This window comes from Zingiber officinale, chromosome 2A (genome assembly GCF_018446385.1).
Source record: "Zingiber officinale cultivar Zhangliang chromosome 2A, Zo_v1.1, whole genome shotgun sequence".
Lineage (NCBI taxonomy): Eukaryota > Viridiplantae > Streptophyta > Magnoliopsida > Zingiberales > Zingiberaceae > Zingiber > Zingiber officinale.
In genome coordinates, this window is record NC_055988.1 from 163,638,206 (window position 1) to 163,710,294 (window position 72,089).

Genomic DNA, 72,089 nt, shown 5'->3' on the forward strand with positions numbered 1-72,089 from the left:
CATGATCAGAAATACATGACAGCACAGAAGCTATTTGTTCATATTCAAGCTTGTACAAGTTTCATAGAACACTCACTAAATAAATGTTGAAACTAGAAAGTTCACATAAAAATAATTAGACAAACCAAATGGTGCATAAAAAATATGCAACACAAAATATGGTAACCACAAAAGTTCCACAAAATATCTGGCACAGAAGTTCTTGGCTTAGCCGTAAATAATGTGTATTTGAGTTTTGAGGAGCTTGCTTCATTACATATTTGTCTGCATTCCATTGTAACTTGATGTCGGCGATGCCTATATTGTCATCAATCTTTCTTTGTGGTGTTCTTTAGTTGATGTGTATTCCATTGAAGCAACATCCACACAATTGAAGCACCTGTAGAGAAAAAAAAACAAGGAAAGCCATGTAAGTCTACTAAAAATGGCAGATGCTACTAAAAATGTCATGAAATATCATATATATATAACAAGAAAAGATACTAAAACTAGTGAAGTTTGAGAAGCAACGCATACTATACTATCACAATATTAGTGATGGCATATTATTATCATTATCGAGTAATATAACTACTAAAAATCATATATGCTACTGTAGAAATCATATATGCTACGGTAATTTACATAGAGATTTAACTCAATTGACGCTATTAGAGAGAGATGAGGCACTCAATCCAGCTAGTGGTAATTTACAGATAGTAGCAAGGTTAAATAATAGAAATTTAAGTTTGAATTCAAGAGAGGCAAAGAAAGTCTCTCACCCTCTCAGACCCTCTCAGAGGATCCGAATTGCTCATGTGCATGTTTACTAGAAATAAAGCTAGGATAGGAAAAAAGTATGTTAATCCTTGAGTTTTCTAAATCAACGAAATTAGACAACTTTCAGCTGCTCATGCATTTTGCTATCAATTTGGCCAAGCAACACATATCAGTATTGCTGATACTTGAAATATCGGTATTGGTACATTATGTCCATAGTCTACAGTTACAAGTTAATATCTATAACCACTAATCTATATAGCGGCATTGTGCATCATTTAGACTTTAAATTTAATATTTTGAAAACTGTGGCCACACAATAAATGTTTCCTCATTGATTGCCAAAAAACAAAATTGTGCAAACAAGATGTTAACAAGTATACTGATACAACAAATCTAATCTTGTGAGAAATGATTAAAAAAACAACAAAGGTGTAAACCTGGTTAATTTCTTACCATCCTTCCCGATTATTTGTCTGAAAATAATCATTATCAGAGTGAACCTGAGACAGTTGTGTTGACAAAAGTGGTGGAAATTGAGTTTCGGCCATACTCAAACCTTCAACACAACTATAATTTGTAGGCTAAAACAATAAAATATAATTTTAGATAGTGATAACATAATTATTTTAGTTTAACATACTAAAACAATTCTTACATTGATTGATCATCCGTTGACATTCTACACTTGGCATGCTCAATATACTTTCATAATGCTCTTCTACATCCTGTTATACAAAAAAAATAGAATGATTTAATTCTATATACTTTCTCAAATGTAACGATAAAAAAAAAACAACACTTTAATAAGAATGGGGATGAAACCTTAACAATTGTTGAAGTTTGGTTGGTTCTTCTTGCTCCTTTCCTTTTCTTTGAAATCTTATCTAAGCCACCTTTCAACCTCTTACCTGAAACTGTTTTTTTCTTTGTTTTAATTCCTCTGACTCCAAGAGAATTTCCTTCACCAATTTCAAACTCTCTTTCAATTGAGTGTTGGGCAATTGGTTCATTAACTTGTAACCTCTCATCCACCATCTTAAACATACTCAACAAACCATCTTTAACAACTTTGTAAGTGTCTTCCCTCTCCGTTGCCTTGGTAACCAATTGAACATACAACCCACTTAATTCTTTATATCGCAAATTGGTGCAAGCTTTTGGATCCAAACTACCTTTGTTCGCAATTAAATCAATAACTCCAATGTATCCATCTTTTGCTTTTCGTGCCCACCTTTTCAATATATACTCACTTGGGATCTTCATGATATTTTTCATTGTAAATATTTTCAAAATATGAGAATAAAAAATCCCAACAAAATCATATTTTCTACAGCTACACTCAATTTTTTGACCCGGTGAATCAAGTGTAACTATATGATAATAACTCTTTTTGTAAAAAGTAACTTTATATTTTGTATGTGATCCAACATCTTCACAAATTTCTACACTAGAATCATGAGATTTGTACCACTCTTGTTCAAACAACTTGTATACCTCAGGAGTATAAATACAACTTGCATGCTTTAAAATTTGAATTGAATACAATAAACATGGAACACTTGTATTTGATTTAAAATCAACTTTTAACTCCTCATATCGATGATCATCAAGTAGTCTTTGGAAGTGATTGAAAAAGTTTAAAAACTTGTGTTAATAAGTGGCGTATCTTTTCACAATACTATTCATGCTCTCACTTCTTTGGGTTGTAGTCATATCCGCACAAAACATTTGTCGCCCATAAACTAAAGCTCATTTTTCCTTTATGCGAAATAGACGTCTCAACCAATCATTGTCTTCAAGTGCATACTTGGTCAACATTATGTTCCAAGCTGAAATAAAATCTTCCTCTTCATCAAAATTATATATACATGAGGCAAAATCTTTAGTAAACTCTTTGAACTGAGAAAAAACTCTACTCAAATGTATTGCGGCATTTTGATAAATGTGCCAAATACACAAACGATGATGTGTTTTAAGCCATCTGGAAGCTAAAGCCTTTGTCATTGCTGCATCTTGATCTGTAAGAATAGTTATTGATTTTTTCTCACACATAGTCTTGGTAAATATATCAAACAACCATTCAAACGTCAAAGATGTTTCATCATATAATAAAGCTGCACCAAAAATTATGGATTGCTTATGATGATTAACACCTACAAACAACGCAATTGGGCAACCTTCATTATTCTTCCTGTAAGTTGTGTCAAAGCAAACAACATCTCCAAAATTTTCATAATCAGCTCTCATCTTAGCATCACACCAAAAAATATTAGTTATCAAATCATCTTCATCAACTTGAATAGCATAAAAAAAATTGAGATCATCGAACTGCATTTTATGCAAAAACTCCAATACACCTCCTGTATCACCAACTCTCATATTTCTTGTTCTTTTGGATCGCAAGTAGTTTTTGTAATCTTTAGGAATAAAACCTAAATTCTCTCTCCCACCTACTTGTCTCACCATAAGATCATGAGATGCTTTTGGGGGGAGTCCCACATCACTTGTCATCTCAATCTGTATCGCCGCAGAAGAAGATATATTTCTATGACATCTGTAGAGGTGAGTTTTGTTTGGACTTGAAAGATAATGATTATGCTCTTTAACAAATTGCTCCACAGTCAAGTTGCCATTATTTCGACAACTAATCTTTATTTTAGCCTCACAACCAAATCTTGTTTCAGGACGACTTGATTTCACATAAACATCTCGTTTGTCTTTTCCCCTTTTTCCTTGTGCACTACAACAAAAAATTCTGTCAACTAATTTACCCGATTTATCATTATGGCTTTTGCTCTTTCTTACGCCAAATCCAACTTGTTTAGCATATTTCAAATAAAATTCATAGGCTTCCTCTTCTGTCTTAAATTCCATACCCATTTTTGGTATCAATTCTTCTATGATAGATTGGTCAGAACTCATCAATAACATGGTAGAGTCCATATCCTCATTAATAACATCAAACTCATCATCCTGACAGTCGTTGTTTACATCAAAACTCAACCTACGACAACTTGTAGATTTAACCAACGACAATTCCATGATAATTACAATTAGGCTTGAAAAAAACACCAATAAATGTATATTCATAATATTAGGTGCAAAAAGAACTTATGTAGTACCAAGAAAATGAATTGGAGTAACCACCAAAGGTTATTAGGTGCTGTGTTTGGCTGAAATTATCTAATTTCAGTCCATTAAGTTATGCTTAATCAATTTAATGATCCCTAAACCTCTAAAGCGCTTGGGTAGCATTTAAGGATAAAGGAATGTAGTAGCAACGCAACAGTAGCATATTTAAATTTCTCCCAACAAAATATCTAAACAGAAGTATGATAAATCATACTACAAATATATAGATCAAAATTTGAGGACTGCAGGTTTCAATTTCTTATGTTTGATTTTCACCCAAATCAAACTACAGAAACATAGATATTGGCTGGAGAAGGGGAGGAAGAATGGTAAAGGGGAGGAAGAATGGTAAAGGGGAGGAAGAAAAGTATACCAAGCTAGACGAAGATGAAGCTGCCAGTGACCGTCAAGTTCGGGAGGAGACGGAGATGGCTGCCGTCGAGTTCGGGAGATCAAGCTGCCAGCGACCGTCTGTTTGAAACATCAATTTACGACTTAATTAAAGTTATAATGGTATCTTCATTGGAGGATAACTTGAAACACCAAATGTCGGGCAGAAGGAATGGAGCTGTGGAAATTTTGGAGGACCTGTTGGAGTCAACGAAGGGAGGGGAAGCCGGAGTTGCTGGACCGACAAAGGGAGGGGAAGCCGGAGCTGCTAGAGTCGATGAAACTAAATGCTGGAGTCGCCGAGATGGCGGAGATGTAAGGGGTGTCGCGGGCTGCTGGAGTCGCCGAGATGGTGGAGATGTAAGGGGCGTCACGGGATGCTGGAGTCGCCGAGATGGCTGCTGGAGTTGCCGAGATGGTTTGGGGAGGAAAGGTTTTAGGGCAAAGCACAGTAAAAGCAAGAGGCGTCGCGGGTTTTGGGATTGCAAAGCATAGAGATGGCGTCGACGGCGTCGGCGGAAGCAGCGGGGTTCGGCGGGAGGGATGCCGTCGAGTTCGGGAGGGGACAAAGATGGCTGTCGTCGAGTTCGATGGCGACAGCGGAAACAGCGGGTGTCGGCTGGATTTTGGGCTAGGGCACGGAGAAGGAGTTGATTTCGGGAGAAAAGGGTCTTCGGCGAGTGTAGAGAGCACTCCACAGAGCACGTGCAAAATACGTTTTTTTTTTGTCGTTTTCTGCCTGGGACACGGGGACAGACGCTCCTTTGGAACAGAGGATTCGAACTGCTGCTTTGTATGATTTAGAAAGAAAAAAGAATAAATAATAATAATAATTTAGATGAAAAGTACAAAATTAATATTTTTATCCTGATTTACAGATGGGACTGGGTATCAAATATCTAGCAAACAAGCTCGCGATAGTTGACTGATTTTGGATCATCTATCCCCCATTTTTTTAGCGGCGATTCCATGAGTTCATCTTTTCTATGAGATGTGATCATCTGTCCCGAAAATGACATGTCACCGTGTCCCCTCGTCGATCAACGGGCAATCACATTTCAAGGATGTAGTACAAATTATGGAAATGTCATAGCCGTCCAATCGACGAAGGGACACGGGGACACATCATTTTAATCCAGTGGCTTAGAGGTGATGAGTGAGACACGGAGAAAAGGGGAAAAATGGGACAGACTATCCGAACTCTAGTTGACTTGCCAAACTGAACGGGAAACAATACCGATAGTTCACTTGCCAATGATTAACGGCCGAAAAGGCGGCGGACAAAGTCTTTCAGGGAGCCCGGCGACGCTCGATCGCTGACCTCGCACCGTTTGAAACTGATGGCGGCCCACAAGATGAAGAGGACTAACACCCAGAGGAGGATGTCTAAGAGGAGATGAGTCTTGGGCTGCGACGCGATGAAGGCGAGGACGAGGCTCGAGTAGGCAACTGCGAAGGGCCACCGGATGAGGCGCGACTCCACGCGGACTCCGGTGAGCAGCGCCAGCGTCATGAGCATGGAGTTTCCGAAACCGGCCCAGCTGGCGGCCATGAAAAGCCAGTAGCGGAGGCGGTGCTTGTCGCGGAGGATGGAGTCGCCGGCCTGGTGCCCGTCGCTGTCGTCCTGGTAATAGCCTCCGGGGAGGTTGGTGCCCATCTGGTAGGTGAGAGCTGTGATGAGCGTGGCGACGACGAGGAGGACGTTGCTGTCGTTTCTCTCCCAGCCGGCAAAATGTCTCTGTTCTTGTTGCTTTTGTTGTTGTTGCTGCTGCTGCTGCTCGTGTGGCGGCTCTGTCGCCGGTGTGCCGTTGCGGAGTTCATTCATCTCTATGTCCACCGCCTGTGGTTTAGACATTACTCAAAGGCTGAGCAGGATCGGATCAAAATCGATGAATTAGTGGCGGAGGAGGAGTTGCTCACTTAAGTAGACTTGGTTGACTTGACTTATCGGAGAATTTCCAAGAAAGAGGAAGGCGATTTCGGAGAAGAAGAAGGTTGGCAAATTCCGCAAGAAAACATCCGCGTCAACTGCTACTTTCGCTAGGCTCATCCTGGCGTCCTGTCCAACTATGTGAACCGTCAAGTCAAGTGGCTAGGAAACGGGAACTAATCTCTTTTCTCTGTACGTATCTCCCTCTAATTAATTAATTAATTAATTAATTGGGCACCCATAAGAAAAAATTATACTGGTCAAGAATGAGATCTGAGTCCATAAATATTGTACTATATAACAACGAATCTTCTAAATATGCAGTAGTTAAGGATCAAATTATAGATCTCTCAATGATAATTTAATGTCCTAGTTCAAATAATTTAGATCTTTTAAATAGCTATTAACTCCTAAAAAATTTTATAGATATATAAATGACTTAGTATTAGCTGGAGAGGAAGGGTGTTAGAGTATAAATTGTTCCAAAGGTAATTGTAGACTAGACCATATTATATTAAGTTCGGACTAGTCACTCTCCGGTCGAACCCACATCCTGATGCTCATACCTCAGACCTCAGCTTGGTCATCCAATTCGCTCCAAGATCCAAGCATGGTTCAGTAGTCAAAGCAACTTTGTCACTTTCGTGTACCCATCGGATGGCTGCCCTTTCAGGGGTACATTGAGATGGTTATTTCGCCTTAAAATTAAGGGTGCAAATAAATCAAGCTCAGATCAACTCGGACTCAAGAAAAATAAAAACTTAGCTTGAGCTCGAGCGAGTTTGTGAATTTGAGCTCGAGCTCAGCCATTGAAACATTGAATTAGAATGAAAAAAATAAGACGGTGTAAAACTGGGATTTAGACCTTCAACCACCAACAAATCCAATAAAATCCTCTAATCACAAATACCTTCTCAACTTATTATTTAATTTTAAAATAGTAATTATTTTAAACATTAGAATATTGAATTAACATGACTCAAACAGGTTCAAGAGCCATTATTAAATGGACTCAAGATTGGCTCGAATATTAAACGAGTTGGCTTGAGCTCGGTCAACTTCGAACTCGAATCAAGCTTTGACCGAGCCACTCGCAAACGACTCACAAATAACTTGACTCATTTACACCCTTATCGGGAAGGAGCCCATTCAATACACATAGACTAATTAGACCGTTAGTCTAATTTAATTTTAATAATCGAGTTCGAAAAAAAAAAAATCTCACATCTAAAATTATAATATTATATAGAGACAACTGATCATTTCAAGGTTAAAATTTCTTTTTTTTTAAATAACACTGTAAAAAAATCTAAAATATCTCAAATTAACTTTTAAACAGTCTAATATTTATTTATTTTGATAATTCATTATTTGAAAAATCCTAATAATCTTATAATCATATTCATAAGTATAGTTTTGTTACTCTATTCATTAATCTATGGACAACTAATATTATTTTTTTTAAAAAAAATTATAATTTATGACTTAGGATTTAGAGTTTAGGATCTAATTGTGTTTAAGTTAAAGGATGTGTTTTTTTTTTTAAAAAAAATGAACACTAGATGTCCATGGATTATCTATATATAGCAGGGTAACAAAAACATATTTGATAAGTCTTACACTATTGGATGAGATCAAGTTTGATTTAATTATTCCCCTTCATTAGGAACTTTACTATGCAAGAGATCAAAACCTTGTAACACTTGGGAGCAAACAAGATGAAATCTATACAAAATGATAACACATCTTATCTATAGTGTTTAAGTATTTCAAACAAAGTCAATGGTTAAGGAAAACTTGAACTCCCTCTTTAGCAGCATTGTCTCACTTAGGTATTTACAACAATTGATAATTGTCCTATAAGAAGTAAAAACAAAAGAGAAAAAAACGCAAGTTTGTGATGAATTGAAATGAATAATATAATATAATTTATCAATGTGTATCTAAAAGTGACTGATATTTGTGTTTATCAAAGGATGCATTCATTTTCCAAAATACATTTCGATTTGAGTGTTACATAAAGAACAAAAGACCGACAATAGAATAGAGATATCAAAAAGGTAGAAGATCACGATACGAGTCATAATTTTCATAGGCGGACATGGATAATCTAGTAAATGATGACGTGAAACATGATGGTGTCCTCCTCCACGCGCTAGGGCCTCTCCTCTCTATTTTGATCTTTGAGTCACAGTTGTGTTAGTCGTCCGATGAGCCCCAGAGTCTATCAAGCCAACACACATCAGCGGGCACTAGTTAGGCCGGTGTGAGGCCCTCCCATAGTCAAGTAGTACTAAGATGCAGAGAAAGAAGTTCACGGGTGCATATAAGAAGAGCAAACACTCAAAGTTGTTAACTAGTTGTCCCCTAAGTGGATTTATGGTATGCTAAGAAAAGACACAAAGGAGTCATTATTTATAATGCTAATGTGTTTTTCATAGAGATTTACCCTTTTGGCCTTTTCCCTCGTCCTTACCTTTTGCAAAAGTTTGACAAAAGAATTGTATAAAATGACTCAATTGACTCAATTTACTTATCAAATGTAACTTACGCTCGATATGTGGTTTTTTTTTGTAACTATTGATGCATATGTTTGCATTTCCTGTAGTATACAAATAAAATATTCGAGCTTTGTAAAAATCGATTAAATAAGAATTATGATATTCATCTAAAAAATTCATCTAGAAAATTATTAAGGATAGACACATAAATGATGGGACCTATCATTTCACTTTTTATGGATCTCATCATTCATATGTCTATCCTTAATAATTTTCTAGATAAATTTTTTAGATGAATATCATTTTTCATCAAACTAAATTAAATTATTTAAAGATCAACTCTATTTTGTTAGACAATTATTCAATAGTGAAAAGTATGACACAAAAGTCAAAATAAATTATACTTATTAACCAATTTATCTGGATATAATTAACAAACTTATATACAAACTAAATATGACAACCAGTGGTCCTAGTAATTGATTGTATAGATCGAATCATTTGTAAATATTATTTCTAGTTAATGATGGTATTGAGATAATGCATTTTTTAACTAAGCTCGATGACCTACCTATATGATATTGCTTAAGTCAATTTAATCACATAATTTTTATGAAACAAAGTTAAACTATGCCTACATATTTTGCTTAAAAATTTTAATAGCATATAACTGTTCCTACTTGAGATCGCTGATGAAAAAGTCATTAGACAACTGTCTACTATGTTGATGAAGTCATTGAATGCCAAGGGAGAGTTGGGCCACTGAGAATGACTGCGAAGCTCAAGAGAAAGAGAGTTAGAATGGAGGTCAAGAGTGGCCTAGCTCAATCACTCCTACGAACTAGGTGCGGATCCACAGAGGGCGGAGTCGACGGTCGTCCCCCCCTTGCCGGCGGAATCAAAAAAAAATTGGAGGGATTGAATTACAAGCCGTCGAAGAAACTCTTCTTCTTCGGTAGCTGGGCTGTAATAGAAAAAAACGACGGTTTGTTTTTTTTTTTTAATTTTGAACCAAATTTATAGATATGGATTTTAAGTTGACGAGAAATTTAAGAGATGGTTTTAAAAACCCTAAAATCTAATTAGATTTTTTTTTTACTTTCCTTTTTCTCTCTCCTCCTTTGCGCTTTCCACCGTGCTCATAAAGAAAGAAAAATGATATGCTCAAGGAAAAAAACTCAAGGATTGACACATAAAGTGATGGGGCCTACAAAAAGTGAAATGGTGGGTCATGACTTTATGTGTCTATCCTTGAGCTTTTTCTTGAGTTTTTTTTTCCTTGAGCATATCATTGCTCCAAAGAAAAAGCCTCAACCCTTTTTATTCTTCTGCCGACGCCGACGAAAGGTGAAGCCACCTTTCTGTCATTGGTCCGCCACCCACCTCCTGCCGACCAGTTGTTCTTGTTGGCCAGCAAGATTTCTGGCTAAACCACGCCACCCGGACTCGAAGCAAGGGAGTTGGCAGACAGAAACTGTCCGCTGCCACCCAACAGGCTATTCTGCCATCACCGCTTCCTAACTGCTGCTGGTTCAGTGGTCCTAGAGGCCTGGCCAGAGCTCCACTGACGGCCACACGCGTTGTCGCAGCTTCAAGTAAGTGGATTTTATTATTATTATTTTTTAATTTTTCGATTGTTTTTAAATTAAGTGTATGATTTATTAATAATTATTGACTTATTGTATATAAATTAATAATTGAAAATTTTGATTGTTTAAATGTTTAGTTGCTTTAGTATATTTGATTGTTGGATAATTGAAATTTTAGTTTTTCTATATTTAATTGTTGGATAATTTTTAATTTAGTTTTTGTATAAACTCTAAAAAAAATTTTTATTAGTTGTTAGTTAATTGTGATTTGTGAATATTGATAATTTATGCTAAATTAATTTTGTTTTTTAAAAAGAATTGTGTTGATGATAATGCTAAATAATTTAATTGTCCTATTGTTAAATTGTGCATATTAAGTTTAGTAAAATAATACTAATAATTTTTTCTCATATATTATAATTTATAGAAAATGTTGAAATATTTTGCAAAGAGATCTAGAAGTTCAATTGAATCGTCTAGTGTTTTTGATGGAGGGTCTACTCCTTCACCACAAACACCACCACCTCCTCCTCCTTCGTAAATTTTATTTGAAAATATTAGAAATCTGAATAGTGAAATAGAAATTGTTGTTGATATTGGTTTATGAAAACTGATTGAAAAGTATGATGTTGATGTTAGAGATCGTATTCGAAAAGAATATTGCTATGTGTCCTTGTCAACCTTGAGGCCATAATTTTCCAAGAAAAAAAAATGGGTAAAGACAATAAATGTTTCAGAGAGGTTTAGTTTAAAGATCATGATTAGTTGGAGTATAGTTTTTCACAAGATGCAATATTTTATTTCTTGTGTTATCTTTTTAGACCTAGTAATATAGAGTTTGGAGGAGATGATGTGTTTATGAGATTTGGTTTCGTAAATTGGAAAAAAGCGATTGAAAAATTCAATGAGCATGTAGGTGAAGTTGGTAGTGCTCACAATGAGGCAAGAATCCAGCTTGAGGGTTTCAAAAATCAAAGACAAAGTGTGAAGTATTTATTTTCATTGGGGAAACATGAGATTGAAGTTGCTTATCGCAATCGCTTGACTGCCATTTTAAAATTAATTCAATTTTTGTTGCTACAAGGATTGCCTTTTCGGGGACACGATGAGTCTTCGGCATCATCCAATAGAGGTAATTTCTTAGAATTACTCGAATTGTATAGCTCAGAGTGTCCAGAAGTTGCAGCAATTGTTGGAATGAATGCACTTGGAAATAATCAAATGATTGCCCCAAAAATTCAAAAGCAGTAAGTGAATGCTTTTGCAGTTGAGACCACAAATGTTATTCTAACTGATCTTGGAGATAAGTGGTTCACTTTACTACTTGATGAGACTCGTGATTGCTCAGTGAAAGAGCAAATGACAGTTGTTATTAAATATGTGAACAAACATGGAGAAATATTTGAATGATTTATGGTTGTAGTTTATGTTGCAACAACTACAACTGCTTGTTTGAAGGAGGCAATTGACTCTTTATTTGCTAAGTATGGTTTGTCAATGACGAGATTGAGAGGTCAAGGATACGATGGTGCTTCAAATATGTCTAGAGAATTTAATGACTTAAAGTCACTGATAATGAAAGAAAATCCGTATACAAGATATGTTCATTGTTTTGCTCATCAACTCCAACTAGTGGTTATAGCTATTGCTCAAGCAAATCAATATGTTTATGATTTCATATGGATTGTTGGTTCGATTGTGAACACATCTGCATCATCTTGCAAAAGGGCCGACAAACTTCGACAACTTGAACATGACAAAAAAGTTGAACTTCTTGAAAGATGAGAGATTAGTTATGGTCGAGGACTAAATCAAGAAACTAGTCTAGCTAGACCTGGAGATACACGATGAGGGTCTCATCATTTAACTTTATATCGTATTGAACAAATGTAGCCATCTGTTATAGAGGTTCTTCAAAATTTGATTGATGATGGTGATCGTTCTTCTAAGGGTTTAAGTAGAACTTTGGTTGAAAGAATGGAAGTATGAATTTATGTTTATTCTATTATTGATGAAACGTATATTGACAATCACAAATTATTTGTCAACAATTCCATAAGAGAAAGATCAAAATATTGTGAATATGATGCGTTTGATCAATAATGTGAAAGGCAAATTACAAAAGTTGAGAGATTTTGGATGAGATGTTTTACTTGAGGATGTAAAGAAGTTTTGTAACACTCATTCCATTGAAATAATTAATATGGCAGATACCATCAACAGTCGTAGTCGTATGAAGAGATATGGAAAAAATATTAATTTTTATCACTACTACCCTATTAAAATCTTTTGTAGGATAACTTCATAATTCTTTTTTTTATTTACAGTCAATTAAATTCTTTTAAATAGTAGCATATTTATTAATGTTTACTTATGTTGTTTGGCTTCTAAATTGCAGGTTATTGATATTATTCTACAGGAGATGGATATTCGTTTCTCTGAAACTACTACAGAGGAGATGGATAGTCGTTTCTCTGAAACAACTATAGATTTATTGATTTGTATGTCATGCCTTGACCCTAGGAACTCATTCTCTAGATTTGATGTACAAAAATTAGTGAGTCTAGCTCATTTTTATGAGGATAATTTTTCTTGGAATGAGTGTATATTGGTTGAACAAGAGCTTGAAACATATATTGATGACGTCAGATCAGATAAACGGTTTGAAGGCATTTTATATTTGGGAGCTCTTGTAAAGAAAATGATTGAAACAATGAAAAATCTTGTGTTTCCTTTGGTTTATCAGATGATTGAGCTAATCTTACTTCTTCCAGTTGCTACAACAATCGTTGAAAGGGTGTTTTCGACAATGAATATTATCAAAACAGATTTACGAAACAGGATTAGAGATTAATGGATGAATGATAATTTGATAGTCAATATCGAGAAAAATATTTTTAAAACTATCAACAATGAGCTAATTTTATAACGTTTTCAGAAAATGTTGTCTCGAAAAATACAATTGTCACTTATTCGTTAGTAGTTTGCTTTAATATTATTGTACGAATTTCTTCATAATATTGTACCTTGTTCTCCTATATATAAAATTATTTAATTTTTTTTAAATTACATATAATTAATTAACTGTTCAAAAAAAAAAAGGTCATATTCGTTATCGTCCTTCCATACTTGAATTCCTAGATTCACCACTAACAAGAACAACCTATATGTGGGAGAAGAAAATCCTCTCTTTACCACATTCACCTAACCTTGTATAGTCGAAGGAAAATAGGGTTTGCGAGGGCTGCCACACAAGCCATGGAGTAGGCTGGATCAACGGAAGAGGGTCTGCTGCAAGGGGCACAAATAGCGTGATTCGGTTGTCAGTTGGATGCCACCTTCAGTGCAAGCTACCCCATCAAGGATGGTTTTAGAACGCAAGGTACAACTGCCACAGTTGTCGAGTGTTCAGAAGAGAACAACTCGGCCTAGACACTTCTACCCGGGTGGGTTCCTTTGGGTGAACACTAGATTGAGAGAGTTTATCTGGACGGAGCATGAGAGAATGTTCCCGCTTAGGATGTCTACAAGTTAATTGACTTGGATGAGTTGACTAATCCAAAAGTGTTCCTTGGACATATCAAATGAGCTAAAAATTTAATGCATTTAGAGTTGAAGATCAAATAAGATTCTTATTTTTAGAATATTTAATTTTATTAGAATAAAAAAAGTACGTTAAATGAAATTATATGCCGTTATAATAATTAATAAAACATCCCTAATTCCTCAATTTACAACCTCCCTAACAAAGTAACTCCCATCGACGCCCTATCGCCCAATCGAACGATCCGCAACCGCCCAAACCCTACCTTTCCATTAACTGATAGAAAAGGCCGTTTAAGGTTCAAACTCTCTCCTGCTGTTGCAACGGTAACGACGCCGCCCGTCAACAACCGTTGCCGCATCTGCCCCCTCTCCAACGCGCACCGCTAACGCTTCCGTCACGTCGCCGTCACGCCGCCTTCCTTTACCCGTCCGATATCGAGCAGTTCTTCCTTTTGCTTCAACGGGCGAAGGCGAAAAGGTTTCCTTTTGAACTCTCCGGCGGAACGCGAGCGTCCCGCGAGAGCGTTGCTTCGATTCGTGGGTATCCAGTCCGATCTCCGGCTTCCGACCTTCGTTCACGCAAGGTACTCGATATCTGAAGCCCTCTGGATCGTTTCGTGGTTCTGCTAGAGAGATCTCTAAGTTTTTTTGGTCCTCGATTTGTTTTAGAATTTAGATCTCGCTTCTGGATCCCTTCTGAACCTGTTGGGATCGATCCTTTTCTGGAGATTTGCCTTCCGTTCTGGTTTGCTTCTGTTGTTTTTTTCCTCTTGCTGTTTGAGCCTCGTGCAGTAGCTTTTGGCTCCGGTTCCAACCATAGTGGCGTTTACGTTCGCCCGTTGGAGTTGGGTTTGATGTGGTGATTTGATCTGGTGTTGTAGGGTTTAGAATCTGGTTGCTGCTTGCATGGGAGATGGTGGCGCCATGGCTATCGAAGTCATGAAGATTGAGCAGAGTTGTGTGGAGAACAAGCAACCGGGGGCTGCTTCGAGTTCATCCATGTCTGAAGGAAGTTATGGGTTTTCTGGGATGTCTCCGTCCGTTTGTAGCTCCTCGAGGTCTTCCCCATCCCATAGGTACTGCTTAGTTTGTTCTATTACGATTTGGATGCTTAATATGGAATTTTACTGCTCAATTTTTGCCCTTTTACTCACCATTGGTTTCCTGTTGAGTTTCTACTGTTTAATTTACTTGAAATTTTGCATTCTGCATTTTTTTTCTACACTTTTTGACTGTTCAATTTCTATAAGATGCAGAGAATCTTTGTCTGAGTTAACTAATCGGTGTTAAGTTTGGTTTTTTATTAGCCTGTATGTATGAGTTCTTATTGTAGGGATCGAGTCAAGTCTACTTTATCATCACTTGTTTGTTTCGATGCTACTCAAAGAACACTGAATCGATCAATCCCAATAAGGTAGATGCTCAAATATGCTCATTAGAACTGCCCTTAGTAGATACAAATAGGTGGTCTTTGTATGCAAAATCAACTCCACAGTGAAGCCATATAGAATCTTTATTTTTTTTTTTATGGTGGAAGCAACAAGCCAAATACATTGTGTTTAACCTAGATTATTCTCCTCCAACACATCTAGATGACAAGTAAATATGCTCAGGAAAACTTAACAACAATGCAATATGGTTCGATATAAGCCTATTGCACGAAGAGATTTTGGCGATATTTACACCCAAACAATCAACGAGAAAAGGAATCAGACAGGTTACTGATAAATCAAAGGTCTTGGTTTTGTGTTTTTCTCTAAATGAGCCCATCAGAGATGTGTTATTTATACCAGAATGGAAGCTAGAGTTTATCTAGGATTAAGAGGTAGCTTAGGTATAAGAATCCATTACATAGGGTCTTAGTGTTAATCACCTTATTCATCATCTTTTGGAGAGGAGAGTCAAGAGATAGAATGTCTGTTCATCTGGAGCTTGATGAGGGGTGGAGTTCCAGAGAACAGGAGGGCTATGGAAGGAGATATTTGCAGGAAGGTAACCAATAGAATGTTGCGTATTTGAATCCATGATTGGTTTTCTTGCCAGATGCATCTCGTGGTGACTTTCATAAGCAATTGTAGCATTCTGTAAAGTACTCTTTCAAGAAGACATCTAATTGCAGAACAATAGAATTAATATGGTTTGCCTCTAGAGTTTTAAGTTCTTGATTACTATTTAGTCTTTGTGGGAAGGGAGGCATAAAAGTTGAAGATTCAATAGATGATAGCTGCATCCAGTGACCTATTAATTGGGTTTCTGCAATAGTAGTGGATTTTTCTGAAGTTTTTCTTTTTTGGTTTAAGATACTTTTCTTACATTAGATAACTTGTTTGCTGTAGTAGTCTTTTATTGGTGACTGAATCTTGAAGAAGTTTGTTCATATTCCTTGTTTCACTAGTTATGAATACTTTTTTGGTAAATGTTTACTGACTTTTAGTTTTTCCCTCTCTATTAATTTAGGAGAACTAGTGGTCCAATAAGGCGAGCCAAGGGTGGCTGGACACCACAAGAGGTAACTGGCTTTTGATTAGTCTTACCTTGTTTTTTAGGTCAGTACATAGTCCATCTTATTTTTTCTTAGATATCTTTAATTTGAGATAAATAACTTATATTTTTTCATCTGATTTGCTCTCAAGCATTTCCATGGTGCTAAGTTCCACAACATAGTCCGTCTTATTTGTTCTTAGATATCTTTAATTTGAGATAAATAACTTATATTTTTTCATCTGATTTGCTCTCAAGCATTTCCATGGTGCTAAGTTCCACAACATCTACTATGATCCAACACTAGCATTATCATCATTCCAATGGAACTGATTCCTCAATGATTTTGCTATGACTTCATTCTCTTTTAATGGCTTTACTGATAAATATTGCTATCACTATTATTATCATTAACTGTTGATTTATATTTTTATTTTAAATCATCAGTTGAACCTTTCCTAACAACTTATGCTTAGTGCTCACCCAGTCAAATATCTAGCAGATTCACTTTGAGATAATAACATCTAGCTTTAAAGGAATCTTCCTTTACTCTCCCTAATATTTTACTAAAGCTGGAAGAAGATTTGACCAAAAAATAATGAACTTTGGGAGGGTAAAGTTTTCATTTATTCTGAATTGCATACTAAAGAAGCCAAGAACTCCATAAATTAGTTTAGTGATTTCTTTTTGTTTTCTTGGATGTCTTCTGAACTTTAAGCAAAGTATTTTGCATTATAACAAATATAGTTCTTTTGATATTCTCCATGCTATTTCTATTTCATCCTGCTGAGCCGCTGACTACTACTTTATATGTCATAGGATGAGACATTAAGGAGAGCTGTTGAAATCTACAAAGGAAGGTGCTGGAAAAAAATAGGTAGAGCATGCTATGTTCTTCTTGCTTATTCTATTATGAATGATACACTAAGATGATTCATCCTACTTATTCAGTTGTGTTGGGACCTTGATCATCAGCTAGAGGGGGTGAATAGATGGTCACCCACTTCGTTCGCTTTCCTATACTTGTTAGCGTAGCGGAAATACAACCAAACAAATATGAAAGTTAACCCTAGAGACAAGAAGAAAGAAAACAAACCCTAATACGTTTGTTTATATGGTTTGGAGATGATGCTTCTACTCCACGACTGTTTGTAAGGTAGACGATCCCTCAATACGTCAGTGGATTAGTCTACAGAACTTCGGCTAGCTCAATCCTCCTTGTCGGCAGAGAAACCTCACCACAAACTCGATCAAGAACTCTTGGGGTGCTCTAAGCTTTGGAGACTCTATTAGAAGTTAACCACCTCTAATTTCGTCCCCCAAAGCCAGCCAATCTGAGTTCCATTATATAGAGTTTGGGAGGAAACACCCAAGCTATGTTTCCGCTACCAGTCGACTGTCATACTTACTAGTTGACCAACCTCTGTGGAATTTGACCGCTACAACCTAACGACTTGATTCTGGTCGACTGCTCAGCATGGATCAATCAACTGGTCTTCATGGGCTTGTCTGTTCACTCCCAGTTGATTGGACCAGTCAACTAGTAACCCTAGAACTACAAACCCTTGAATTCCATTTCGGGTTTACTGGTTCTCAACCACTAATCTTCTGAGACATATACTAGTCGACTAGTAAATCCTAACTTAGGGTTTTTACCCCCGAGTACAATCACTCATGCACTCGTCCTCGCCCGCACAACATTGACCTTGCCTTCTAGCCTCCTCCATCAGCCTTTCGTCCCTCGGATGCTTTCCCATCCTTCGTATCTTACCTTCAAAAACTTCCTTTGGCCTTGTCCTTGTTGTCAAATCTTTCTTTGCCAAGAGGCTCCTTACCTCCGGGTCTTCATCCTTGCCAAGAAGCTCCTCGCTCTCGGAGCTTCATTTGCCAGGAGCTTTTCGCTCCAGGACTTTATCCTTGCCGAGAGCCCCTCGCTCCAGGTCTTCACCTTGCCAAGTTACACTTAGACTTATACGGCCAAGCCTCAAGCTTAGACTTACACCGCCAAAACTCTCACTTCACCTTTGCTAAGATCGCACTTGGTCTTTCCTTGCACCTGTCACCTGCACACTCAACAACGCATATTAAATACAGATGCAAACCCCAACTTAAATTCTTTGCCTAAATATCAAAATCGATTGCTCCAACAATCTCCCCCTTTTGATGTTTGACAACCATTTAAGTTAAAGAAACAAATAATGCAATATATACGTAAATAAATATACAATCTACTCATGCATATGCTATGGAACTTAATCCTTGTCTCCCCCTTCACCTAAGCTCCCCTTTGAGTTAGGATTCCTTACAAAGATATTTAGGTTTCTCACTTAAACCTAAACTTCTCCCCCTTTACCATACATCAAACAGAGCTCTCAATTATTGGATCTTATACCTCTAATGACTATAATCATCATGTATTAATCTCCCATATGATTATATACATGTATATCATCCTTTTGGTCATTTTCTATGTTCCTATTGCTGAAACAATTTCAGACTGTCTACTATCATAGTCCCAGTCGACTGCCATAGTCAAATCAACCTAGTCATTCTGTGTTTGATGAACAGTGTTACCAAGTCGACTAATTTCTGATAGTAGTCGACTTGCACTAAAATTTCAGCTTAAACCCATTTCTAAACCCAATTTCAGAAATACACTAGAAATTTCCTAGATCCCCAAAAATTCTCAAATTTTGTGAGAAGTCTGTTTTACTATTTTCTACTTGGGAATAATATAATTAAAAATTAATTCATCACGTATCCCAAGATAGGCATAAAACCCAAAACTATCTAAATAGTTTAATTGAACCTTGACCTAAAGTCCTAGTTTTGACTTCCGTTTGATGTATCTACCCATACTAAATCATAATGCATCCCTAGCATTAGTTTATATGACATCTATACATATAAAATCAATTTTCATGCAATATGAATCCTATTTCATATTTTCATGCATGAATCTCATCTCAATTGTGTCAACCAACTAGGTTAGAAACTCAAGTCCATTTCTAAACCCTTTAGCACATTTTATGACCCATCTAGAATATCAAGGAAGGTCCACTTGAGATCCATTGACCATGAGTCCCAAATTGACTCTTTGAGTTCCCCCTAGAGTTCTTAACTCTAGCCACCTTCCTAGGTGACTCATCTATTATGGCTAGATCATTATGATGCACCTCGGGTGAGAATTGACCTAACCACTCTACTCTCTTAACCATAGACACCTTGTCTTTGATTAATTTCTCTTTGTCCTTAACTTTGGATGATTTATCTGTAATTGACTTATTCTTGGATTTCTTATCCTTGGATAACTTCTGTTTGCTATAGTTATATGCAACCCTTGCATATGACTTTTCGTTGGCTTTGATTGACTTTGCTATTGTATTTCTACCAAAGTGCTCCACGGGTAATTTCCCTTTACCCTTGTTTAATGAAGACCGGTATTCCAAACCAAATCTATCACCATTAGGTTTTTGACTACCTAAAATATTATCAAGTCCTTTAGATCCAACAATGAATATATCTAAGATTTTTTCCACCCTATCAAGTTTTTCCCTTGAGACTTAATTTTCCAATTCTAGGTTTCTAACCCTAGAATTAACTTGTCCACCATAGACAATCGTAGACCTACCCACCTTCCTAGGCATATGTCTCCCCTTCTTGGAATTAACACCTAGGTTTTCCTTAGGTCTACTATTTCTAGGTTTAGCATTTGGATTTAATTTTCTTGGGCTATTAACCATGTTAACCTTATTCCTATCATGGTATCTAAATCCAAAATTATGCATAGGTAAATAAACGACATTGTTATTTCTAGCATGTATATCCTTAGAACTTGAATTAACATTCAAATTAAAATTCAAGTTAGGGTTTACCTTTCTACTTACCATTAGAGCTCCACTTGACACGAGTATCCACATGACTTCTTCCACTTCCTCTATTGCTTCATCCGCTCCATCTTCTTGAGCACTCTCTTCCTTGGGCATTTTATGTGGTAATGTCTTCGTTTAGCACACGTGAAGCACACTATGTGCATCTTCTCCTTCTTCTTCCTACAACTCAAAATAGATTCTATATGAATTGAATTGAGTTTAGGAGTTATCTCTTTTTTCTTTTTGAGTGAAGGACACCTACTCTTGTAGTGTCCCATTTTACCACACTCAAAGCATTTGATGTGGTTCTTCTTGCTCTTCTCGGTAGAGGCAGTTGAGCGTTGCACTTCCAAGACTTCTTCACTTGTCTTGGACTCTTCTTCCTTCCTTGAAGATGTGGACGATTCCACTTCTTTCCTCGAAGATGTGGATGATTTGACTTCTTTCTCCTCTTCAGATGTTGAGCACGTTTCAACATCCGATTGGTCCTTCTCCTCCTCTTGAACCAATGAACCCTTCTCCTTGAGCTCCTCCACTTGTTGGATTTGTGTAGGATTTTCATAAAGAGTAATCACTTTGCTCCATAGCTCATGAGCATACTTGTACTCACCTACACATGATAACAAATTAGGAGGCAATAAATTTATCAAAATTTGTGTTGCCTCCGTGTTTACCTCTGATTGTTCCCTTTGCTCCTTGGTCCAATACCGTGGTCAGAGACATTTTCCCTTCTTATCCGTTGAAGCTTCAAAAGGTTCCTCCAACGCTATCCAATTATTCCAATCCATTTGGAACCATGTCTTCAAGCGCTTCCTCCAATACTCAAAGTCTTCACGCTCGTATGGAGGTGAAATTCGGATGTTCCATCCTAGTGCTCCTTCCGATTCCATTGCGAAATCAATAGTGGTGAATAGACGGTCACCACTTCGTTCGCTTTCCTATACTTATTAGCACAACAAAAATACAACCAAACAAATATGAAAGATAATCCTAGAGACAAGAAGAAAGAAAACAAACCTTAACACGGTTGTTTACGTGGTTCGGAGATGATGCTCTTACTCCACTGAACAATCCCTCTCCGTCGGTTGATTAGTTCCCGAAACTCTGGCTAGCTTAATCATCCTTATCGGTGGAGAAACCTCACCATAAATTCGATCAAGCACTCTTTGATTGCTCTGAGTTTTAGAGACTCTATTAGGGGTTAACCACATCTAATTTCGTCTCTAAAGCTAGCCAATCCGAATTCTATTATATAGAGTTTGGGAGGAAACACCCAAGTTATGTTTCCGCCACTAATTGACACATACTTACCAGTCGCCTATGTGGAATTCAACCGTTACAACCTAACGGTCCAGTCGATTGGTAACCCTAGAACCACAAACCCTGGAATTCCATTTCGGGTTTGCTGGTTCTCAACCACTAGTCGACTAGTAAAGCCTAACTTAGAGTTTTACCCTCGAGTATAATCACTCATGCACTCGTCCTCGCCTGCACGAAGTGGTGAATAGACGGTCACCACTTCGTTCGCTTTCCTATACTTATTAGCACAACAAAAATACAACCAAACAAATATGAAAGATAATCCTAGAGACAAGAAGAAAGAAAACAAACCTTAACACGGTTGTTTACGTGGTTCGGAGATGATGCTCCTACTCCACTGTTGTTCGTAAGGTGAACGATCCCTCTCCGTTAGTTGATTAGTTCCCGGAACTCCGACTAGCTCAATCATCCTTATTGGTGGAGAAACCTCACCATAAATTCGATCAAGCACTCTTGGATTGCTCTGAGTTTTAAAGACTCTATTAGGGGTTAACCACCTCTAATTTCGTCCCCTAAAGCCAGCCAATCCGAATTCCATTATATAGAGTTTGGGAGGAAACACCCAAGTTATGTTTCCGCTACCAATCGACACATACTTACCAGTCGCCTATGTGGAATTCAACCGTTACAACCTAATGGCTCAATTCCAGTCGATTGGTAACTTTACGAGTCGATTGGTAACCCTAGAACCACAAACCCTGGAATTCCATTTCGGGTTTGCTGGTTCTCAACCACTAGTCAACTAGTAAAGCCTAACTTAGAGTTTTACCCCCGAGTACAATCACTCATGCACTCGTCCTCGACCGCACAACCTTGGCCTTGCCTTCTAGCCTTCTTCATCAGCCTTGCGTCCCTCGAATGCTTCCCCATTCTTCACGCCTTGCCTTCAAGAGCTTCCTTCGGCCTTGTCCTTGTTGTCGGCTCTTCCTTTGCCAAGAGGCTCAAGAAGCTCCTCGCTCCTGGGACTTCACTTGCTCCGGGACTTCATCCTTGCCAAGAGCCCCTCGCTCCGGGTCTTCACCTTGCCAAGTCACACGGGCTTACATAGCCAAGCCTCAAGCTTGGACTTACACCGCCAAGACTCCCATGCTTAGACTTCACCTTTGCCAAGATCTCACTTGGTCTTTCCTTACATCTGTCACCTGCACACTTAACCGCGCATATCAAATACCGATGCAAACTCTAACTTAAACTCTTTGCCCAAATATCAAAACATAAGGCTACACCGATTGCTCCAACAAGTTGTTCCTATGTTTTCTTCAAAAGATCTATTCGATTTGCTTTCACGTTTCTTTGCATATTATGAATTAACTTGAATAGTAGGGAAATGCAAGCTTTTGAATACGGCAACCATCACAAAATGGGATGGTGAAATAGGGTAGCAACTGGAGAAACGAACAGAGCGATGTAAAAGAATATAAAGACTGATTCCTTTTTCATTTAGTGTCACTAGCAATACCGACTTCTAGTTCAAGCCTAATGAAGTTTATCAAAAAACATCATATAGATGAATCTTTTAGCATATGAAAAATACAAAACTGAATTTCTACTAATTTCTATAAGATGTAACCAGAAATTCCAGAACATGGAAAATTATATAGGAATTTAAGAAATAAGGAAAATATACATATACATGCATAAATTGGGTAACTCACTCATTCCTTTAGTTTTGAAACAACAACAATGAAGTCTTATCCCACTAGGTGGGGTTGGCTTCCTTAGTTTTGAAAAAGCTTAAAACATCTCTTGCCTACAAGAAAGATATGCATTTTATATTATTTCTACTTCAAGCATGCAGTGAAGAATCTCAATTTTCATTCTGATCTTACATGGGCAAGTGGTGGGTGGATGTTATAGAAATAAAGTTCTTAGTTGTGTCTTCTTGTTGATAGCTGACGTGAAGGGTTACAGAATTATGTAACACATCTAAGTCAGGACTGGTATCTGTTTGTGTAATTCCTTGTCCCCTTTGAGTTACATGGATGATTATTCATTGGGGCTTGAATTGAACTTGAACCTAACAACTAAAATGAGGCAAATGCACCAAAAATCAATAGAACAAAAAAGCCAACAAAATGGAGAACTATGAGAATGAAAGGAGAACTAGTGTTTGTAAATGTTTAATACTAATATGCATTTTCTATACATGGGTTAAGCTCATTATAGTTATTTGTATAATTCTCTAGCTACAAAGAACCTCCTTTAATGGCCTTTTAATAAAAAAGTAGAACTAGTGCTTCTGAATTTTTACTAAACTAGCAATCATGTTTCAACAAAACAAGTATGATTCAGTCTTTTTTTCACTGAAGGAGACAATCATGTATGATTTGTTGTTTACTATACCATTGGTATTAGATGTGCTGAAGTAAGACAGATTCCCTGTGCTGAAGGTAATAGATGTTTTTTTTTTTCACAAATTAAAAGACAGAATTAATGATTTGCTGTTTACTATACCAATATCTAGTTGTTCTTGCACAAGTTTCTTATTTGGTCTGGGTATTGAGGTCACAATACTATTGCCACACTGAAGTTCTTGTGAGAATCACCATTATGCCCTTGCTTTATCCTGCCAAGGGCAACTCTTCACCACAATCTTCTGAAAGCCTATTCCCCAATTGTTATGATTGCCTGGATATAATTCAGTCACATTTTTGCAAGGCTTTGAATTATTATCCTCTTTGATAGAAGAGGAAAAGAAATGAGTAGGGAAAGTCCTAGTTGGGTAAAATTACCAAAGTGCGTCTGTCAGTTTGTGAAATATCAACCTAAATAAAATGTGTTCAATTTTGAAGCCTCTTTTCTTGCATATTTCCAAACAGGGTGTTTTTCCCCTCTGTTGGTCAAACTTGGGTTTGGGGCTATACACTACTTTGGTGATCCAAGTTATTTCTTTTTTAATAATTTGTATTAATCTTTTTAAAAAATTCAAAATCGTGTAAAATAAGTAGAGCCATAAGAAAAATCTATTTCTTGAAGGTATTACTACATGTTTACTTTATTATTGATCTTGCATGTTAATCGTTTACTTTGCAGCTGAATCTTTTCCAAATAGAACAGAAGTTCAATGTCTTCATCGGTGGCAAAAAGTTCTCAATCCTGAACTTATTAAAGGTCCATGGACTCAAGAGGTAATTTGATCTTCTAATAAGCTGTATCTTTAGAACTGAAAATAGAGTACTCCATGACATTTTTTTTGCTCTTTTTGGTTACAGGAAGATGAGCAAATAATTAGTCTTGTAGCAAAGTATGGGCCATCAAAATGGTCTACCATTGCAAAGAGTCTTCCTGGACGAATTGGGAAACAATGTAGGGAGAGGTAAATTTATAGTTTTCTATAAGCATTGAAATGATATTTTTAAAAATGTTTTCAGATATCTATGTCTTTGACTTTGTATTCTTTTCTCTAGAATTTTATAATATGTTAGAAGTGTTGATGGTCTGAAACTAGTTTATTCCTAATTAATTGCTTCCATTTCCACTAACTAATAGTTCGCTATCTGACCACGTGCTTGCCAGAACTTTTGGGCGTCATATGATGCATATATGCATCTTTGTAGCGTACAAATCTTGTACCATCTAGCACAGGCAATAGATTGGCTTAATTATTTTAGTTTATTCACCATGAATTGGTAAATGCTTATTGTTCTCATTGAATATATTTTGTACCATACTCTATTTGTTGGTACAACTCTCGCATTGTCTAGGATAAACAACAGATTAGCTTAATTTTCTGGTATTTCCACCATGAATTTGTACATGCCCATTGTTTTCTAGGTGTAAGAATGTTTCTGTCGGAGCTAACATGTGCATTGGAATGATAATGCATTCATAAACAACCAAAGGGTTTCCTGTTCAAAATTTTAAGGACTATCACTTCAATTTTGAGGATACTTAGTAGTTTCCTTGCAAATTTCATTAGCTTTCTTTTAGCAATTTTTTTTATTTAGATTGAAAAGAGGGTAGTGTTACATCTAGCTTTCTTTCTGTGTTTCTGGTTAGAATTAACAGACGAATAGATTAACCTTCCTCCTATATTGCCTAGGTAGTGAGCCAATATGCCCTTGTTGGGAAAATGCAGTTTCATCATATCGCTCCTGAATTATGCTTATGATATTGGTGAACTCCTTGTTCACATGTAATATGAACTTGTTTTGTGGACTACTTACTCAAACAATATATTAGTTAAAATATTGAGCAATTTTTAGAATCAGCTTCTGTTAGTGAAATTCCCTGTAATTTTTTTTGTTGATATTGACTTCGTGGAACAATTTACCTTATGGGAGATACTAATAATAATAATAATAATAACTTTATATGCCTAAGGATTTATTTACCCTAGAGCATTTCCTTTTGCCATGGATTTCACCCAAGGAAACTGCTTATGGGTGTGTTATGGAGGTATAGCCCACTTGTCTAAGGATTGTTTTGAGGCACTCTTTGAAGTCCCTCATGCTTCTCTAAGGTATTTATGGTATGAGTCCCTCATGCCGTGAATGACAAGGTGTTGTGCCTTTTCCTAGCTTGAGCTTTAGAAAAAGTTGGTTAGTATCGCAATCAAGTAGCTCACTTCCATGGTATCCTGGAAGCTAAACAAGCAATTTGCTAGTGTTCTAGTTGTACTGTTAACTCCTTTTACTAGTTAATTATGGTTTATAGAAGTTTGATAACATGTATTGACATCTACCAGGCTAAAAATGACATAAAGCCGCTCAAAACAATGACAATGTCTGTAGATGCAGGATTCTATGTTTTCATAAAGGGCGAGTCTGTAACACATTCAGATGGCTCGATCTGTTGAGATAATTGTCTGACACTTCTATCCACAGAAGCAAATCTAAGAACTTGTATCGTTTTTTTGGCATATCTTATATCAATACTTGGCTTCTGGTGATGGGTTAGGGTATACTTATAGGTAAATGTCCAATACGAATTTACATTTGATAGTTATGCAATACTTTCTATTCCACTTTTGTGTTAAAAAACTATATCCATAGAGCATCATCCAGATGGATTACATATCTAAAAAAGTCTATGAACTTACAATCTCAATTCTTGGCTTCTAGTTATGGATCTAGTGTCTTTTTAGTTGAATGTTGAATGCAAATTTATTTTACGGATTAGCTAGGCTTTGTATTCCACTTTGGTCAAAGTCTATATTATCCAAAGAGCATCATCCATATGGATTAAACATCTGAATTTAGCTACTTAAGCCTTGCCTTCAGGATCAATCTGACCCCTTCCTTTGTTCCCTGCATATGGCTCAAGTATGACTTGTGTGATTTTGAACTTTCTTAGATGGCATAATCATTTGGATCCAACGATAAGAAAAGACGCATGGACTTCCCAGGAGGAGCTTGCTCTCATGAATGCCCATTGTGTGTACGGAAATAAATGGGCAGAAATTGCGAAGGTCTTACCTGGAAGGTATTTGACTATTTTCTGAAATATTTTTGCACTCAATAGTAAATCGTTGTTGCTCAAGAACAGAATTCTTTTTGTTCATGCAAAAAAAAAATAGTATTTATCTCTTGTTATTTTGTCATGCTCTCCAAGCAAACTATTCTTCTTGTGTAAAAAACTCTTGCTTACTTATGTCGCCCCAAATTCATTTACTTGTTATTTGTAACAAATATTGTTTGATATTGCATGCTTATATGGCAACCAGTGGCCATAATACTTGTTATTCTAACAAAGCTTAGGTAGTGCCAAGTTAGGATTGTATTGTGACTTCTAACAAACATAACATCTCTTTTAAGTTTGAACCTTGTGAATTTACATCTTTTTCACTTGCTTCTCTTTTTGTATTTAGAACTGACAATTCAATAAAGAACCACTGGAATAGTTCATTGAAGAAAAAGTCAGATTTCTTCTTGGCTACTGGTAAGCTTTCACCAGTTCCCAAAGCTGAAATTCTTGATGGCCCGAAGGACATATCAAACATAGGTGGTGGAAATACACTTCTAAGTCCGAGAGATAGAACAGAGAATGGTTCTAGAGCTTTGTCTGGATCAGCCAGTTCCTCAGATTCTGGACTGCATTCTGAAGCATTTAGATTGGATGGTCAAAAGAATTGGTTGCAACTATCATTACTTCATAATCCTAAAGCAGATACTTCAACAACTATAACGGCAAACCAAGTTCATGATCCAAATTCCCAGTCCAACATGCACACTCCAGTTTCTGAGATCTGCCATGGATATGAAGGTGGAAAAGAACTTGCAGATCAGGAAAACATAACGGAAATTGACCAACTGAATGATGCATCTCAACTAACACGACATGAAGAATCTCCCCTTGGTCGTGGTTGTTCACTCTTTTATAAGCCACCTCAGCTTCAAGATGTTTGTCTTTCTGCTGTTTCTACTCTATCATACGATTTCATTGAAAAGCAATTTCACTGCTCAGCAATTGTGTCGTCACCAAAAGAATATCAGACACCTCCCTCTTCAAAGGGGAAGGAACCAACACAAAGTATTGAATCAATATTAAAAGATGCAGCTAGAAGTTTCCCGAACACTCCCTCTATTATCAGGAGGGCAAAGAGGGAAGCAGAGACAACTCTTGCTTCTGAAATAAGTTTGTCACATGTGGATAGCGTGAAATTTTCTGAGAATTTTGCAACTATTGCTACTACTGGAAGGAGCAGAGAAAGCTTGGAGCCAGTTGAGTCTTCAATGACAAAACATGGTCCAAGTACTTCTGGCAGAAGAAATAATTCATACCATGACAACAGCTTCAATGGTTCTCCTCCATACAGATTGAGGTCCAAAAGAACTGCAATTATCAAATCTATGGGGAAGCAGCTTGATTTTACAGTCGAGGAGAAGGATTGCAACAGTAATGTCAAGCCCCTGTACTTGGCCACTCATCCTCCCAAGCAGACAAAAGAGGGAACACAATGAGAATCTAGTTGGATTTGAAAAGTGCAAAAATATAAAGAAGTCCGACGCACTAGATTTATGTAAGTTCTTTTTTATTTGAAAGTGTCATCCAGTATATCTAGTGTTTTTTGTTTGCATTACTTGAGATTTTTTTTTTTTAAAAAATGTATCATTACAAAATAAGTCATTTTTGTTTTCCCCCTCATTCTTGAGTGGTAACCGTATTTTTTTCTCGCGTTGCTGTAGGTTTGGACAACAAAGATATGGGAAGTATTATTTTCCACTTAGATCCCACACTGTATTTAAGTGGTACCAAACACATTGGACTGCACACGTTTCTCACTGCCCCTGTGCGGGTGTTGTTTAAATTGCAAGTGGATTTCGTATCTTGCACCAAAGTTATCCAAATCATCGGCACAAGATTTGGGCATTAATTGTTGTTAAACCACCCCTTGAAATGGGAAGTGGTAGAATTTTTCGCCCGAACAAGAACTTGTCTAGAGCTGATGCTGAAAATTATTCCCAATTGAGTAGGACTCGTGAAAATAAACCCATGGGCCATGGGCATTTTTTTATGCTTACAGTGTTATTCAATATGACATGAATAAATGAATGCCATGCCCTGTTTTTTTTTGTTTGGTTGTTTTATTATTATTATTAGTAGTAGTAGTAGTAGTAGTAGTATTATAGGTAGGCCTTCTTCCTAGTTTACCTATTAGATAAATTTGAAGTAGATTTTATACACATTTAGTAGTTGGCTTTCAGAGTTTTTGTCTCTATTGAAATTCCCTTAGTTATCAATCTATGAGACCCTTGATGGAGGAAGATTTGAGGTGGCGGTTGTGGGGGTGAAATCGGATTCAAAGTTTGAGCCAAAGGGCTAGCAAGATCCATTGAGCTCATTGGCCTAAAACTACACTACTACGAGACCAAAACTCTGAGATCACCGACCAATCAATTTATTAGTTGTTTTTTTTTTCCTTTAGGGTTTAGAAAAATGAGTAAACAAGCATCCATGTCAGCTTTAAATGCACCAAACGGATGACAAGCAATATGCCGGTAGTCGACGAGCCTCCCCACCAAACACTGCCGTCCTTGGGCGACATCTCCATTTCCATCTTGCCTGGCGAGGCCTAGGCCAGCAAAATATATATAAGAGAACAAACAAACAAACAGAAGCTGATGGAGAGATCACGTCGGATCAGCCCGTGCAGAGGGAGGGAATGAATAATGGTGCGTGAGCGAGCAGAGCTGATGGCGATGTGCCTGCAGTGACCAGCAATGCATTTGCTGGTGTCTCTGTCGTGTCGATGAGAATCCAGCTGATGCACGGTGGAGTGATGGAGCAGGGCGGTGGTCCAGTGGACAAGCCTAATGAATATGATGCAACAGGCTTGACTTCGAGGAGGGGTTTGCCTTAAGGTGCGGTGCATCTAAAACAGGCTGCCGATTCCTCATTTTATGAAAATCAAACTAAACTAATCGAAATTGATTGAAGATCAAACTGATATAAAATCTATTAATCAATTGATGTCGTGGTATCTGGATAAACCAAGTGGGTCGGGAATGAGTCATCCATTTTTACGTGGAATAAAAAAATTACACGAACTCTTATCTGGCGTTTGATTGAACCGTTTAGGATGAACGGTATCTTTATGATCCGCCGAATTAGTTAAAAAAAAATAAATTAAAAACTGTCTTTTCGACTGAAGTCCAACCAACAGCCGCCTTAGATTTCCATTCGATTCCATGGAGTAGAGTGGAGCGATCTAAATTGGTCCCTGCGAAATTGTTGTATATATCTTATCTCCTGTGGCAAGGACCAGCCGTCGATGGCAGTCAAATATCACAAGGACAAAGAAAGAAAGAAAGAAAGAAAGAAAGGTGCTCCCTGCTGGTGGGTCTCTCCCTGCCTCCTCTTCATCTGACTTCATCTTCATCTCCATCTCCATCATCATCTCCATCTGATTATATTATAAATGACCCTGCACAATTCCTACTCCTCTGTCAATCCAATTCCTCTATTTCTTTCTTTCTTTCTTTCTTTCTTTGTGCGAGCAGAGATATATGGAGGTGTACATGGGGGAGAAGTGGACGAAGAAGGGGAGCAGCGACGGAGCCAGCCGGAGGAGAACCAGCGGCGCCGCTGCCGGGTCGTTCCCGAGGCGGTGCGCGAGGCTGGTGAAGGAACAGAGGGCGCGGTTCTATATCATGCGCCGCTGCGTCACCATGCTCGTTTGCTGGAGAGACGTTTGATTCATTGATGCAGCGTTAGGCGGCTGCTTCGTCTTTGGTTTGCTAGGAGACGGTCGCCGGCGGCGCCGCCGTCGTCCGAGGAGGAGGAAGAGTTAGATTTAGGAGGACAAACGGTCAAAAAAAAACTCTTCTTTTTTTTTTTTTTTGGTTTTTGATCTGGAGAGTTGTTGTGCTTGTAAGTAACCCTGTAAAAGAAAGATTTACAAAGTTTGCAAATTTCGATTTGGACGCGAAAAGAAGCTTGATTGTTTAATTTGTTATTTTTTTTTCACCCTTGTGTTCTTAGTGGCGGGTTGTATCCTAAGCTGTTGGTCATGATCGCTAACGCCATCACCGCGGATTGTCTTCCTCTTTCTCTTATGTTTTTTTTTGTTCTCTGGATGCGAATCCGTTGTAATTCCTTCTCAACGACGTCAAGCCCCCGGGCTAAAGCCCGAGTAACCTAAGATGTGGTGGCTCCGCCATCAGTGATTTGACAAAGAAATTTTCATTAATTATTATTACACTTTTCACAAGTGAAGTTTAAAATTAGAAGAACATTATCAACCCACTAGCCAATAAAATCAAGTCAGAGTTAAATTTCATGATATTTAAATTTATTTGATAAGATAATCGAGTCAAACTAAGTTGAATTTAAAATGGACTGAGTCGTCAAAATAATTGTTCAAGTTTGACTTAATTTTTTTTATAAGCTTGAGTTTGGTTGAAATTTAGTTGGAGTTTGGTTCGTTTAGATATTATCTAGCTCTCAATTGAAACTTATTTAATTGTTTGATACTTTCACATTTTAAACTTTTTTTGCTTGATTATTGAACTTAATAATATAAACTTGTTAGTTCATTTTAAAAATTTCTTTATTTATTTAGATTGATAAGAGTTTTATTGATAAATATGATTCATAAATTTTATTTATGAATATTGCTCATGAACATTGTTCACGAATAGTTCACAATCTCTGTTCATGACCATTAATAAGATGAACATATATGTTGATCCTACTCGTGAATATTGACGAGTCAATCATCGGTGAGTTGGCTTTGATGACAACTTGATCACCAATCACTAAATAATGACGAGGATGATGATATTGTTATATGAGCCTGGGCGAAAGCAGACAATAAGAAGAGGGTTAGAATGATGGTCAGGGATTCCCCGACACGGCCACTCCGATGCTCAAGTTAGAGAACGAAGAAGAAGATAATATTAGAGTTTAAATGTGCATATGTGCACCTATCTTTGAATGCCAAAAAGGACTACCTTTTATAGGGAGATGATAAACTTTTTCCTTCTCTTCCAATCTTTATGTTATCATTATTTAATTCCTTAAATAGTACGATACTTATTCATGTAGTTATCTTTTTCCTAAAATAATTCGAGAATTGTATGATGATTATCCTATTTCTAAAATAATATGAGATTTGTATGATAGTTATTCTTTTCTTAAAATAATCTGAGTTTATGCAAGTATCAAGAGAAGCTCTTAAAAAGGTGGAGTGTCGAGGAGCCGGGGCACCCAAAAAGTTGGAGCGTCCAAGAAGTCGGGGATGTCTGAGAAGTTGAGGGTGCCTAAGAAGTCGGATGCGCCCTAAGAAGTCAGGGTGCCTGGGGAGTTGGGGGAGTCTGAGAAGTCGGGAGTCGACTCAGTTTTCCCTTTGCTAGAACCACCATCACAGTAGGGTCTCTAACCTCCCTTATCAATGTGGCGTCCTCTAATTACCTTCTGGATCACAAATCTCCCTTTCAAGTCTAGTCAAATGAGGCGAGAGACAGACTGACTGAACTATTGTAATCAGAATAATTCTAGCTACCTTGACTGCTCAAGCCACGTGACAAATCCCTTGCGTATTCTGAAGAAATTACACATTAAATGTTAGCATGTTTCGATCATTGTATCTTTAAAGACATCCATTCTTTTTAAACATGTTGCATGCGTTATCCACCTCGATTCATAAGCCCATAATTCATCAATGTATCTCTAAGGTTGAATCACATTAATTTAGCGTGACCTGGTAAAGAAAACTAAGTGTCTTTTATCATGTAATTATTACTTAGATTTGATTTATTATATATGTTTGATCCTACAGTTGGAAATATGTCCTGCTTATGTAACAACAGAGATCCAACGGTTCCTGTTAAGCGAGTCAGACTATATTAGGTTAGATAAGAATGTCCTTGCACACAATCGATGATTCTGCATTCGCCATCCTTCATCTTTTTTGTCTTTGAGCTTTACTTCCTATTCAATAAGTTGTTTAGTTCATCCCTACAATTCTTCTTTTCACCAGTCCTTGATAGTCTAGAAGTGTACTCCATGGAAGGGGAATCTTCTTCTCTTCTCTACTATAAATCCACCACGTCAAGCTTTACTGATGCGTCCTTGGATTGATTAAGGACTACCTACGGGATTCCGATCAATCATTTGTCAGGGCTTCTGAATGGTAACAACTAACTAGATCATCCTCCTACGATCTTTGTGACCTTCTTTCAAAATTATATGGTGAGCAGGTTGTGTTTCCCTATCCTAGTTTTCTTTATCGAAGTATCACACTACTTTCGTACTGAGGAGCTTAAATAATATAGTCCTTAAGGTCTAAGCTTGCTTAATAATAGAATTAAAAAAAAAAGACTATTTGAAAAGCTAGTTAATGATGACCTTCCATGGATTCACCTATATAAGCCGTGACTAAGGTTGCAAAAATAAGAGCTTGAATACCACTTGTAAATAATTTAAGAAACATGATAGGTATAGGAACTACTGAAGGGACTAAAGAAACAAGAACAACAACTACTAATTCATTAGCTAATATATTTCCAAAAAGTTGAAAACTAAAAGATAAAGGTTTTGTGAAATCTTCTAGTATGTTAATTGGTAAAAGGATTGCGGTTTGTTGAATGTATTTCCCAAAATAACTCAATCCTTTTTTTGCTAAGACCCGCATAAAAATATGTGTTGAATGTGAGTAAAGCTAAAGTAATAGTGGTATTTATATCATTTGTGGGTGTAGCTAATTCTCCATGAGATAACTATATAATTTTCTAAGGTAAAAGAGCATCTGACCAGTTAGAAATAAAAATAAAGAGGAACATAGTTCCAATAAAGGGTGTTAGAGTGTATACTAAAAGCCTAGTTTTTGTAAACATTTATTTTTGAAATAAAGGAATCACATTGGTCAATATCTATATTTATTTGTTCAATTAATTTATATTGTAGATAACATGGTGTGTGGTGTCACACACAGAAGATCATGTTATCAGTTATTTATAAATTATAAACAGTTACTCGCGACTAAGATGGAAATGAACAAACCATTGGAATAGTCATAATGTAATTAAGTATTAGTGTATCTTGACTAATAAATTACACTAGTACACTCTAAGTGTATTGAGTAGGACCATTTTAGGTAAGTTATTTTTGTACTGACTTTATAAAAGAACTAGACCTTGTTATTATGGAAGTGTGTGCTCTTAATCCTAATATAATAACAAGCACATATATTTAGTATTTATTTCTTTAACTTATCAAAGGGTGATATTTAGCTCGATAAATCAATAGGCCTGATAAGTTGGGAAATTATACTACTTATAGTGTGTGTTGTTGATTATAGAAGGAATCTGTGTCCTAGTTATCTAGGTTGAGAATGTCCCCAAGAGGAGCTCATAAGGATTGTCATGTTAAACCCTGCAGGTGGACTTAGTCTGACATGATGATGAAGTTGAGTGGTACTACTCTCGGAGATAGATATTAATTTAGTGAGTTGTCAGTAACTTACTTAATTAGTGGACATTAGTTATCTTAAACACAGGGAGACTAACACACTCATAATAAGAAGGAGCCCATAATGTAATTTGAGATTGGTGCGGTAGTGCGATAATAACTCTCTAGTGGAATGAGTTATTATCAATGAACTTGAGTTGTGTGTTCGGGGCGAACACGGGATACTCAAGCTCATCGGAAGACCAAAACCAATTTCTTCTCTAGGTCTCTATCGTAGCCTCATTAAAGCCTCAAGTTCATCCAAAGAAAGGTCCATCTTGGTGTCCAAGAAGGGGGTCCGCCCAATGCTTAGTGACCAAGCAAGGGTCGACCACATCCACTTCTATAGGGGCCGACCCTATTGCTTGGTGACCAAGCATGTAGGGGCTAGCCAAGATTAATTCAAATAGGAGGGGCGTTTTGAATTTTTAAAATCTTCTCTTTGTAGAAAACTAGAAGTTTTAAAAGAGAAATTTTAAATTTAAAAACTTTCCTTTTTTTGAATTAGGCCACATGTTTTAAAAGAGAATTTAAAAGTTTTAAAACTTTCCCTTTTTAACTATCTTCATTGTTGAAGGAAAAAAGGAAGAGAAGTTTTAAAATTTAAATTTTCTATCACCATGTTAAAAAAGGAAATTTTATAAGAGAAGTTTTAAATTTTAAAACATGGTTTTGATTTTTAAAACTTTCCTTTTTTAACTCCCACTTTAGGAAATTATGAGAGAGCTTGTAAAATTTTATAACGGCTTATACAATTTTATTAAAAATTTTATTTTTCCTTTTTCCCTTTATGAGGTGGCCGGCCACCTTGCTTGGTGCCCAAGCAAGGGGTCGGCCATAATTAAAATAAAAAAAATCATCACAAAATTAATGTTGGTGATTGATTCAATCAAGAGGAAAGAAAAGGAAAAATAAAAAGGGAAAAGGAAAAACTAGAGGATGATTTTATTTTTTGTAAAAAGTTTTTCCTTATTTGCCTTGGGCAAGTAATATAAAAGAAGGGGTGAGGAGGCCTCATGAGACACAACTCTTATTCTCTTGCTTGAAGACTCTCTTGGTGTGGCCGACCCTCTCACTTCTCTTTTCCCTTTTGCTCTCTTCTCCTTAGTGGTGGTGGTAGCCGGATTTTAGAAGAAGAGGAAGAAGCTTTTGGGTGGTGTTCATCTTGGAGGATCGTCGCTCACACGACGTCCAAGGCGAGGCGAGGAATACGACAGAAGATCTCGAGGTCATTAGCTTACAAAGAGAAGGTATAACTAGTAATTTTCTTCCGCATCATACTAGTTATTTTCTTTGTAAGAATTCTAAATACAAGAGGCAATTAGATCTAGTTTTTCGAATTAGTTTTTCGAGTTTGTGTTTTCTTCTTTTTCGAATTTGTGATTCGATTGTTCTTTTTGGTTAACCTAGAGTTATTTAAGGAAATTAAATATTAGCTTTCCTTAAAAGATTTTGTCTAGGCGGTGATGGTTGGTCCCATATCCAAGAAGGTCATGTGCTTCGCCATGCAGTCCTGGAAGCCAATTTTGGAAATTAATATTTAATGGAATTAATAACATAGGTGGATTTGAATCAATAGTGTTAAGTTCCGCTTGTGATTCAAATATAAACCATTAAGAACAGATAAGTTAAATTTGGAATCAATGATGTTAAGTTCTGTCTGCGATTCCTAATTTAACTTCTAAAGAACACAATAGGTTATTTAAGGAAAGGTTCGACACTTGTACAAAATTTTTGTACAGTGGAACTGGTACGTTTTCCTAGGACTAACCAACAAAGGGATCTATATGTGAATTACAAATCCTTCGGTCTATTACAAAAGGAACATAGTTCCAAAATTGATGGGTTAGTGTAAGCTTATCCATGCAGTTATGCATTCTTCAAATAGGAATTTATTTTCTAAAATATCCTGACTTTTGTGCTTTGGTGAGTCGTCCGAGATCCTTTCGATGACCTATATTGTGTTGAAGGAATATTCATATTATTCGATCGATTGCGTAAGGCCTAGTAGAATTTTGTAAAGATTCCACATAATGAATAGGTGTGGAAGCAATAATTGTAAACCACGATTGAATCTATGGAAGCATTGGTTTATACATTCCTTTTAGTCTCTATTTTAGGGATAATTTTTTTCGCTATCTTTTTTTGAGAACCGCTTAAGGTTCCAACTGAAAAAGTAAAATCATTTTTCATTATTTCAGTTGAAGTAATGAGTCTCCCATATAGGGTAGGGAGACTCATTACTTCAACTATTCCTCATGTTCTTCGAATAGATCTCTTAGTTATTGAGAGGGTTGCCCAAAAGTAGTATATAAGGAATACCCAATAAAGCTTACAAGTAAACCAGAGGGGATTGTTATTTCAGGGTATTGCTATATTTCTTTAATAATTCAGATACACTAAGACAAAAGTCTTATCCATTTGTAGATAAAACTTAAATAGTAGCTAGGTCTAGAGGGAAATTGTGAGCATAATGTTCATGCATTACTTCCATACCAAGGTTTGTTCGGTTGATGATATTAGCCTAAGTGTTAATAACACGACCCTGGCCATCAACTACGGATTGATTTAAATTAAAACCATTTAAGTTGAAAGTCATAGCACTTGTACCTAAAGTAGTGAACCAAATACCAATTATAGGTCAAGCAACCAAGAAGAAATGTAAAGAAGGAGAATTGTTGAAACTAACATATAGGAAGATCAATTGCCTAAAATAACCATGAGCAACTATGATATTATAAGTCTCTTCCTCTTGGCCGAATTTGTAACCTTCATTAGCAAATTTGCTTTCAGTGGTTTCCCTGATCAAACTAGAGGTTACCAAGGAACCTTGCATAGCACTAAATAGGGAGCCGTCGAATGCACCAGCTACACCTAACATGTGAAATGGGCTCATAAGAATGTTGTGTTCTACGTAGAATACAATCATGAAGTTGAAAGTACCAGATATTCCTATAGGCAAACATCAGAAAAACTTCCTTGACCAATAGCATAGATCAAGAAAATAACAGCAGTTGTTGCAACAAGAGCTGAATATGCAACAACAATCCAAGGACGCATACCCAAACGGAAACTTAGTTCCCACTCATGACCCATGTAACAAGCTATACAAAGTAAAAAATGTAAAACAATTAACTCGTAAGGACCGTCATTGTATAACCACTCATCAACGGATGCTGCTTCCCAAATTGGGTAAAAATACAAACCTATAGCTACAGAAGTAGGAATAATGGCACCAGAAATAATATTATTTCCATAAAGTAGAGAACCAGAAATCGGTTCATGAATACCATCAATATCTACTGGAGGGGCAGCAATTAAGGCCATAATAAATATGAAAGTTGTGGTCAATAAGGTAAGGATCATCAAAACACCGAACCATCCAATGTAAAGATGATTTTCAGTGCTGGTTATCTAGTTGCAGAAGCGACCCCATAGGCTTGTGCTTTCGTGTCTCTCTAAAATTGTAGTTATGGTAAGATCTTGATTTATTCAATTTATTAAGGACTCCCAAGCATATGTATTAACTATTCATAGTTATGAGTTAAAAATAGAAGGCTTGTTATCTAACAGTATAACATGGTTTATATGTTAATGTCAACCAATATCAACCGAACAGACGTATATCCATCTTATATATCTATGACTAAATACAAAAAATATCTACAACTAAACAATTTGTAAATGAAGTGAATAAATTTTTTTTTATTTTTTTTATGGGTTGCCCGGGACTCAAACCTGGAACTAGTCGGATGGAGTAGATATTTTTCCTTTTGGTATAATATGTAACAAATCCCTCCCCAAAACGTGCTTGCATTTTTCATTGCACAAGACTTTCCCTATGTATACATTAAATAAAAAAACATCCTGAGAAGAAAGTAAAGTACAAATAAGAATTTTGTCTACTCAGTTGATTCAAGCAGTACAGACATGAGCATTTCAAAATGATAATTCTTTGAATATTTTTTTCTCTTGATCTATAGTATAAATATAGATCATTTGTGCATCTTCTATGGATCTTATATTTATATTGTATTGTATTATGTCATGACTAATAAATAATTTATCAAGTCATTGATACGGATAATATCCAAATACCAAATACGTTCTCTATATGATCCATATAAATAAAAAGAAATTATTTTAGGAAAGATCAAGAAAATAACTTGCTCTTCTTCTGTAAAGAATTCTTCTAATAATCTTGAACTTAATCTTCACAAAAAACTGCGTGCTGAACTTTTATGTTTACGAGCCAAAGTTCTGGCACATGAAAGTCAAAGTATATACTTCTTTTGCTACAAACTCTATTTTTTTTAGGATCCACTGTGATAGTAAGAAAGCTTTCTACATATCCGATCAAATCTATTAATAATATCATAATCTGCTAAATCAGTCCAAATTGGTTTAACCCTTCCACTCGACACTGTCAGATCACTAAGGTCGACTTTCGTCCCTGCTCAACGGGTCTTGCAATCAAGCTCCCTTCTACCTTTGCACTCAAGGGCTTCGTCTAGCCTGAGGAAACCTTTGCATGCCTCTGTTACCTTTTGGGAGGCCTACGCCCCATAGAAACTATCTACTTGAGACCGTCCCTTGGCTCGTAGGTCCTGACACAAGGTTAGAATTCTGCTTCTGAATTTGTTACTTTATTTCATGATAGAGACTCAGTGCACTAGGGATTCTTCCTCAAATATACTGTTAGGCATTTCATTTATTGAGCTGAGCCTGGGCAAAGCTGAGCTTGAGTTTCATTACGCTTCAGATCCTCTGACATACCCTAGGGATTAGAGGAACCTCTTTTTAACCCCAGATTCTAGATACTCGATAGGGAAGAGGAGAGTGAAGATTAACCTCAAATATACCATTAGGCAGAACTAGTTCCATTCATGTTTAGCCGACTCAAGATAAAGAGAAGCACAAACAGAAAAGATTCTCCTAGGAAAGATGCAAGATGAAAGAACAAAGTGTTCTCTAGTACTAGAGAGAGAATAGGATTAGTAGAGAGAGAATAGATTTGCACATCAGAATCTGATGTGTTAAGCATCTCACCAGGACTGGACTTGAACGAGCTTGTTTAGATCTTGAATTCCAGGATCTTACTACTTGAATGACTTTCCCTTTCCATTAAATTGATTCGTTCACAGTATAATTATCTTATAAATGGATTCATTCACATTATAATTATCTTATCAAAGAATCTATTACCGGTTGAGGGCTCACTCTAGATCTGTACCAGTAGCTCCCGAAGAGTCTTTGAGTTAGGACTTAGCTTCTGCTCCTACCTCTCCATCAAACACTGAAGGAGAACTGAAGCTACCCAAGGAAACTAATAAAAGAGCCTCCCTCGGATCAAACTCTTCGAACCAAATATTTCAACTTATGCGGAGCCAGCAACTACAAGATGTTGCCTCTAATAGCATGAAATACAAAATAAAACTCATAGTGATTTCCTGAGATGATCTTGATCTCTGCCTGATATCGGAAGCACGATCACGGATGAAATCGAAAAGCCCTTCGAATTTCATGAGTCAAATCCCTTTCCACAGGACGTTCTCCTTTGCCTTTGATCACCTCAAATCCCTCTCGTTTTCTCTATGGATCTCCCTGGTTTGGACACTCATATATAAGATGATTGAGGAAGACTAAGGTGTAGGGACACCCCTTCATTGCATCAATGAGGGAGATGAAGGGGAAGAGGTGCCCCTTCGTCTCCTCAACGTCTAACATTTCCCACTCGTCTAAGTCAATCCATAATTGTCATATAGACCATGTCAGTCACATAACCTACAAGATGATCATGTCACAACAACCAGAGCAAAAATTAATTAATCACAAAGATCAAATAAGAACATCCATTCTATACATTAGGGAAAATGCACTACAACAAATTTGTTAAAAGACAACACTATAAAGACAACGGTTTTTGAGGGAACTGTTGTTAATTTGACAAAAGACAACAGTTCTTGACAAAACCGTTGTCTTTTAGCTCTAAAGAAAAACAAAAGACAACAGTTTTTGTAAAAACCGTTGTCGTTGAGCGAATTGTTTTATAATCAACAACACATTTTACAACGGTTTCCTAAAACCGTTGTGTTTAAGCGTATTTTTTAGAGGATTACACATTTTACAACGGTTTGTAAACCGTTGTAAACCTAATTCTTTTGTTCCATTGCCCTGGTTTAATGTCTTCCCCTCTCCGAAATATATTTTGGCGCGTGTTTTCCCTCCCTCATCCCGCGATCTCTTCGGGAACCCTAGGCAACTGTGTCTTTCTCCTCTCCTCATCCCGCGATCTCTTCACGTTCCCTCTCCTCACACAATCTCCTCTTCCCGATCTCCTCACACAATCTTCTCCACTCCTCACACATTTTTGCCTTCCACCCCTTTGCACGAACCCCTCTCCTCAAAACTCCTCTTTGGCTAAACCTCTCTCGCTGAAAGTCTCCGACGAACCCCTCTCCTTGAACCTCTCCTTCGAACTCCTCTCAAACTAACCCTCTTCCGCTGAACATCTGAACAAGCCACCTTCGTTCCCTTTTCAAATGGGGTGAATCCATAGTTACACTGATATAACTCAGGTATGGCTGGAAAAACTCTTTCATCTTTTTAGAAGGGTTTATAGTATTTTTTTCATCTTCTTAGAAGGGTTTAGAAAAAGACCATTGTGATGCATTGTTATATGGAGTTTGTAAACAACATACAAAAAGGTTTTTTTTTCCCTACTTTGGTAAAGTATATCATAGTAGTTGTTTCACTTATGTGAATTGAACAAATTATCTTGATACTAATCAATGGAGATGGACCTTGTAAAGTCTCCATGAATGTCTTCAGAATTTTATAGGCAAGTCTGCATTTTCAGTTTCAGGGGCAGATCAGGAACTCATGCGAGTCCCTTGATTTGGTTAGCTGTGGACCATGTGCAGCAACTAAAACAGGGAGACATTTGGTACCTGTAGTGATAATGGAAATTAAAAGCTAAAAGACACAATTTGGAAATCAAAATATATCAGAAACATCATGCTCCCAGGAGCAATATTTGAACACAAGTTATTTTTTTTTAAACAAGAGAAGCTCAACTAAAAAGGAGATGAGGGAAACGAATATACTAGCGATGCATTTAAACACGCTACTTCTGGTTTTAAATTTCCCAATTTAAAATAAGAGCTTGCACTACTTCTTGTTCAAGTTTTCCTTAGGTAAGAAGTTGTCCGACAATTAATAAGAAATCACAATACGTTTGATATGATGCCAATAAAGAAGGAAAACATGGTTCCATATAACTTGTCAATCCATACAAGCATGATCTGCAACTAGAAGTTTTTTTTGCTAAATCATGTTATCCTGGTCTCTTCTTTACAATTCTTCTAGCTTGTCTCTCTTCAAAGTATACTTCTCTTATCTCTACTACATGCTTAATGTTTAAAATAATTGATTAATAGTTGTCACATTTAATATTAATTTAGCTGTATTTACCTTAATAATTAAATAAAATTTTTTATATATATTCCAGCATAATTCACTAGATTAATTTTGTGTTGTTTGTAGCATTGCTAATTTAATGTTATTCTTACAATTGTTTTGAAGGATTTGACTCATTATTAGCTGCTTAGTTGTATGAGTAATGGATAAAGATTGGATGTCAAAGAATAGGCTATCACATGAATATGAGATTGGGGTAGAGTCTTTCTTGCACTTTGCAACACAAAACGCTATAGATCCGAATGCAATACCTTGCCCATGTGCAAGATGTGGTAATCTAAAGACGAAAGATGTTGACACTATAAGAGCACATTTGTGTTGTAATGGTATGGATTTAACATATCATACATGGATTTGGCATGGGGAAAAATCTAAAATCGGGAACTCAATGAATGATCGAGTAGGCCAAGATGAACACAAATCTTTTGCTGAGGAACCTATTGATATGGTACATGCTGCATATGATAGTTATGCTGAGAATCCAAAACAATTCCATAAGCTACTTGAAGATGCTGAGAAACCTTTATATCCAGGATGTACTAAATTTACAAAGTTATCTTCACTTGTCAAATTATATAACTTGAAGGCAAAATATAGTTGGAGTGATAAAAGTTTCACTGACATACTTAGTTTGATCAGGGAAATGCTTCCAGATAACAATAAATTACCTTTATCTTTGTATGATGCAAAGAAAAGCTTATCTGCATTAGGGATGGATTACGTGAAAATTCATGCTTACCCTAATGATTGTATCTTATACCGAAAGGAGTATGAGGATTTTACCAGTTGCCCTATTTGCGGGATGTCACGGTGGAAGTTGGGGAAAAAACATACAATAAATGAAGGAGTTCCAACAAAAGTCCTTTGGTACTTCCCACCTATTCCAAGATTTCAAAGATGGTTTAAGAACAAGGAGATATCTAAGGAGTTAACTTGGCATGCTGATAAAAGAATTCGTGATGGATACTTGCATCATCCGGCTGATTCACCCTCTTGGAAATTGGTGGATCACAACTTGCCTGATTTTGCTTCTGAGCCAAGAAATCTAAGATTGGCCATATCAGCAGATGGGATTAATCCCCATAGTACGATGAGTTCTGCATATAGTTGTTGGCCAATTGTTATGATCACTTACAACTTTCCTCCAATGTTATGTATGAAGAGAAAATTTATGATGCTCACTATGATGATTTCTGGTCCCAAACAACCGGGGAATGATATTGATGTCTACTTAGCACCTTTAATTGATGACCTAAAATGCTTATGGGATATAGGTGTTGATACATATGATGCATATCGAGAGGAAAATTTCTTGCTTAGAGCTGTTTTACTATGGACAATCAATGATTTTCCTGCATATGGGAACATGTCAGGTTGTGTTGTGAAAGGATATTATGCATGTCCAATATGCGGTGAAGAAACATATTCAATAAGGTTAAAGCATAGTAAAAAAATGTCATATACTGGCCATAGAAGGTTTCTTCCTAGAAGTCATCCTTATCGAAGGCAAAAGAAAGCATTTAACGGGAATCAAGAGTTTAACCTTGCACCAAAACCATTAACTGGCCATGAAGTATTAAAAAGAGTTGAAAGTATTAATTATTGTTTGGGAAAAATGAGTGGGAAGCTTCAGTTAAAGGATGTTGATGAAAAATCATGCTGGAAAAAGAAATCTATATTCTTTGAACTTGAGTATTGGAAACATCTACATGTTCGACATGTTCTTGATGTGATGCACATTGAAAAAAATGTTTGTGAAAGTCTCATTGGTACGTTACTTGACATTCCAAGAAAAACAAAGGATGGAGTAGCAGCAAGAATAGACCTTATGGAGATGAATGTGAGAACTGATTTGGCACCAAAGATGGGGGAGAATAAAACATATTTGCCAGCAGCGTGTTTTACACTAAGTAAGGCTGAGAAAATTTTTTTTTGCAATTCTTTGTTAGGAATAAAGGTCCCAACAGGTTACTCATCCAATGTTAAAAACCTTGTGTCGATGAAGGACTTGAAACTTGTTGGCCTTAAGTCACATGACTATCACACTTTGATGCAACAATTGCTTCCAGTGGCTATCCGTGGTGTCTTGCCTAAACATGTTAGAGATACTATCATTCAGTTGTGTGGATTTTTCAATGTGGTATATAATAAAGTGAAAGATGTCTCAAAGTTGGATGATTTGCAAAGAGAGATTGTGATGCTATTGTGTTTACTTGAAAAATATTTTCCCCCATCTTTTTTTGATATTATGATTCATTTAACTGTCCATCTTGTGCGGGAGGTGAAATTATGTGGACCGGTATGGTATAGGCATATGTACCCATTTGAAAAATTCATGAAGATCTTGAAAGGCTATGTGCGAAATCGCAATCGACCTGAAGGATGTATAGCCGAAAGTTATATTGCTGAAGAGGCTGTGGAATTTTGCTCAGACTACTTGACTAGTGTGCATACAATTGGGATCCCATCAAGGCATCGAAGAGTACAACTCATAAAGCCTCTATCTGGTTCAGTAATTCACTCCCCTAGTCATGATGAGTTGCATCAAGCACATCGTTATGTATTAGAAAATGATGATGATGTTGATCCTTATATCGAGTAATTTCTCTAACTTATTAATACTTTCTTGAACTTTTCTTATATTCAAATGGTTAACTTATCCCTAATCATTTCATCAGGGAGCACATGACATTTTTGAATGCAAAATTTCCTCATAAGGCTAAGTCCAAAAGGTGGCTACAAGATGAGCATAACCGATCATTTATTAACTGGTTACGTGATCGTGTAAGTTTCATAAGTTTTGAAATATAGGTTTTTTCAAAGCTAAGTTCAAATTTTATCACATTGTGAAATATAGGTTGCAAGTGCAGTTTGCCATTCCACTAGTCAAATATCAGAAAGATTGAAGTCGATAGCGCGCGGACCTAGCAATCAAGTGTTAAAGTATTCTAGTTATTTAATTGATGGGGTTACTTATCATACAAAAGAGCATGATGATATACGAGTTGTTCAAAACTCCGGAGTAAGCTTAATCGCAAAGACAATGCAAGTTGCTAGTTCAAAGGACAAAAATCCAGTTGTGTCAGACATGATTTTTTATGGAGTCATTCAAGAAATATGGGAACTTGATTATCAAAAGTTTCAAGTTCCAATGTTTAAATGTAATTGGGTTGAGAATAATAATGGTATTAAATTTGATGATCTTGGTTTCACGCTGGTAAATCTCAAGAGAATTGGATTCAAATCTGACCCTTTTATATTGGCCAGTCAAGCAAAGCAAGTATTTTACATTGAAGATCCTTAAGAGCCTACATGGCATGTTGTACTTGCAACACCTACTAGGGAGAACATTGAATATATAAATGATGATGAGTTGGAAAATGATGTAATCCACTACCAATGTTTTACAAGAGGGTTTCTATCAATGGATGTTGATGGAATAGATGAGAAAGAACCACCATGTAGCCGTGAAGATTGTGATGGGACTTGGGTTATCAATAAATAAGTGATGGAACATGTTCCTTTTTTTTTATTATGGTTCTTGTATGAGTAGCATTTTGAATGACATTGATGTATGATGCAAATGGAAAACTACTGTACTTTATTTACCAATGCATTGCATAGTGTAATTTTATGAATGGCTAACAAGTTGTCAATGCATAATGCAGGAATTGCATCATTGAAGAACTTAACAAGATTCTGGAATTGTATCTCTTCATTGCTTTGTGGAAACTATGACATCTCGTGGAAAAAAGAGTACAAGAAAGGGAATTCAGGTAGATGGAAATATTGTAGGAACCAAAGAAGGTAATATGGCAAATTCTGGAAATTCTGGAAATTCTGGTACAGTAATGGAATCTCAAGAGACCGAAACAACAAGAACTTCAAGAGGTCGCACTCGTTTGGATAAGCTGGTTAGGCAAAGGGCCCACGGAATTAGAAAGGATATAAAATTCAATAAATTTGGACAACCAATAGGAGACTTTGCTAGTGAAATGCAAAGTTATATTGGCATTCTCGCTCGGGAAAAGGTTAGGATAAGTTACAAGTCATGGAAGCAAGTTCCAAGTGGCGTTAAGGATTTAATATGGGAATCAGTTAATGTAAGTTAAATTTCTTTTGAAAATTTTAATTACCTTATATATGTTTAATATTTTTTATAGTTGAGTTACAATGTTGACCCCAGATGGAAAAAGGGGTGTTTGAATTCGGCAAATAGTAAGTGCCGGCAATATAAAGCTCTCCTCACTCATAAGTTTATTTTTAGCAAGCTTGCTAAACCGGAAGAGTTGAAAGAGCCACCAATTGGGTATGGTATTACACGAGATGATTGGAATGCGTTTGTAATCAGTCGCATGTCGGACGACTTCAAGGTAAGGATTATAATTTGCTATTTTCAATTGAGTTGATCACAAGCCACTGTTTTAGTTTTAAAGCTGGTATATATGAGGAATGTTCAATTAACTAGAAAGTAAGTGATGAGCAAAAGAAGAGAAGAAAGCAGAATGTATACCCACATCGGCTTGCCCGTAAAGGTTATGCTCGTTTTGTTGATGAAATAGTAAGTATTTCTGCTTAATTCGGTAAATATGATCTAGAATCTGCCTATATTTTATTCTTACTAAATCTATTAATGTGATTTATAAAGTTGTATATATTATACATTTTGATTGTAGGGAGATGAATTATGTGATGATGAAGAGATTAATCGAGCGATTATTTGGAAGAAAGGACGGATGAATAAGAAGGGGCAATTTGAAGGCGATGATTTGAAAATGGCAATAGAAAAGATTGTAAGCAAGCTCATTATGCGTCTTTCCTACTAAATCTATTATGCCTTTATGGTTTTTATTATGCCTCTGTCCTTTATTGTCGCAACAATAATATATTGTTACATTTATGTACACGACAGCATTGCAGAAAAAAAATCAAAATCTGCATCCAAATCTGCATCTGCTTCTTGATCAAAATCTGCATCTGCATTAAAATCATTTCATCTGCTTCTGCATCTGCATCTGCATCAAAATCATTTTGTTTTCTTAATAGGGAGTTATTAATTGATGATTTCTGCATCAAAATCGTTTCTTAATAGATGATTTCTGCATCTACTTTTGTATATCCATATTAGTGTTAGTACTTAATAGGGAGTTATTTACCAGTAATTAATTTTGTACCAGTGATTATTTTGTTTTCTTTTGCATGACAGGATGATTATGTGCAACAAAAACGGGAGGGTAAGTTGCACTTAGAAGAGGCAAACACGGATATCCTTTCAAAAGCACTTTCATCTGAGGAGCATTTTGGGCGTGTGAGGGTGTTGGAGGACATGTCACTCCAACATTCTATTTTAATGTTGGCAGCATAGTGCAGAAACACCTTGTTGATGAGCAGTTTATCCTTCAACAAAAAGAGTTGATGGAGGCAAAGATATTAATCTCACAACAAAATGCACGCATATCGAATCAAGATGAACGCATACAGAAACTTGAAGCAATGTTCAGAAAGGGTGCATGCGACTTAGATACGGATGAAAAAGGTAGTTTCTCAGTAAAGTTGCATCCCATGAGTGACGAAAATATCAAAATTGAAAAGTGTGTCCCAAATATTGAAACTTTGGATGATGATGACATGCAAATTTTGAACAATGATGATTTCTTCCATGTATATATTTAGTTGTCATTATATTACTTAGTATTATTGAAACTATAAGTTGCATCAATTTATAACATGATTACTTATCTTCTAGGGTAAACCGGTTGCATTGACATTGGGTTCTAAGAGCAATATTGTTGCCTATGGTACAATTGTTCATGTCAATGCGGTTGGTAAATTACTTCATGGTGTTCCATTACCTATTAATTGTATGCGTGTCTCCATTGATAAGGCTGTGGATGAATTAGCACAATTGTCATGTCCAATTCCAAATCAATGTGATACAATTGGTGATGCTATTGGAACACATGTGGGATGGCCGGCTAACTTGGTAGTTATGCAAGATGAGGTAAATGTCATATTATATTTATAGTTAAATTGTCCAACAAAGATTAGTGTTGCACCTAACATGTGTACATTTGTAATTTTTAGAATCCTCAAAGGAAAAGAAGTGTTGTCCAAAGAAATAACCCAATTATTTCATCAAGTGTGCCAAGGTCATTGCATCTACTGTATTGTTATTGTAACCGTGCTCTAAATGATGAAACAAATATATCAATGATTTGTGAGGAGGGTTTCTTTGACGATCAATATGAAATCCTTGTGCACCTTGAAGATATCATTCCTTTTTATCATTTGGATCCCATAACTACAAATTGTATAGTAATTTACATGTGGTAAGTTTTCTTATTCTATTTGTTTACCATATAAATTGTATAAACTTTATTGATTTAGCATTGTAACATTCTTCATTTTGAAATGGTAGGCATCTTTATAAAAAGCTGAAAACATATAACAATGTCCACAAAATCAGATTTGTTAATCCACACATTATCCCATATGTGCCATGTGTGACTCGACTGGACAAAAACAGCAAATTCGAGCAGTTGAATGAAAGAGCTAGTGTTTTGGCAGATAAGCTGAGTCAAGCATCAAGAAATCAACTTGTTTTGGTGCCACATAATGTTGGGTAAGTAAGACTTATAATATCAGTTTTAATTTATTGTTTCGAGAAATATGCATGCAATAATTATGTGATTTGTGCATAGTTATCATTGGATTCTCACTGTCATTGATCCATATAAGGAGACAGTTTATTTGTTGGATTCGCTTAGTCATCGCATTCGTGACGAGGATTGGAAATACGTAGTAGATATGTGAGTACATTTTTTAATTTTATTAAGCATTTTTTTAATCAGTAAAACTCTCATATGTTCATTCTTATTGATGTATAAAGGAGCATAAGATTGTTTAATTCAAACAAGGCAAAAAAAGGGAAAAAACATGTTACATGGGAAGTAGTAAAGGTATGCATGTCTACTTATGATTAAATTACAAACAATTAAACATGTATATTAGACATTTACAATTTGTTTTTAACATAGGGCCCTCGCCAACTAGATGCGAAACAGTGTGGTTTTTATGTGATGAGATATATGAGAGATATTATTGAAGAATTGGCAACTATCAAGAGAGATTCACTTCGATCAATAGTAATATTTGACATTCAATTCTCAATCTTCTCAAATATTTGTGTGTTTATCATTTTGCACTTATCATCTTTTGATTGTTTTTTACTAATCTAATCTATGTCTTTGTTCACAGTTCATCAAACCCCAGTACTCTAGAGAAGAAATTGATGAAGTGCATTCCGAGTGGGCAGAATGCATACAAGACTATATTTATGACTAGGTATTTAAAATCATACAATGACTTGATCTATTCGGAAAGTATTTGCATATAATGCAAATTACATAATCTGATCCTAACAGATATGCCCCTGGAAACATCATGATTATTAAAACTTTAGTGTGTAAGACATCTAGGTAGAACATCTCTATTTTATTATTATTCTTATACTGGAATGCATGAAATGTTTTTCAACATCTTAAGATTTTGAGATGTTCAAACATATATATCATTTGCTGGTAAACACATTTCTGTAGGACTAACACACTTGTCAGATTATGATGAACTGATTAACTTTGAGCATCATGAATTGTTTCCTTTCTTAATGGACAGTTTTCTGCAGACTAGGATTTACACATAAAGGAGGTGAGCTAGATAAATATTTTGAGCAGTTACCTGATTTATGAACATGATAATACATGGGGAAAATACAGGAGCAAGACCAATTTAATTAATAGTATTGAGATTCTTGTTTTCTTTGAGAATGAAAATGGTTTCTCAATCAAACAAAATTGAAAATATTTGGAATTTGCAATTTGTTGGACATGATGAATGGTCAGAATGGGTTAAAGTTGGATGGAAATAACTTACACTTTGTTGAGAATCACAATGATCAAGTTCATTCACATAGTTGTTTCGACTTACTTATGGCAAACCAAACCAAACCAATTTAGCAATCACTGTATGCAAGATACACAAACTATCTAGACTTACCTAGAGTTGCTCTGATCTGACTGCTTTTTTCTTCTCAATGTATTCTGCCCTCCTTTATTTGCTATTACTAGCTACAGGGATTGTTGGTATATTCCGTGTAAGGCTTCACCTTGACTTAAGCAGGGTGGTGTTATCATATTAGATTATGTATAGCTCATGTGTACTTGGTATGTGTTGGATTCAACTTCATCTGCTTGCTAAGACGTTTTTGCCAATCCTGGTTTCAGTCCTTGTTTTTGCTAATCCTGGTTTCAGTCCTTGTCCATTGCACACTTTTGCTCTATTTCATGCACAAGACGATTTAATTCAATTACCTTATTTATTCAACTTATCTGCTGTACTATTTGTCCAACTTTGTACAATTAGCCTTGAACTAACAAAAGAAATGAATTTGAAGGGTTGGATCGAACAGCCATATGAACCAGTTTCATAAACTTTTTTTGTTCTCACTTGCTTCACTAATGAAATTGTGAAGCGGCAACGTTTCTCGTGCTTATTCGGCCATTCTTTTTTTCTATGGCTTTAACTATATTTTATTTTCGTAACAGGGAGAAATTGCTGGGTTTGCAAGCTGGGAATGAAGAAAAATAACCAGGGAGAAATTGTTGGGTTTGCAAGCTGGGTTTGCATGATTGTGGTCTTATAAACTTAATTTTGTGGTTTCATCTTTTGTGGTTGTCATGATTGGATACTACTTGTGGTCATGTTTGTTTATAAACTTAAGTGAATGTACACATGTACCGGTTTTTGTTTGAGACAAGATGTATATATAAATTAAAAACAACTAATCGAATGTATATATGTTGAAAACTATTTTTGTGAATGTATAAATGTTATGTTGTACCAGTTTGTGTGCAATGGCCATGGTTTTAATCGTTGTGAAAAGTACATATATAGACATGCAACTGAATGTACAAAGACAACGATTTTTAACCGTTGTGAAAAGTATTCTAAGACAATGGTTTTAAACTAAAATTTGAAGAAAGACAACATGTGTATATGTTGTTAAAAGTATATCTGCGATCAAATTTTTGCAAAACTAGCAATTACAACGGTTTTATACTGTTGCAGAACTGTTGTCTTTGGTATTAAAAGACAACACTTTAAATCCGTTGCATTACTGTTGTCTAATGTGGTCAAAGACAACGGTTTTAAACCGTTGTCTTTTACCGCACATTTAACAACAGTGTCAGTTACAACGGGTTTAAAGGGCCTATGACAATGGTTTTTAACCATTGTCTTTTAATGTTTTTGTTGTAGTGATATCTAGAAGAGGAAATCGAGTACAAAGAAAGTTGAACAAGTGCAACATACTACACTTGTCCTTTTGTAGTAATTAATTACAAAAGTAAATTACCGACACTTAGAGATTAAAGTGGGAACGCTTGTTGATGTCGGTCTGTCAGCTACGATCGGAAGTCTTCGGAGTAGTCGTCGGGCGCAGCAGCTTTGAAGTAGAGTCATAGCAGGAGCCTGGAGCAATCAGAACCTCAAAAGGATGCGTAGTAGCTCGAATAGGTGTTGTTATAGGTTACTTGGTCGAGCTTGCCTTATATAGACTGTGGAAGGCGCCTTCCATAGGCGTGGAAGGCACCTTCAACTGGTCAAACTCTATTCCGAATGGCTTGACTCTTATCTATGATGACGTCCAACTTTATCCTGCGGAAGGTGCCTTCCATGGCCATGGAAGGCACCTTCTATGAACAGTGCAAAGGCGCCTTCCATAGCTATGGAAGGCACCTTCGGGCACTGTTCACCTGAAGGCAATTTCCCTCTTTTGTCCTACAAACAATGTTAGTCGAATACACCTGCAAGACAAGTGTTAGCATAATTATAATTAAAGAGTGGTAATTAGTTCTTGTCCTCCCTAGACCAGGAACTAGTTAAGGTCTCAGCTTAGGGATCCAAAATGGATCTAAACTGGACTGATGCTTATTGTCCCTTCAACCAGGATGCGTCCTCACTTGGTCACTCTCCTCCAGTGACTTACCTTTAATTTACCAGTTTCCCAGACATCCGGTCAGCCCGTCGACCTGCTTGGACTTCATGCTAGCTATCCGGTCGGCCCGTTGACCTAGCTGGACTTCTTGCCAAACATCCGGTTAGCCCGTCGACCTATCTGGACTTTGTACCAGCTATCTGGTCAGCTTGTCGACCTAGCTGAACTTCATACCAGCTATCCAGTCGGTCCGTCGACATAGCTGGATTTCCTACACACTTAATCAAGTGGTTAGATCACGACAAAACCTAACTTAACTTACTTGTCATTCATCAAAACCTGAGTCAGACTGTTACTGCAAACCGCACCAACACAAATGATGTGTGGAAACATAGTTATCACTTGATTTATAAACCAATTCTAATTTATACTGAGTTAATAATTAAGTATATACATATGAATTACATTGAAATAATAAATAATATGTTTATTTATGTAGATTACGACAACTAAGAACATCATAGCTGAACTTAATAAAGGAGAGAAATTATATGGGGATAACTACAAAATATGGCACCTCAAGATACAATATGTTTTTGAAGAATAAGAAGTTCGAGAGGTTGTAAATCAATTCATGGAAGAATCGGCTGATGGTTCTACTACACAGCACAGACGGGACCTTGATGCCTATAAGATATGGAAAAGGAAGGACTCCATTGCTAAGTGAATATTGATTAGTTCAGTGGTGGATGACCTAGTATTTAAGTATGAGTCATTACCATTAGCTCATGCTGTTTGGGCAGCCTTTAGAGAGAAGTATAGTGGAGTAAGTTTCAGTAAGTTCCGTCAGCTAACAATTAAATTTGATAATTATAAAAAATGCTCAAATGTTACCATGACCCAACATCTAAGGGAAATGAGTAACATGATTTGAGAGCCTAAGATTGCTGGTAATACATTGACCGATGAATAACAAGTTTAGGTAGTTATCCATTCCCTTCCTGATCCTTGGGAAACGATGAAACATAACCTTACCCACAGTGAGAGTATCAATGTTGGGACCGAAAAGTAGCTAGAGGGGGGGTGAATAGCTCGTCGCTGCTTGTTTCTTCAAAGATGCGCAGCGGAAATACAAGAAACAAACCACACAACGCTAACAAGGTTGGTTTACTTGGTATCCACCTCACAAGAGGTGACTAGTCCAAGGATCCACACCTACTCACGCACCCTCCACTAATAAAACCCTCCTTTTCGGTAACTACCGAAGGCGGAGAAGCCCTACAAGTTCACATTACAAGAAGAAGGGGAAATGATACAAAATACAAGCACAAAGCTTACAATGAGTACAAGAAAACCCTAACCCTAGCTTTCTTCCTCTTGCAATAGATCCGCCTCTTGACTTGGAAGAACCTCCAAGAACTTCAAGAACTGGCGTGGAGAGCTCTGTGGAGTCGCTGGTGAAGATCTGAGCTTTGTCGTGGAAGCAATGCCGAAGGAAATGAACGCCTGCGGCTTAAATCGACGCTAACGGTCGAATCCCGATCGATTGGAATGCTCCCAATCGATCGGGGAGGCTTTGGATCGATCCACGGATCGATCCAGAGCGCCTCTGTGCTCTGGAAAAATGCCTGGATCGATCCACGGATCGATCCAGTGCTTATCGCGCGAAGCAGCAGCGTCCCAATCGATCCACTGATCGATTGGGACCTCTGGATCGATCCACCGATCGATCCAGAGGGGTTCTGTTCGCAGGGACTCACCGGATCGATCGGCCGATCGATCCAGATCTTCTGGATCGATCCACTGATCGATCCAGATCTGCTGGATCGATCCACTGATCGATCCAAATCTGCTGGATCAATCGGCTGATCAATCCAAATCTGCTGGATCAATCGTCTGATCAATTCAGATCGCTGGATCAATCGACTGATCAATCCAGATCTTGGTTTTTGCCCAAAACCAAGTCCAAAGCCCCCTAAACCAACATCTAGTCAACCATGACTTGTTGGTACATAAAACCTAGCATCCGGTCACCCTTGACCAGTTAGGACTCTCTCACCAAGTGTCTGGTCAATCCCTTTGACCCACTTGGACTTTTCTCTTCTTGCCAAGTATCCGGTCAATCCCTCTGACCTACTTGGACTTTTCTTCCTCGTGCCAAGTATCCGGTCAATTCCTTTGACCTACTTGGACTCTCACCAGATGTCTGGTCAACCTTGACCCATCTGGATTTCTCTTGTCTAGCTTCACTCACCAGGACTTTCCCAATTGCCTAGCTTCACTCACTAGGTCTTTCACCTGACTTCACTCACCAGGATTTTCCTCCTGCCTAGCTTCACTCACTAGGACTTCCCAATTGCCTAGCTTCACTCACTAGGTCTTTCACCTGGCTTCACTCCCCAGGATTTTCCTCCTGCCTAGCTTCACTCACTAGGACTTCCCAATTGCCTAGCTTCACTCACTAGGTCTTTCACCTGGCTTCACTCGCCAGGATTTTCCTCCTGCCTAGCTTCACTCACTAGGACTTCCCAATTGCCTAGCTTCACTCACTAGGTCTTTCACTTGGCTTCACTCACCAGGATTTTCCTCCTGCCTAGCTTCACTCACTAGGACTTCCCAATTGTCTAGCTTCACTCACTAGGTCTTTCACCTGGCTTCACTCACCAGGATTTTCCTCCTGCCTAGCTTCACTCACTAGGACTTCCCAATTGCCTAGCTTCACTCACTAGGTCTTTCACCTGGCTTCACTCACCAGAATTTTCCTCCTGCCTAGCTTCACTCACTAGGTCTTTCACCTGGCTTCACTCACCAGGATTTTCCTTCTGCCTAGCTTCACTCACTAGGACTTCCCAGTCAAGTATCCGGTCATCCTTGACCTACTTGACTCTTCTTCAATCAACCTTGCATTGTCAAACATCGAAACCCAAACCAAGACTCAAGTTTAGTCAACCAGGTCAACCTTGACCTGAGGGATGTTGCACCAACAATCTCTCACTTTTTGATGTTTGACAATACCAACACTATCACTTACAATACCACATGTAAGTTAGGCTAATCCCATAGCCTAAACCTTCTTCATGCCACTAGGTAATGAATACATAAGTTAAGCCCTTCATTCTCCCCCTAAGAGGGCAAACTCCCTCTAGGTAATAAAAGCCTAACTTACTCCCTTTCAGTCTCCCCCTATTGACACACATCAAACCATGCCCCATTTTTGGGCACACATTAACAAATTCACTTGTTGAAAACTCTCCCCCTGAAGAGTTGCTCATCGTTGTTCACAACTTCACTCGTTGTGATCAACACGATAATGAAGGTCTCATACCCTTCATTATCCTTAACCCTACATTCTCCCCCAATGTAGGCAAATGCCCATCCTTGAGCATTATCCACTTGAAACCACTTGAACAATGATGATATCCACTCCCCATTAAAGTTCAAACGCTCAACCTTGAGCATGTTCTTAACGGAAGGTTAACCACCTTCCAAGGTTCATGAAAAATAATTTTTATGTCTTTAAAGAGTCCCTCCCCCTAAAGACATGGTGGTAACTTCTGTCATTGCACCAACAATGACTTGGAATCCCTAAAACTTTAGGAAACCCAATTTTAGAAGTTTTGAGGTTCAAATATTCAAAATTTGAAACAAACCTCAACCTAAACTTCAACTTAGCCTTCCTTAACCAATCCATCCTTGTTTTCCACACGAAAACACCCGTTTTATGTATACAAATGTATTTTCAGGGGTTTGGAATGGTTACCTAGACTAAAATAGGTTCAAAGATGCTGAAATCAGACCTTCTCGGCCAAAATCAGCAACTTGGATCGATTGGAGTTGGGTTCCAATCGATTGAACCTTACTGAATCGATCCACTGATCGATTCAAGATGTGTAGATCGATCGGCTGATCGATCCAGCGAGCTTCTGCTCGCGAGAATTGCCTTCTGAATCGATCCACTGATCGATCCAGATCTCCAATCGATCCATGGATCGATCGGAGCTCTGATAGTTGCTGAATTTCAAATTCAGCCAACTTCAGAAACCCCTAGAAAATTCTACAAAAATCCAAAAATCATGAAATTTTGTGTAGACATTATTTAGGGCATACTTTATCATGGAAAAATAGTTTTCTATGAAAATACATCATATTTTTAAAGATTGACACAAGCTTGAAAACTTGCTAAAACTTTAGCGTTTCCTTCAAGTTTGTGTCTAACTATTCAATGGTGATTACTATCAAAAGATAGCCTTCACCAAAGTTTTCCAAAAGCCTTTTAAAATAATTTTCAAAACCAATATCCCATCACATTCCTTGGGCTTAATGCACATGACTTGTACATTAGCTTCCCAATGATGGGAAAACACATAACTATGTGTTTTGATGAACCTAAAACTCAAAGGAATGCACTAAATCAACATCATGAGTTTTATTCATCTTCCTAACATCTCACTTGTATCTAATGTGCACTAAAACACATACAAGTCACCTTATAGTCCTTGTGAGATGTGAGATTTTGGTTTTGCCCTATTCTAGGGATCATGCATATCTATCTAGGCATTTTAGAGATATTAGACATCCACCTAGGATGTCACTTGTTAATAAATGTTGTTAAATGTCATTTGTCCTTAATTACAAGGAATTAAACTTAATGCATGATTATGTTATGGCATACATTAAAAGGAAATAATTTTCAAAAGAAAATATCCTATAACTACATGATGTATGAATGTCATGACATGGTATTTTTGGATTTTTCATAATAAAACATGGAAAAAAAAATAAAACATGATGCCATGGCATATAATGGGCAAACAATCATGGCAAGGTTTAGTATAAATAAAATATACCTAGATTACCTTTCTAAATATCCTTAACCACTTAGCTAACTCAAAATATACCACTTGTTTTAACTTAAAACGTTAAACCTAGATTGCCCTAAATGCTTTAAAGAAATGTCAAAACCTAAATTGACATTTCTATTTCTCTTGATTTGTTTATGCCACTTAAAAACTAAGCATATCCTCAAATGTTGGCATATTCCATTTTTCCTCAAGAATAATCACATAAATCAAGGCCCGGATTGCCTTAAATTTCTAAGAGAATACCAAAATCCCAACTTGGTATTTCTCTAGGTTTTCCCAATTTATGTCATTTTAAGATAAAATCAAATTTTCCACCATTAGGCACATTTTACTCTTTCAAGGAGTAAATAATAATTCCATTTCACTTTCAAAGGTTAACAAAAACCTTGAAAATGCTCCTTGAGTGTCAATTTCCTCAAAGTTGGGTTAACTACCCTTCTAATCAGAGTTGACACTCTCTAACCCATCTATGGGGTAGAGAAAATGCTCCTAGGAACCCAACACCTATTGGTGCTCCTTGGATGCTCTAGGTACTCACTAGGGATAACTTCCCTAGATACCTTCCTAGTGACCTTGTTGGGCTTCTTAGAAGCCTTGGTCACATTTTCTAGGTCAACTCTAGGGATAGCCTCCCTTGTGGCCTTGTTAGTGACTTTCTTAGACTTCTTAGAAGTCTTAGTCACTTTGGTTGCAAAGATACTTCTAGGGATATCTTCCCTTGTATCCTTGACTTGACATCTAGACTTAGGGTTTGTTCCATAACTGTATGGAACCCTATGATAACTAGGCACATCCTTTTTTGCTTTGGGTTTGTATCCCAAACCTCTATGGCCATTTGATGACTTTTGTACCCCTAAACCTAGGTTATGCTCATTTTGCCCTAATAGGATATTTTCTAATCTTTTTAGGGTCTTTTCTAATTTATCAAGTCTTGACCTCAAGACTTGATTTTCCCTCACTAAGTCCTTAGTATTTGATTTTTCATTTGATCCATGAGCATTTTTATTCTTGGGCTTGTATCTATTATCCTTAGTATTCTTGCCCAAATGTCTATCTACCTTCCTAACCTTAGGTTGAGTAGTCTTAGCATGTAGGGCCACATGCTTTTCCTTAATGCCCTCATGCTTTCTATTCTTATGGTAAATTGCATTAAAATGATAAAAATTAGAACTATCATGCTTTTTACCATAACGTAAAGGGGTAGGCTCAATAAATGTTACCTTCTTCTTTACCTTGGAGGTTCCCCCTTGACTAGTGCCTCCTTGAGCCTTGACCATCTTCTTCCCCTTGGGGCATTGACTTTGGTAATGCCCTTTTTGTTGACACAAGAAGCACACAATGTGCTCCTTGCTCTTCTTTGTCCCGGGGGTGGTCTCCTTGGGCTTCTCCTTGCCCTTTTGTGTCACTTGACCCTTCTTCTTGGCCAAGTTGGGACACTTGCTCTTGTAGTGCCCACTTTCCCTACACTCAAAACATATTATATGATTTTTATTTTTAATTGAAACATTTATACCTTCTTGTGTAGGGATGGCACTTGCTCCTCTATTTGATATTTCTTGAATTTTGGAGGTGGCACCATCTTCTTCTTCTTCACTTGACCCGGATGTGGAGGCCTCTTCTTGCTCCGGGTTCATTGATCTACACTCCCCCTCAATCCTAGAGGTGGAGGCTTCATCATCTTGTATATTGAACAAGGAGTATGCTCCCTCCTTGTTCTTTTCATTGCACTCCCTTGAAAATGAAGCTTCTTCTTGGACTTCTTCTTCGGAGGTTGAGCATCTCTCAACCTCGGAGTCCTCTTGGTCTTGCTCCAAAGAGTCACCCTCTCTGGATTCTTCTTGCTCTTGTACAGTGGAGGGGATCTCTTCATGAAGCTTGGCCAATTTACTCCATAATTCCTTAGCATCTTCAAATTCTCCAATTTTGCAAAGGATGGTGCTTGGCAATAAATTGACCAAAAGCTTGGTCACTTTGTCATTGGCCTTGCACCTTTGGACTTGCTCTTGGCTCCACTTGCTCCTCTTGAGAACTTTGCCCTTTAAGTTTATTGGAGTCTTGAAGTCTTCCATAAGAGCAAACTATTGCTCTATCTCCATCATAAGAAAATTTTTGATTCTTGATTTCCAAGAATCGAAGCTCGTGGAAGTGTATGGTGGAGCCACCCTCGTGTCGAATCCGAGCCCATCTCGGAATTCCATTGTAAAAGTTGAGCTTTTGAATTTCTTTGACTTTGACAATTTTGCTTCAACTTCTTCACCCTCTAGCTCTTCTTGTTATGCTTGACCCTTCCGGCGATGATTCCGGTGAAGAGCGGCCTCGCTCTGATACCACTTGTTGGGACCGAAAAGTAGCTAGAGGGGAGGTGAATAGCTCGTCGCTGCTTGTTTCTTCAAAGATACGCAGCGGAAATACAAGAAACAAACCACACAACGCTAACAAGGTTGGTTTACTTGGTATCCACCTCACAAGAGGTGACTAGTCCAAGGATCCACACCTACTCACGCACCCTCCACTAATAAAACCCTCCTTTTCGGTAACTACCGAAGGCGGAGAAGCCCTACAAGTTCACACTACAAGAAGAAGGGGAAAGGATACAAAATACAAGCACAAAGCTTACAATGAGTACAAGAAAACCCTAACCCTAGCTTTCTTCCTCTTGCAATAGATCCGCCTCTTGATTTGGAAGAACCTCCAAGAACTTCAAGAACTGGCGTGGAGAGCTCTGTGGAGTCGCTGGTGAAGATCTGAGCTTTGTCGTGGAAGCAATGCCGAAGGAAATGAACGCCTGCGGCTTAAATCGACGCTAACAGTCGAATCCCGATCGATTGGAATGCTCCCAATCGATCGGGGAGGTTTTGGATCGATCCACGGATCGATCCAGAGCGCCTCTGTGCTCTGGAAAAACGCCTGGATCGATCCACGGATCGATCCAGTGCTTATCGCGCGAAGCAGCAGCGTCCCAATCGATCCACTGATCGATTGGGACCTCTGGATCGATCCACCGATCGATCCAGAGGGGTTTTGTTCGCAGGGACTCACCGGATCGATCGGCCGATCGATCCAGATCTTCTGGATCGATCCACTGATCGATCCAGATCTGCTGGATCGATCCACTGATCGATCCAGATCTGCTGGATCAATCAGCTGATCAATCCAAATCTGCTGGATCAATCGGCTGATCAATTCAGATCTGCTGGATCAATCGACTGATCAATCTAGATCTTGGTTTTTGCCCAAAACCAAGTCCAAAGCCCCCTAAACCAACATCTAGTCAACCATGACTTGTTGGTACATAAGACCTAGCATCCGGTCACCCTTGACCAGTTAGGACTCTCTCACCAAGTGTCTGGCCAATCCCTTTGACCCACTTGGACTTTTCTCTTCTTGCCAAGTATCCGGTCAATCCCTCTGACCTACTTGGACTTTTCTTCCTCGTGCCAAGTATCCGGTCAATCCCTTTGACCTACTTGGACTCTCACCAGATGTCTGGTCAACCTTGACTCATCTGGATTTCTCTTGCCTGGCTTCACTCACCAGGACTTTCCCAATTGCCTAGCTTCACTCACTAGGTCTTTCACCTGGCTTCACTCACCAGGATTTTCCTCCTGCCTAGCTTCACTCACTAGGACTTCCCAATTGCCTAGCTTCACTTACTAGGTCTTTCACCTGGCTTCACTCACCAGGATTTTCCTCCTACCTAGCTTCACTCACTAGGACTTCCCAATTGCCTAGCTTCACTCACTAGGTCTTTCACCTGGCTTCACTCGCCAGGATTTTCCTCCTACCTAGCTTCACTCACTAGGTCTTTCACTTGACTTCACTCACTAGGATTTTCCTCCTGCCTAGCTTCACTCACTAGGACTTCCCAATTACCTAGCTTCACTCACTAGGTCTTTCACCTGGCTTCACTCACCAGGATTTTCCTCCTGCCTAGCTTCACTCACTAGGACTTCCCAATTTCCTAGCTTCACTCACTAGGTCTTTCACCTGGCTTCACTCACCAGGATTTTCCTCCTGCCTAGCTTCACTCACTAGGTCTTTCACCTGGCTTCACTCACCAGGATTTTCCTCCTGCCTAACTTCACTCACTAGGACTTCCCAGTCAAGTATCCGGTCATCCTTGACCTACTTGACTCTTCTTCAATCAACCTTGCATTGTCAAACATCGAAACCCAAACCAAGACTCAAGCTTGGTCAACCAGGTCAACCTTGACCTGAGGGATGTTGCACCAACAATCAAGACTTTCACTAATGTCTCATGCCATGTTGACCTTGAGGCAGAGAGGATTGAATCTGTAAGGATTTCTACTCAAGTTTTTGTAGCTGAAGGTTCTGATTCTAAGAATAAAAAAATGATTTAAGAAAGGAAAGGAGGCTAAAACTATTGCAGCAAAAAACCAAATCAAGAAAAAAGGAAAGAAATATGGATAAAGACCTAAGAGCAAGTTGACTTTCTATAACTATGGCAAGAAGGGTCATTTTGTTCGGGATTGTATCGAGCCAAAAAAGATAGATCCATCTTTATCTTCTTTCCATGAGTATTATATTGCAAGTATAGTGTTATTAGCTGTTTCTTATTCTTTATGGATTATAGATTCAGGAGCAACGAACCACGTGGTTCGTGGTTGAGCTACATATGTGAAGTACCGTCGGGTACCAGCTAACAACAAATGGATATATGTGGGAAATAATGTAAGAATTGAAGTCAAAGGAATTGTCACTTGCAAGCTCAACCTACGTGGTGGATGAACCTTATTTCTACATGACGTCCTGTATGCTCTGAGATTTGACGGAATCTGGTTTTCGTCACTTGTCTTCTGGATTTAAGTTATAGTGTAAATTTTTATAGCCGTTATGTGGAACTTCGAATTAACTTCGTGCTAATTGGGCATGGTTATGTAACAAATAGTTTTATGGTTCTTGATGTAGAACCAAATAATAATGATGATTATTTTTCAAACATTACTCTTAATGCTGATGTCAATGATAAAATTTGGCATGCTAGACTAGGATATATAGGACAAGAATGAATGGATAGATTAGCTAAAGAGGGCCTTTTAGACACTCATGATAAGATTAACTTGTCTATATGTGAGCACTGTCTTGCTAGAAAGGCAACTAGGAAATCATTTGGTAAGACTATTAGGGTTGAATCATCGTTGCAATTAATTTATTCAGATATTTATGATCTAATGAATGTGAAGGCTAGAAATTGAAGTTCTTATTTCATTACATGTATTGATGATTTCACACATTGTAGTCATGTATATTTGATTTCTCACAAATATGAAGCATTAGATTGTTTCAATCATTACTTGAATGAAATTGAGAATCAATTGAAAAGTAAGGTTAAAACCTTGTGCACTGACCGTGGAGATGAATATTTATCTAATCAGTTCAATACAATGTGTAATAATAAGGGATTATTAGATAGATGACTATCCCTGGAACTCCATAGTAAAATGGGATTGTTGAAAGAAGAAATAGAACTCTTCTTGAAATGGTTAGGTCTACGATAACACATGTTAATTTGTCGATCTCCTATTGGGGAGATGCATTATTAGTTGTGGTCTATATACTTAACAAAGTGCCTTTAAAGTCAGTTCCATCTACCCTATATAAAAGTTAGACAGGTAGAAAGCTAGATTTTAGTAATCTGAGACCTTGGGGGTTAGCTGCCTATGTTCATGATAAGACTCACGAATATAGAAAGTTAGAACTCAGAGATAAGAAGTATATCTTTATAAGGTATTCTGAAATTCTGAGGGTTATGCCTTCATTGGTGAGTGACAAAATGGAACCATTTCTGAAATAGAGTCAAGAGATGCTACTTTTCTTAAAATTGAGTTCCCAACACGAGGTGAAGTTGATAAGACAATTACTCTATATGTGATAGAGGAGGAAGATAATGTTCCTTTATGAACAAATCAGGAGATGCCTGAATCTAGTCAACCTAGTGGGAGTAATTTTCCACTGAATGAATTAGTTTCTCAATAGTCTAACCTATGAAGAAGTAGTCGCCAGATTATTCCTCGAAGAAGCTTTGACATTGAGAATGAGACATTGATGATTCTCCCAGTTGACGATGAGGAATCTCGAACAGTTGAGGAAGCTTTAAGAAGCTCAGCAAGATAAAAATAGAAAATTGCAATGGATAAGGAGATGGAGTCAATGAGAAAGAATCAAGTTTGAGATTTAATCGATCTTCCTCCGGGCTGAAGGACTATTGGGAATAAGTGAATTCTCAAAGTAAAGAGGAAAGTAGATGGATCAATTAATCAATACAAAACTCATTTAGTTGCAAAAGGATATACCTAGATGGAAGGTATTGATTTTGAAAAGACATTCTCCCTAGTTGTGAAGTTTGTGTCAATAGTATCATCCTAGTTATAGTAGCACAATTTGACATGGAATTAAATTAGATGAATATATAAATGACTTTCCTTAATGTAATCTTTACAAGGAAATCTATATGTCACAGCCAGCAGGTTACGTTGTCGAAGGCCAAGAGAATAGAGTATATAGACTTAAGAAGTCTATACATGAGCTAAAGCAGACATCAAGACAATGAAATATGAGATTTAATGAAGTCATTTTATCTTATGGTTTCGAAATGATTAATGAGGATTATTGTGTTTACCTAAGAAAGGAAAAAAAAGAAAGTTTACAATTTTATCATTATATGTTGATGATTTGTTAATAGCTGGAAGTGACATAAAGTCTGTGATAAAAGTAAAATCATAACTTTCATCACAGTTTGACATAATAGATATGGGAGAAGCTGAATACATCTTAAGAGTAAAGATTATTAAAGATCGATCAAAAAAACTTTTGGGTTTGTCTCAAGAAGCTTGTATTACTAAGATATTACAACACTTTAATATGTCAAATTACAACGTTGAACAGACACCTATAGTAAGAGGTACTGTTTTGAGCAAAAGTATATATCCCAAGACTCTTGAAAAAATAGATGAAATGAAGAAAAAAATATATGCCAGTGTTATTGGTAGTTTAATGTTCATTATATTGTGTATTCATCCTGATATAAGATATGCTATTGGCTTAGTTATTCGTTTCCAGTCAAACCCAAGATCGAGACACTAGAAAGCGATGAAAAGGATATTCAGACATTTTAAAAGGATATTGAATTATTGTCTCTATTTCTAAGGATCAGATATAAGCCTGAGTGACTACATAAATACAGATTGGGCAGGGGATCTTGATGATAGAAAATCCACATTTGGCTCTACCTTCTTGCTGAATGGTGGCGCCATCTCATGGAACAACAAGAATCAGGCTTGTGTAGCCTTATCGACAATGGAAGCTGAACATGTGGCTTGTGCAGTGGCTGTGCAAGAGACTGTCTAGTTAAGAAGGTTTTTGAAGCATCTGAAGATGGCTGAAGACAATAGGAGTCATGTTACAATGTACTATGACAGTCAAGCTGCTATACCTTTTTCTAAAGATCCTAAATATCACAGCAAAGATAAACATGTAGAAATTAAGTATAATTTTTTAAGGGATATTGTTGACAAGAAAAAGATAATTCTTGAGCACATCCCTACACATAATATGCTTGCCAATTCTTTTACTAAGCCATTAACTAAATAGTCATTTTAAGGACATGTTAAATTTTGGGGACTTCGAAAAATGTAATTTATTCTAAAGGCATTTAGATAAATGAAAATATCATGATCTATTTGTAAAGGATCGGTGACCAGCTTGAAGGGGGGTTGGATAGACGACACCCCCAAATACTCGCTTCTTCCTACACTTGTTAGCTTGTGCAAGCAGAAATACAAACAAAACAAACAAGCTAAAGACTAAAACTAAGAAAGGAAAGGCAAACCGCTAACACGTTCATTTAACGTGGTTCGGAGATTAGGGCTCCTACTCCACGGCGTGTTCTTGAGGTGGGCAATCTCGATCCGTCGATGGATTAACCCCTGACAAACTCCGGCTATCTCAAGTAGCTCCTTGTGGGTGGAGAAACCTCACCTCAACACTCACAAATACTTGAGAACAAGTAGACTACTAATTAGGGGTTTCCACCACTAATTTCGTCAGCTATAACCAAGCTCCCAAGCTTTGGTTATATAGTCCGCGGGTTGATAACTCCGCCTACCAGTCGACTGCCCTCTGTGGAAATTCGACCGTTACATCCCAACGGCTCGATACCAGTCGACCGCTAAAACTAGCAGTCGACTGCTCCATACTGACCGAATGAACAGAAATATTCTGTTCACTCCCAACCGACTGCACGGTCGACTGCTAAAACATGCAGTCGACTGCTACAGTAACGCTACAGTACTGCTGCAGTAACTCTACAGTAAAACCCTAAAACTAGGATTTTACTCTAAGTACAATCTCTCGTGCACTCGTACCCTTACCCTTATGACTCACTTGACGCTTTTTTGTAGCCTTGACCTCTTGCCTTCAAGCCTACTTCCTTTGGCTCTCGTCCCTCGGATGCATTCAAGCCTGCGGCTCATCCCCAATACCATCCTTCATGTATGCCTCGAAGTCGCTTCCCTCGGCCCTTGTCCTCGCTGCCTTGTCCACGGTCCCTCGAATGCTCTATCCTTCACCGGATACGAAGCCATCAACCTGAGTCACATGTGTATCCTGCAGTCCTGCACAACTCAAGTACACATATCAAATACAAGGGTGAACCTAACTTAAACTCTTTGCCCAAACACCAAACACATGGTCCCACGGACCATTGGGATTACTCCAATAATCTCCCCCTTTTTAGTGTTTGGAAATACGTTTAAGTTAGGGAAAACAAATAGCAAATAAACATGCTAAAACAAATGGACTTACGTTGCCAAGGCTACACACTTGGACTTACACCGTCGAATGGACTTACGATGCCAAGGCTACACACTTGGACTTATAACGCCGAATGGACTTACGTTGCCAAGGCTACACACTTGACCTTACACTGCCGAATGGACTTACGCTGCCAAGGCTACACACTTGGACTTACACTGCCGAAATAAAAATGCAAACATGCATTGGAACCTATCCCAAGGCTCCTCCTACACCTATGCTCCCCATTGAGCTAGGATTTAAGAACCTATCACAAGACTCCCCTTACGCAAAGACACTAAGGTTTTCCCAACTAAACCTTTACTTCTCCCCCTTTGCCTAACATCCAAAAAGCTTTCAACAATATCCCAATTGTTGAAAACTTATTATCAAATTGACCCTAAACTCGTGTATTTATTCCTCATGGATCTCATACACATATACGAGCTGACTTGGTCAAAATCCAGTGCTGAAAACACTTTCAAACTGGTATCGGTCGACTGCAAGAAGTACCAGTCAAATGCCCTTATCAAAATGAACTTACAGAGACATTCTATGCTTAAAAATACTGTTACCAGTCGACTGCTAACTATAGCAGTCGACTGGTACGCTATTTCTGAAAAAATCAACCTTTTCTGACCAACTTCAGAAATGCACCAGAAATTTCACAGACCTCCAAAAATCCTAAATTTTGTGGAGATGTCTATTTTATCAATGTCTACTTGGAAAATATACATATATATAAATATATTTATCACAAATCCCAAGATTGACACAAAACATAAAACTAGCTAAAAAGTTCAATTGAACCTTGACCTAAAGTCTTAGTTTTGGCTTTCTCTTGATGTATTTTCCCATACTAACCCACAATGCATCCCTAACATTGGTTTATATGACATCTATACATCCAAAACTAATTATCATGCTATATGACCCCAATGTCATATTTCTAAGCATGAAACATAACTCAATTGTGTCAAAACCCTAGGTTTGAGACTCAAGTCCGTCTCCAAACCACTTGGCACATTCCATGACCCAACCTAGACTCCCAAGTAAAATTCACTTGAGATCCATTGGTCATGAGTCCCAAATTGACTCTTTGAGCTCCCCTTAGAGCTCTTAGCCTTAGCCACCTCCCTAGGTGACTCATCCACAATGGCTAGGCCACATCGATGCACCTCCGGTGACACTTGGCCTACAAATCTAACTTTCTTAACCTTGGACACTTTGTCCTTGGTTAATTTTTCCTTACCTTTAAATGATTTTCTCTTGCAATTTATTGGTTTCTCCTTGCTATAGTCATATGCAACCCTAGCATAAGACTTTCCCTTAGCCTTGGAGACATTAGATCGGTATCCCAAACCTGATCTATTATTGTTGGGTCTTTGACTACCCAACACCATACCTAAACCTTTAGATCCAACATTGAATCTTTCTAGGGTTTTCTCTAATTTATCAAGCTTTGCCTTCAAAGCTTGATTTTCCCTTTCTAGGTTCCTAAACCTAGAGTCAACATGTACACCATGGACATTCCTAGACATATGTCTCCCCTTCTTGAGATTAATGCCTTGGGTCTCCATAGGTCTACCATTTCTAAATTTATCATGCATTGGTCTCCTAGGGTTATGATCTATATTTACCCTATTCCTATCATGATATCTAAATCCGAAGTTATGCATGGGCAAATAATAAGAATTATTTCTAGCATGCATAGAGGAATTTAAATTTGACTTCAAATTTAAATTAGGATTTTCCTTACCCTTTACCTTTAGAGCTCCCCCTTGACATGAGCCTCCATTCTTCCATCACTTCTTTTCCCACATCTTCAAATGTGCCAACTTCTTGAGCTCTCCCTTCCTTAGGCATTTTGTGTGGTAGTGTCCCATTTCTCCACACGTGAAGCATCTAATGTGCTTCTTCTCCTTCTTCTTCCTACAACTCAAATTAGATTCAAAATGAATTGAATTGAGTTTAGAAGATACCTCTTTCTTACCCAATGGGCATCTACTCTTGTAGTATCCCTTTTCATTGCACCCGAAGCATATTATGTGATCTTTTAACTTTGCTTCGGTGGAGGTGTTCATTAGGTTGACCTCCAAGACCTCTTCTTCATCCGTCTTGGATTCTTCTTCAACCCTTGAGGATGTTGATGATGCTCCATCTTCCTCATCCACACTTGTGGATGACCTTTCTTCATCCTTCTCTTCCTCGGATGTTGAGAATGGCTCAACTTCCGTTTGCTTCTCCTCAACTTGGGCAATTAAACCCATCTCCTTGGGTTCTTCTTCTTCTTGTGTAGGTTTAGGTTCTTCCCGTAGAACCATCTTCACCTTGCTCCATAAATCATGAGCGTTCTTATATTCACCTACACCACTCATCACATTAGACTACAATATATCTATTAAGATTGATATTACCTTTGAGTTTGCCTCCGATCGTGAGGTTTGTTCTTCCGTCCAATGTCGTGGTCGGAGTCTTTTGCCCTTCTTGTCTCTTGGGACTTCGAACGGGTCCTTGATCACCATCATGGTGCCCCAATCCATGTCAAAAAAGACTTCCATCTTCATCATCCAAAATGTGATGTCCCCAAGGCTTCCTCCTTCAAACTTTGGAGGTTCAATCAAGCCAGTCATCTTCTTATATTTGCTCTTCTCGGCGATTAGTCTGGTGAAGTGCGACCTTGGCTCTGATACCACTTGTAAAGGATCGGTGGCCGGCTTGAAGGGGAGTTGGATAGACGGCACCCCCAAATACTCGCTTCTTCCTACACTTGTTAGCTTGTGCAAGCGGAAATACAAACAAAACAAACAAGCTAAAGACTAAAACTAAGAAAGGAAAGGCAAACCGCTAACACGTTCATTTAACGTGGTTCGAAGATTAGGGCTCCTACTCCACAGCGTGTTCTTGAGGTGGACGATCCCGATCTGTCGGTGGATTAACCCCCGGCAAACTCCGACTATCTCAAGTAGCTCCTTGTGGGTGGAGAAACCTCACCACAACACTCATAAACACTTGAAAACAAGTAGACTACTAATTAGGATTTTCCACCACTAATTTCGTCAGCTATAACCAACCTCCTAAGCTTTGGTTATATAGTCCGCGGGTTGATAACTCCGCCTACCAGCCGATTGTCAAAACATTCAGTCGACTGCCCTCTGTGAAAATTCGACCGTTACATCCTAACGGCTCGATACTAGTCGACCGCTAAAACTAACAGTCGACTGCTCCACACTGACCGAACGAACAGAAATATTCTGTTCACTCCCAGTCGACTGCTAAAACATGCAGTCGACTGCTACAGTAACGCTACAGTACTGTTACAGTACTGCTATAGTAACGCTACAGTAAAATCCTAAAATTAGGATTTTACTCCGAGTACAATCTCTCGTGCACTCGTACCCTCACCTTTACGACTCACTTGACGCTTCTTTGTAGCTTAGACCTCTTGCCTTCAAGCCTACTTCCTTTGGCTCTCGCCCCTCGGATGCATTCAAGCCCGTGGCTCGTCCCCAATGCCATCATTCACGTATGCCTCGAAGTCGCTTCATACGACCCTTGCCCTCGCTGCCTTGTCCACGGTCCCTCGGATTCTCCATCCTTCACCGGACCCGAAGCCATCAACTTAAGTCACATGTGTATCCTACAGTCCTGCACAACTCAAGTACACATATCAAATACAAGGGTAAACCTAACTTAAATTATTTGCCCAAACACCAAAACACATGGTTGCACGGACCATTGGGATTGCTCCAACACTATTCAGTGTATATGTCTTTGTTACATTTGAAAAACAAAAGTCTCGATATGCATGTTGGCAGATTGAGATTGGTCCACTCACATGGAGAATCATCTCTATTTATTAAGTGTGAATAGAGGTAAGACCGTTGCTTATGAGACAACTTATGTAGCTGTGAATCTTAGACATACTCATAAGTTAATGTTGCCTTGATAATTGTGTCAAGATAAGATTATTTATGTTATAATTGAAGTAAATGAACCCATTATTTACTAAATCTGCTTAGAGCTAAATTGGAATTCATATGTTGAATTCAGAATTTGACATTATGTATGTTTAGATCGAAATCTATACGATGTTAGATTTTAATGAAAAACATGTGCTCTTTTTAGTAAATAGAATAACATCGTAGCATGTGATTCATACCACATGTGCTATGGTGACAAGAACGGTAGTAAGAGAATGGATCCCTGCTTCTTTACTATGTGAGACTCTTGATATTATAAGTTAATCTCAATCTTACCCTAAGTGACTATTTAGCTATCTACTTGAAGTTCTGATCAGTGTTTGCTACTTTATCATGTTTCTTATTGGCTATAGGTGATTCGATCTATGGAGCATAACTAGAAAAAATGACTTATTAGAATAAATAGATTCTAGCTAAAAAGAAAGATTAAGATTGATTTACATCTATGACATTTATTTATTGGTACCAGTTACATTTTGTTTAGTACATATAATATAATTATGAATAATTATGTTGATTGGAGATGTTGAACATGCTCTTGACATAATAGTCATTGTGAGGGATTAGAGATGTCTATGTTGATGTAAATAATTTAATCTGGGGTAAAGGTAAGTTATTGATGTCTCTGATTCATTCTATAGACCAGTTATATAAGGCATGACAATCTTCATAGCAGTAAGTGCTTAGTATGCTTGTTGTCGTACGAACCATCACTGCAACAAAAACATTAAAAGACAACGGTTAAAAACCGTTATCATAGGCCCTTTAAACCCGTTGTAACTGACACTGTTGTTAAATGTGCGGTAAAAGACAACGGTTTAAAACCGTTATCTTTGACCACATTAGACAACAGTAATGCAACGGATTTAAAGTGTTGTCTTTTAATACCAAAGACAACAGTTCTGCAACAATATAAAACTGTTGTAATTGCCAGTTTTGCAAAAATTTGATCGCAGATATACTTTTAACAACATATACACATGTTGTCTTTTTTTCAAATTTTAGTTTAAAACCATTGTCTTAGAATACTTTTCACAACGGTTAAAAATCGTTGTCTTTGTACATTCAGTTGCATGTCTATATATGTACTTTTCACAATGATTAAAACCATGGTCATTGCACACAAACTGGTACAACATGACATTTATACATTCACAAAAATAGTTTTCAACATATATACATTCGATTAGTTGTCTTTAATTTATATATACATCTTGTCTCAAACAAAAACCGGTACATGTGTACATTCACTTAAGTTTATAAACAAACATGACCACAAGTAGTATCCAATCATGACAACCACAAAAGATGAAACCACAAAATTAAGTTTATAAGACCACAATCATGCAAACCCAGCTTGCAAACCCAGCAATTTCTCCCTGGTTCTTTTTCTGCATTCCCAGCTTGCAAACCCAGCAATTTCTCCCTGTTATGAAAATAAAATATAGTTAAAGCCATAGAAAAAAAGAATGGCCGAATAAGCACGAGAAACGTTGCCGCTTCACAATTTCATTAGTGAAGCAAGTGAGAACAAAAAAAGTTTATGAAACTGGTTCATATGGCTGTTCGATCCAACCCTTCAAATTCATTTCTTTTGTTAGTTCAAGGCTAATTGTACAAAGTTGGACAAATAGTACAGCAGATAAGTTAAATAAATAAGGTAATTGAATTAAATCGTCTTGTGCATGAAATAGAGCAAAAGTGTGCAGTGGACAAGGACTGAAACCAGGATTAGCAAAAACAAGGACTGAAACCAGGATTGGCAAAAACGTCTTAGCAAGCAGATAAAGTTGAATCCAACACATACCAAGTACACATGAGCTATACATAATCTAATATGATAACACCACCCTGCTTAAGTCAAGGTGAAGCCTTACACGGAATATACCAACAATCCCTGTAGCTAGTAACAGCAAATAAAGGAGGACAGAATACATTGGGAAGAAAAAAACAGTCAGATCATAGCAACTCTAGGTAAGTCTAGATAGTTTGTGTATCTTGCATACAGTGATTGCTAAATTGGTTTGGTTTGGTTTGCCATAAGTAAGTCGAAACAACTATGTGAATGAACTTGATCATTGTGATTCTCAACAAAGTGTAAGTTATTTCCATCCAACTTTAACCCATTCCAACCATTCATCATGTCCAACAAATTGCAAATTCCAAATATTTTCAATTTTGTTTGATTGAGAAACCATTTTCATTCTCAAAGAAAACAAGAATCTCAATACTATTAATTAAATTGGTCTTGCTCCTGCATTTTCCCCATGTATTATCATGTTCATAAATCAGGTAACTGCTCAAAATATTTATCTAGCTCACCTCCTTTATGTGTAAATCCTAGTCTGCAGAAAACTGTCCATTAAGAAAGGAAACAATTCATTATGCTCAAAGTTAATCAGTTCATCATAATCTGACAAGTGTATTAGTCCTACAGAAATGTGTTTACTAGCAAATGATATATATGTTTGAACATCTCAAAATCTTAAGATGTTGAAAAACATTTCATGCATTCTAGTATAAGAATAATAATAAAATAGAGATGT

At 37.4% G+C, this 72,089-nt stretch overlaps 3 protein-coding genes, 1 long non-coding RNA gene and 1 pseudogene across 6 annotated transcripts; 2 read left to right on the plus strand and 3 right to left on the minus strand.

Annotated features, from left to right (window-relative positions):
* Positions 1 to 2,511: 2,511 nt before the first annotated feature.
* Positions 2,512 to 3,804, minus strand: LOC122044206 (protein FAR1-RELATED SEQUENCE 5-like). Its single transcript, XM_042604735.1, has one exon. The coding sequence runs from the start codon at positions 3,802 to 3,804 to the stop codon at positions 2,512 to 2,514; it is 1,293 nt and encodes a 430-aa protein (XP_042460669.1).
* A 1,313-nt stretch (positions 3,805 to 5,117) lies between these two features.
* Positions 5,118 to 6,191, minus strand: LOC122042985. Its single transcript, XM_042603401.1, has one exon. The coding sequence runs from the start codon at positions 6,137 to 6,139 to the stop codon at positions 5,543 to 5,545; it is 597 nt and encodes a 198-aa protein (XP_042459335.1). The 5' UTR covers positions 6,140 to 6,191; the 3' UTR covers positions 5,118 to 5,542.
* A 7,988-nt stretch (positions 6,192 to 14,179) lies between these two features.
* Positions 14,180 to 29,037, plus strand: LOC122042986 (transcription factor MYB3R-3-like). Of its 2 annotated transcripts, XM_042603403.1 has the most exons (10): positions 14,180 to 14,434; positions 14,520 to 14,595; positions 14,732 to 14,926; positions 16,308 to 16,359; positions 17,151 to 17,208; positions 24,557 to 24,651; positions 24,736 to 24,839; positions 26,819 to 26,947; positions 27,333 to 28,484; positions 28,651 to 29,037. In XM_042603403.1, exons 3-9 carry the CDS (start codon positions 14,757 to 14,759, stop codon positions 28,423 to 28,425), a joined length of 1,701 nt encoding a protein of 566 aa, XP_042459337.1. In that variant the 5' UTR covers positions 14,180 to 14,434; positions 14,520 to 14,595; positions 14,732 to 14,756; the 3' UTR covers positions 28,426 to 28,484; positions 28,651 to 29,037. The 2 variants fall into 2 exon arrangements, with proteins under 2 accessions (XP_042459337.1, XP_042459336.1); XM_042603402.1 differs by lacking the exon at positions 14,520 to 14,595 and having other exon boundaries at positions 14,182 to 14,434.
* Positions 29,038 to 36,848: 7,811 nt separating this feature from the next.
* On the minus strand, positions 36,849 to 37,900 carry LOC122042987 (annotated as a pseudogene).
* A 10,480-nt stretch (positions 37,901 to 48,380) lies between these two features.
* LOC122040236 lies at positions 48,381 to 49,187 on the plus strand. Of its 2 annotated transcripts, none has more exons than XR_006128561.1 (3): positions 48,381 to 48,515; positions 48,595 to 48,702; positions 49,151 to 49,187. It is a non-coding gene; the product is annotated as an uncharacterized LOC122040236 (long non-coding RNA). The 2 variants fall into 2 exon arrangements; XR_006128560.1 differs by lacking the exon at positions 49,151 to 49,187 and adding an exon at positions 48,783 to 48,859.
* The last annotated feature ends 22,902 nt before the right edge of the window (positions 49,188 to 72,089 follow it).

Coding starts and splice junctions, on each gene's coding strand:
- LOC122044206 (XM_042604735.1), bottom strand. CDS start 3,804: ATGGAATTGTCGTTGGTTAAATCTACAAGTTGTCGTAGGTTGAGTTTT.
- LOC122042985 (XM_042603401.1), bottom strand. CDS start 6,139: ATGTCTAAACCACAGGCGGTGGACATAGAGATGAATGAACTCCGCAAC.
- LOC122042986 (XM_042603403.1), top strand. CDS start 14,757: ATGGGAGATGGTGGCGCCATGGCTATCGAAGTCATGAAGATTGAGCAG. Junction 17,209..24,556: donor AAGGTGCTGGAAAAAAATAG/GTAGAGCATGCT, acceptor TTTACTTTGCAG/CTGAATCTTTTCCAAATAGA. Junction 24,840..26,818: donor GGGAAACAATGTAGGGAGAG/GTAAATTTATAG, acceptor GAACTTTCTTAG/ATGGCATAATCATTTGGATC.